Genomic DNA, 72089 nt, shown 5'->3' with positions numbered 1-72089 from the left:
TCTGGGTATACATACAAAGAAAATCAAAATACTAACTAGAAACATAAATGCACCCCTGTGTTCACTGCAGCATTATTTACAATAGACAAGCTATGAAAAAACCCAAGTGCCTATCAATAGATGAGTGATTTAAAAAGAGGTGGTACATTTACACAATGGAGTATTACTTAACCACAAAAAAAGAAATAAATCTTATCATTTGCAACAGCATGGACAGACCTACAGGGTATTATGCTAAGTGAAATAAGTCAGCCAGAAAAAGGTAATACCATAAGATTTTACTTGTAAGTAGAATCTAAACCACAATAAAATGAACAGACAAAACAAAAACAGACTCAAATATACAGAGAACAGACTGATGGTTGCCAGAGGGGAGGGCAGTTGGGAGACTGAGTAAAAAAGATGAAGAGATTGAGAAGTACAGATTGGTATTTACAAAATAGTCACAGGGATGTAAATTACAGCATGCAAATGTACTTTACAATATTACAATAACTAATGTCTGGTGTTAGGTGGTACTGGAAATATCAGAAGGAATGCTGTATAAAGTATGTGATTGTCTAACCACTAAGCTGTACATGGAAAACTAATATAAAATAATATTGAATGTAAACTGTAATTGAAAAAATTTAAAGAGAATAGAAAAAACAAAGGTGACTGTATGCAGGGAAGATAATGAGTCTGGCATTGACTAGATAAAGGCACCATTAAAATAATCAACTACACCAGTGAACAGTTAGATGTATACTCCAGAAATATAACTTATAAACACATATTTGTAGTCAAAGTTCACAGATGATTGATAAATGCATAGGTGGAGATGACATTGCCTAGGAAGAGACTTTTAAATGTGAAGACTCAGGGCAAGGACTGTGTCTTAAGTACAATGAATCCCACATTGAATGGCAAAAAGAGAGAAGGTGAGTTTGCAAGGAGAGAAGGGAGGAAACAGCCATGATGACAGGACAATAACCATGACAGTGTGGTGTCATATATGTCAAAGGAAGAGAGAACACGGTCCACAGTGTTCATTGTAGCTACAAGGTGGGCAAGCTCTGTTGAAAATGGTTTTGATTTGCTGACCTAGACATCATTGGTGGAACCAGAGAGAACTCTTTCAGGTGGGTCATAAGATGAAATCAAACTGGAGTGGGCTGAGGTTTGAATAGAAACTGAGGATATGAAGGTGTATATAACAACCCTATCAAGATGGTTGGCTATATAGCATTATTCGTAATAGCTCCCAAATGGAAATAATGTAAATTTCTACCAGCTGATGAATGCATACAATTGTGGTATAGCTTTACAATGGAGTATCATTTGGCCATATAAAGGAATGAAGCATTGATATGTGCTACAACATGGATGAACCATCAAAACTTTATGCTAACTGAAAGAAACCCAACACAAAGAGACACATATTGCATTAATACATTTATATGAAATATGCAGAATAGGCCAATCCATAGAAACAGAAAGATTAGTGGTTGCCAGGGGCTGGGTAAGAGGGAGAAGGGGAAGTGACTGCTAATGGGTACCAGATTTCTTTTGGGGGTGATCAAATATCCTAGAATTAGATAGGGGTGGTAGTTGTACAACTTTGTGAATATACCCAAAATCACTGAACTGTACTCTTTCAAATTACGTGTTTTATGGTATGGAAATTATATCTCAGTTTAAAATCTTTGTAAGAAAAATGATGTTTGGTTATGGAGGAGATGAGAGATATTAGGTGGCATTTGGAGAGTTATGTGGTACTGAGATGTCAACTATGGTTCAATAGCTGTTAAGAAGCATAGGTTCAATGAGTCTGAATTGTGTTTCTCTATATATGTCATTTATATTTAGATAAATCAGTGTATGTTTTTCCACCCAGAGAGGTTTTTGCTAATCCAGAAATCAAAAGCTTTTACTAGGTCACAAAAATAGAACTCAAAGTAGCCTAGGGAGTCTGACCAATAGAAGACCTTGAGGAGTTAGGAGGTGAGACACTCCTTTATCAAGGTGCTGATGAACTAACTGGCAACAACAACCAAAAGTGTACAGATTGGTAGTCCTCTTTCACAGGACTAAACTAGCAATGGGAGAGGGTCCTATAAGATGTGTCTTCCTGAACAGAGGGATTGCAGGCCTAATCTGTAATTGGGAGCATTGCACCTTGCCACACTAGTATCAGTGAAACACAGAGTACTACCTTTAAAGAAATAAATCAATCAGGGTGTTATGGGTTAATAGAATTATACAGGCTTCAAGTGTGCAATTCTATGATACACCACCTGTATGTTACATTGTATGCCCAACACCCAAAGTCAAGGGTACCATTTTTCAAAAGGTAAAATGGGTATTAAGTCCAATAAGCTAAACAATACCCCCCATCAAGCTACAGTCAACAACTTTCTTGCAGTGAAAATTAGCTTAATATTCTTCATTCAGTGGTCTCCATATCTTTAACTGTATTACTATCTACTAGATGAAGTCATTCCATGTTTTTACTAAGTTAAAAAAAAATACAGCATTGAGAGAATTGAGAGATGGCATGTGTCTTCCAATTAATATCAAATAAACCAATTCTTTTAATAAAGCAAGGATACCAGGCAAGGCTTCTGCTAAGATCTCAAGAGAGTAGAAAGCAGAAGATACGTGGCCCCGTAACAACTCCTGTTACTTCAACTGTTACATCAGGAGTAGCAGTGTACTTTCCAGGTGGGATTTAGAAATTGTCACCCACTCAGAGATAGATATATATATTGGTACTTCAGAGGCAATTGCATTTAGGGTGGAAATGCTAGGAAAAGGCCTACCTGGGGAATAGAAAGGCAGCAATAAAATCAAACTTAAAAATTGATTTCTATGGTAGCTGTACGAAGCTTCGTATTTTTTCTTCTCACAGTAAATGAGATATTGTATAAAATGTATTCAGCCTCTAGCTACAATATACATGTGCATAGTTGTCCTGGATTTCCTTAATATGGATGGTGCACTGGCCTGTAAAACTCAACTTCATCAGTGCCAACTGGTTCCCTTAGTTTACCGAGCAAAATCAAACTGATGATACAGCACACTGTATGGCTTATTAAACAGACAGCTTTGCCATTTTGCTAAGCTGCTAAGGTGTACCATCACGTTGTTAAGCAGAACATGCATATGAAATGCTTTAGACCTACTAATAAACCAGGATATTCGCAGCAAGTGCATCAGTGGATTCAGGAAGACAGGAAGAGAAAATCTGGCACAAGAGAGAAAAAAGAATCTTTTCCCACCACAGGAAAGGATTGACGGTATGCAATGTTGATGGCGGATGCTGTCATCTTCTCGGACAGACTTTTAAAAAAATTGTATTATTTTATTTTTATTGTTGTTCAAGTACAACTGTCTTCATTTTCCTACCACCACTTTACCCCACCACACACATCCCCACCTCCCACCCTCAAAATCCTTCCCTGCTCTGGCTTTGTCTATGGATCCTTTATACATATTCAGATAGAATTTTTCTTAATTTTTCCTTCACCCCCCTCCAATTTGTTGAGGAGGTGCCCATACTATGTGGTTAGAATGAAAAGTGATTTTGTAAAACACTTCTGGGAAGCTCTGGAAGAAGTTTAGGAATATCCATCTAAGCTGAGCAGTTCAAGTTAGAAAAATTATATGAGAGCAAAAGTTGTCTGAGATATTGCAACTTGGCTAAATTATTTCTAGGCTTGGAGGGGAACCACAAATGTGCCCATCTTAATCAAACATTCTGGCTATAAAATAGCCTATTACTAATCTTGATTTTAAAACTCACCCTGTGATTACTTGACTTTACCTTAATAGACACCATATAGTGGTTTCACAGTGTCTGCGAAGCAGACCAGATAAGAAAAAATGAATTAAAGGTCACTGTGCTAAGCTAAAATATCAGAGTAAAAAAGCAGAAGGATGATGACCCTCATGCCATGAGGATTGTTTTCCCCAAAACATACTCTAATCAATGTTATACTTTTGCTGGGAGAATAAAGAAGGATGCATTGATATTTGAGAATTACAGAAGTCTCTCACCTACCCAATGACATTAAAATGGATACTCCACTAGGAGATTATGTTGTAGACTGCTCTGCCTGGTTCTAGGAATTGTATCTCGACCCCTTGTGGCTAAGGGCAAGGGAAGACCTTGGGAATGCAAGCCACAGGAGACAAAGCTTGTCTCTGGTAGCAAATGCTGCCTCAGTTTCCTCTCTCTGCCCCCAAAGCTTGGTTGGAAGTCAATGACAAGTAAGACCCCTCACAGCGGGGGGCCAACTTAAGCCAGACTCGATCATGTGGGAGTCCTTCATGGAAGGCCTCGGGGGGGAGGGGGGCTGCAACAAAGAGCAATGGACTCTTGCCCCCAGACTTTGAGATAGCCGGAGTCCCCATGTCCTTTGGGAGACGTGCTTCCTGCCTCTAATCCCCTTAAGCCTGAATACCTGTTGGGGAGAGGTGAAGCTCCTGGTCTTGTTACAGTGTGTCCTGGGGGAAAATCTGGCATCACAAAGACTTCCTGATAAATCTGTGAAATCTGCTCTGCTCAGAGTGCTTTCATTCATATGTTAAGGGTTTGAGCAGGAAACCCTAAAACTCTGTTCCTGACAGACTCTGACTCAGACTAAGCCCTCAGATTTATTTGAAATGTTATCTACTGTTTGATCCTTGCCGCCCTGTATTCCTGTGTATTACAACCCAATAAAAGCCCCTGGAGGAGGGAGCTCAATGCCTTTTTCACCTGAGAAACTGGCCATTGCTCATGGCCTTTTTCCTCTGGGAAAATGGCCCCTTCTCCCCAAGCAGATCATATCACGTGTCAGTCATGATTACTCTCATCCTTGGTACATGGGGGGACTTGCGAGGAAAGTCGCCCTCACAGAGATAAGCTTAGATGTTTTTTTACTTGGATGTTAGCACAATACTTTCTTCTGAATTAAGGAAAAAGTAATCAAAATGTTCCATTAGTTTCAAATCAGCTTCCTGAAAGAATTAATTCTTTTATAAATACAAAATTCCATGTTTGCCCTGGTATTTCAATATAATAAGGTGAAATTTTGCAAAAATCACAAGAAATTAAAATTAATGCAGAAGTAAAGACATTAGAATCAAACTGGCAACGGTCTCTGTAATGAGAGCTTTAAACATTCTTGATAGGATACTGTGCTTGAAATTATTCTGTGTATATGACAGGCCAAGGGAATAAAGACATTAGAGTCCTGGTCCTAGCTATTCAAGTATTGTATTATATGGAGACAGATGTGACCTTTTGCAAATGTAGCTTCTTCGTGTGAACAATGAGAGGAACAAACTAGATACACTTGAAGGTGCCTTCGATGGAACATATAGTTCCTTGCAATATTTTCTTCCTAGAGCATCATTATGGAAACAAAACCCTCAGGAGAGCTAATAACTAATCTCATTCCCAAGAAAAGATTTGGTAGGAACTTAGCTAATAAGCCAGTCAAGTAGGCAAAGAGGGAAAGATGTAAGCAAGGGAAACCCAAGGAATTTTGAAAAGTGAGGAAGTAGAAAATAAGCCAAACTGGTCTAATTCAAAAGCATTTCTTTGAATCAAGTAGTTTTCCTTTATAACAGATTTTTATATGACAATAAAAATGGCACATATTTTGTAAAAGATATTTTAGGGAAAACAATCAAAAGATTGCATGTAATTTCTCCATCCAGATATGACAGTGATGTTAACAACAATAATGATCATGAACACGTCTAACTGTGCCAGAGATTGTCTATGGGCTTTTAAAAAGTAAGTCCAGCTCTAACTGGCATGACTCAGTGGGTCGAGTGTCTTCCCACAAAGCAAAACTTCACAGGTTTGATTCCTGGTCAGAGCACTGCCTGAGATGCAGCCCAGTTGAGAGGCAATCAGTCAATGTTTGTGTCACACATTGACTTTTTTTCTCTCCCTCTTTTTCTTCCTTCTTTCCCCTCTTTTTAAAAATAAATAAATAAAATCTTTTTTAAAAACAGTAAGTCCACTCAATCTTCCTAACCACCCTATATGTAGAATTGTCATTACTGCCACTTTACAGACAAGAAAATGACCTTTAACATCTTTATGAAAATCCCATTTTCACTTAACATATAAAAATTTTACCATGTCATAAAAGTGTTCAACAGCTTATTTTCAGCTTCTCCTTATTATAAACAGTGTAAGCATTCCCCTTTAAATACTGACAGAGAACTAATGCACTAGCACATATCCTTAGTGTAAATTCATGCAGTCAACCATTTTTTTCCCTATTGGCTGAGAGTCTGCTAAAGAGAGATTGTGCATTTTCATGGTGGCAAAGCAATTGACTGCTCTAAGCACATGGCATATCTGCTAAGGTAAGACTTGCCAGCAAAAGACTATCACATGTGGGTAATATTCTTTCATCCTACTCTTGTATTAATTTATTTTCAAATATTTCCTGCACACTTACAATGAGCCTGGATAGTGTCAGACCATCCATGATCTCAGAATGTAAAATCCAGAGGGTAAAGAGAAACCAAAATTTGATAAGTAAATATTATAACAGCAACATTTAAGTTAGGATCCTGGCCAGGACAGAAGTACAGGCAGAAATTAGATCTTGAAGGATTTTTAGAGAGAGGGGAATGGAAGAAGAGTGGGAGAGAAACATCAATGTGTGGTTCCCTCTCATGTGTCTCCTACTGGGGACCTGGCCTGCAACCCAGGCATGTGCCCTAACTGGGAATGGAACCAGTGACCCTTTACTTCACAAGCCCGTGCTCAATCCACTGAGCCACACCAGCCAGGGCTGGTCTTGAAGAATTTTTTATTCAGGTAAAATTTAAACTTTATCCTGAAGTAAATGAGAAGCTATTATGAATCTTTCTTATAAACTAATTAATGAATTTGGAAATAACTAAATAAACGTGCAAATGGAAATATATGCTTTTAAAGTTTTAGTCTTAGATCCAGCCCTCCTGAAATTGGATTGAAATTCTTCTGGGCTTCATTTTTTTTTACTAAATCACTTGTGAACCACATAGTCTAGGGTGGGGGTTCTCAAGCTTCAATGTGCAACAGCAGGCTTGCTAAACCCAAACTGAGGGCTCACCTCAGAGTTTCTGACTCGGTAAGCCTAGAGGGAGACCTGAAAATGTGTATCTCTAGCAAGTTCCCATGTGGTGCTGAGGTTGCTGGTCTAAGGACCACACTTTGAGTAACACTTCTAGAAGATGAGGCAATCTGACTCTTATTTGTCTTACTTATAGAATGGATGTCACAATAACTTACTTGCCTACTTCATACATTGTTGAGAAAAACAAATGAGAAAGTGAGCTTGGGAAATGCAAGCTCTTGCCAAAAGTGGCATTATATTTGCCAGCAACTGCTGTGTAACTCCAAGGAAACTGTTGTCATTATAAATGCGACAAATGTATACAAATTTTGCAGTGTATACAAATGTCAAATCATTTTGTTGTATGCCTGAAACTAATATAGTACTGTATGCCAATATAAATAATTACACAAACAAAGGGGAGAGAAAATCTCTAAGCTTAGCAATGGCTGTCAAAGCTATAAAGTTCTGCCAGTGACCTGAACTTCAGCACTAATCTTTATTTCTCTTCTATAATTAAATGAAAATATTTGAGGGACTGTCAAAGCAATAGCAACCATAACCCATAGGTCCTGTTTGTTCTTAAGTCATATCGTTCAGTGTCTTTACCTCACCTCACCCATTTTCTGCTACCAATGGATTTAACACTCATGGAGGAATAGGTTTCTGTTCTTTCCTCTCTCCTCCACCTGTCCATTTCTTTTGCTAAGTAAATAATAGTTAGGCTACTGGTGAGCCCAACCAGAAATAGCATTATGCAATAGAATGGCAGGAGCAAATGAGAGTATCTTTACTCTGTCCTTGAAAATCAATTAAACTCCAATGTACTCACATTGCACTTGATCTGCATTGCTTAGGTCTTGCTCTCTCTTACCTAAAATCTACTGTGCTTAGGATTGCAAGATAAAAATAAGCCAATTCAAAAGAACCTATGCACCCCTATGTCCACTGCAGTGCTATTTACAATAGCCAACTGCTGGAAACAACCTAAGTGCCCATCAGGAAATGAGTGAATGAAAAAACTGTGGTACATTTACAAAATGGAATACTATGCAGCAGAAAGCAAGAAGGAACTCCTACCCTTCGTGACAGCATGGATAGAACTGGACAGCATTATGGTAAGTGAAATAAGCCAGGTGGTGAAAGACAAATACCATATGATCTCACCTATAAGTGGAATCTAATGATTAAAACAAACAAGCAAACAGAAAAAGAACCAGAGGCATGGAAATAAAGAACAAATTAACAGTGACCAGAGGGGAAGAGGGAGGGGGTTAATGGAGGATAGAAGGGGAATGGTCAAGTCGAGGAACATGTACAAAGGACCCATGGACAAAAACAATGGGGTGGGGATTATCTTTGATAGCAGAGGCTGGATAGGGCAGGGGAGAGCAATGGGCATAAAATAGGGACAACTGTAACTAAACAACAGTAAAAGATATTTTAATAAACATATAGATGCCTCAATAAATTTGAATTGTAGATGAAAACAGATTTTGTATTATAACTATGTCCCAAATATTGCATTGGACATACTTATACTAAAAGAAAGTATTTGTCATTTATCTGCAATGTAAATTACCCAGGCATAATATCCAGGTATTTTTCTTTGCTGAATCTGGCAATCTTAGCTGTGTCCCATCAGTAATGATGTGGTAACTGTGGCTAACAAATGTGTATACTATAGAGAAAAAAAATTCACCTACAATCCCAGGTTGAGTATATTGGTGTGCATAACATTACAACTCACATATGGAACATTTTAACAAGCACCAAAAAGCAGGCCTCACCCCACCAGAGCAATTAAACCACAATCTTTGGACATGGAACCAAGTCTCTGACAGTTTTAGAAGCTCCACAGATAATTCTAATAAGCAGTCAAGATTGAGAACTACTGAATTAAATGAAGCAACATACATCAGTGGTTCTAGTTGTGGCTGCCCATTAGAATAGCCTGGCAACTATGAAAAATCTCAGTGTCCACGCTGTACCACAGGCCCATTAAATCAGATTCCCTGGGGAGGGGATCCAGACATCAATTGCGTTTTAAAAACTGTCCAGTTGATTTCAGTGTACAGCCAAGGATGGACCCCTTACTTTATAGTGATTCAAATTGGCATATTCTCATGGGACACACTGAAGTGTCCAAAAGTGTCAGAAAAGCATCATGTACAAATTACTGTGTATAGTGCTATGTGGAACTTTGATTTTCTACACTTCAAAACAATATATTCTCGGTTATTTTTACATTCTCATTAGATGTTTTCCCTTTTGTCAATAACATAGCAGTGTAAAGTTGAACCAGTGTGAAATTTCATAGTCTATCTTGGCAAACTTTTGCATCAATCCCTGAGCAAGTACAGGTAAAACAATGCTTACTGCTCAGATAATTCTTTATGTCTCATCTTCCCTGTGACATGGCTTCGTGCACTTCAGGGGAATTCCATTACATAGACTACCATGGGAATGATGCTGAATGTGTCCGTCACAGAAATGCAATCATTATTTGTATACAGGCAGGAAGAATTGGCTTTCACAACAAATATATAACTAATACCAAAACTAGAGTGATAGAAGTTTTACCACTACAAATGAATTAAAGGAATTATTGAATCTGTGTGGAAATAGGAATTGAAATAGGAATTTGGGAAGGAATTGGAGAGGTGGTTCTTACTTGGTATCTGTGATGGGAATGTGGTCTAGTACCTAGTAGGGCTGCAGTTATTCAAAAGCTACACTGGGCTGGATATACAAGAAGACTCACTTACAGGGCGGATGGTTGATGCCAGGTGTTGGCTGATGCTGTCACATGTAGCCTTCCCACACAGTGGTCCTGGGGTAGTTTTATACATAGTGACTAGTGTCGCCCAGAATAAGCATCCTAAGATAACCAGGGAGAAACTAAATGTCTGGGGTTTTTTAAAGATTTTATTTATTTAATTTTAGAGAGAAGGGGAAAGAGGGAGAAAGAGAGAGAGGGAAACATCAATATACAGTTGCCTCTCATGTGCCCCACACTGGGGACCTGGCCTGCAACCCAGGTATGTGCTCTAACTGGGAATCGAACCAGCAACCCTTTGCTTCATAGGCCTACACTCAATCCACTGAACTACACTAGCCAGGGCTCTAAATGGCTTTAAAAAAAAAAACAACCTAGCCTTAAATGTTATATAGCATCTCTTCGGTCTTATTCTATTGATTGGAGCAACCTCAAGCCTGCGCAGATGCAACATCTTGACAGAACGGGTGTCAGACAGTTTGGAGACCATGATTACAGTGAACTTCAGTGTTTAACTTAAGTCTTTCACTAAATCCAGTTAAAACATCATCCAGGGTGATTAATTAAATAATTTCCAAGTCAATCCATTTTAAAGCCTCAAATAAGGCCAGAACCAAAGGACCAAAAAGAACAAGGGAAATCAAACAAAAATAATCCTGACCTATTTCAAACCTAAAGTTATTGCACTGATATCTGGGGCACCATAGGGTTTGCTTCCGCCAGTACCTGTAGGTGTACTCAAGTGAGCAGAGGACAAAGTGAGATGTTAACAAGTTAAAATAGCATATCACTTTTCAAAGGCATTTCTTTTTGGGGAATTCACTAATATTTCACATAAAAGTTTCTCTTCTTTCCCCTAAATCTACATTATCTGATATTGTACATATTATGGAGGCTATTAGATTATCCCTGTTTCTATTGATAATGTGCTTCTTTTCCTAAAGCATGGGACATTACTTTACTATTTTGATGGCATCCATCTATTCATTTGTCAAGAAATCAAGTGGAAAATGAATGTTCTATTATTTGATTTTCCTGTAAAGTATCTATTTGTCTAACCACGGGCCAAAAGCTGTAGTTAAAATTTTTTAACATTACCAAAAGGAAGCACATCTATTTTCAAAATACCATCACATATATAAGTACATTTTCTTTTTTACTGAATTTATTGGGGTGACATTGGTTAACACCATTATGTAGGTTTCAGGTGTATAATTCTATAGTGCATTATCTGTATACTGTATTGCATATTCACCACCCCAAGTCAAATCTCCTTCCAATCACCATTTATTCCCCCTTTATCCTCTTCCACCTCCCCAACCTTTTTTAAAAGTTTTTGCTTAATCCCTTCACTTTTTACCCAGCCCACAACACCCCTCTCCTCTGACAACTGTCAGTCTATTCTCTATGAGTCTGTTTCTATTTTGTTAGCTTATTTTTGTTCATTAGGTTCCACGTTAATCTACATGGTTGAATATACTTTATTTCATGCAGTTCATCTATAGAAGATTTAGATGTCAAACTTCATATTAAATATCAAACTCCAATACAACCTTCTATTTATACTCAAAGGGAAGACCTTTACTTTACCCCAGGAGTGTTAGATCAATTGTCCCCCAAATACCGACAGACACATATTATACACATGACTGTAGAGGTGCTATTCATTTTCTCTGTTCTGGAGAATCAATCTCCTGTGACGTGGTTCACATCCATCTGCCCCATCTATCACATCACTGAGGAAGGGTTTTGAGGACAAACTAACTAGGAGGAGAGAAACTGAAGGGAAGGCAGGCGATACCCCTCATGGCTGGTCTTCGCTTCAGCTGGCCTGGAACTGTCAACCACAACTGCAATTACTGACCTTGCTAGAGGCTGCGGCTCCCTGGAGGCAGTGGGGAGAAAAGGAATGATGGATGTTCATGGTGCTTTCTACAAACAGGAGGAATAATTATGAAGTATTCATGCTGTCACAGACCACAGTGCAGGGTCTCAGGAGGATCATAAGATTAAAATTGTGAGATTTTTGGAATGAAAATAGGTTCAGTGAGAGTTCACTTCAAGTTCTCATTAAAATTTTTATAAGAGAGGAGGAAAAGCACATGCCTTTATCACAGAGCAATTATAACTTATAAGCTAGTGAGAATGCTGGTGACAAGTAGCATGAAAGAAGTCCCCAAGCAATATTTTATTTCATGGAACTGTTCTTCCCTTCAAAACTGACTATGAATATAGTTTCACGATAAAATTCTGTGGCTTGTAAACAAAACCATACAATTTTGCAATATGCACTCCTGCAAAAAAAAAGATGCTTTAATTATATGTCCTAATTCTCTCAAGTGCCTGTTTTATATCTTAGCCATTTAAAAAAATCTTTATGATGAAATTTGATCAGTTGCCTTTTTATACACAGCTCATCTTTTAAATTAAAATACATCTTCTTATAACAATGTTCTGTAGTTTTAAAATGGCTCTCTGGGGTATGCTTTGCATGTGATAAAATTCACCTATTTTAAGTGTTCAGTTCAATGAGTATTAATAAATGTATACATGTATGCAGCCATCACCATAACCCAATTTCAAATCCATCACCTCAAAACGTTCCTCATGTCCATTTGTAACCAATCCTTGCTCCTACCCCTAGCCCAAGGGACCCATTAATCTGGTCCATCTCTGTAGTTTTGCCTTTTCTGAAAACTTCCTATAAATGAAACCACAGTATACGTACACTTTTGTGATAAGATTTTTTCATTCAACATAATGACTTGGAGAGTCATCTATGTTATTTCATGTATTGACTGTTTATTCTTTTTTTAATAGAGCATCATTTATCCATTCACTAGTTGATGGGAATTTGGAGAGTTTTCAGTTTGGGGCTGCTCTGCATAATTTTAGCCTAAACTGAGTATAAGAGCTTGTATGTTTCCATTTCTCTTGACCTATCTAGGTGTGGAGTTGCAGGGCTTTATAATAAATGTATGTTTGATTTCTCAAAAACTGCCAAAGTCATTTCCAAAGAGGCTACACCAATTTACCTTCACACCATCAATGTGTGAAGGCTTTAGTTTCTATTTTTTAGCCAATATTTAGTATTGTCATTCTTTTGGATTTAAGCCATTGTAGCCTGTGTTATGTAGTATTTCAATATGGTTTAATTTACATTTCCCCAACAACCAATGATGTTGAACAATTTTTTTATGTGCTTGTTGGCCATTTGTGTATCTTCTTTGTTGAAGTGTCTGTGCAAATATTTTCCTCTTTTTAAAAATGGGATTTCATCTTACTGAGATGTACACATTTTCTGTGTGCTAGATGAAAGTGCTTTATCTAATATATAATTTGCACATACTTTTTCCAAGCCTGTGGCTTATTTTTTGGTTAACTTAATGGTATCTTTTCTTAGAACAGAAGTGTTTAATTTTTATGACATTTAAGTTATTAATATTTTATTATATGGTTCATGCTTTTAGTGTCATATTAAGAAATCTTTGCCTTCCCCACAGTCACAGAGATTATCTATATTTTTTTGTAGACAACTCATAGCTTAAGCTATTAATTCTAGAATTTTTAGAAAGACTTCTTTTTCACAGGCAGCGATGATATTCCTCGCTGGTAGGCAAGCCATTATTGATGTCTGGCAGCTGTTTTGATGGGCTAGTGATGAGGCAGTATGAGCTGTAAATGATTTTGAACATAATCTCTAACTGTATGTAACAGTCTTTAATAGACAAGTTGCACACTTGTATTAGCATACATATAAGAAGGAATACATCAAGTATCTGTAGTTCGTATTCCACAGTTTTACACAACTGCTAAAGAATGGTACATCTCAAGGTCCAGGTCTGCAGGATGGGTAGTTGCTTATAGGAAGCTGAAGTAAACAGAAATGGGACATGGCTTTTTTTTTTTTCGACATAGCAGGACACAATGGTTATGGAGAGAATTTGCCCAACAACAGGCCTGAACGTTATAAATCAATAGTGTGGGTCATTACAATGCTACCCCCAAAATATAAACATCTCCAGTGAGAGCTGAGGCAAAAGAGTTATAAGGTCCGAGATGTAGCAGGCTCCAGGTGGGAAGTTATAAACTAATGTCAGGGAAGCTGACTCCAGTACTTGAAAATCCATAGAGAGAGCTATTGCGAGATAGCAAGGCCTGAAGCATGAGGCCTCGTAAATCTAGCCAGGGTATGTGTCCCTGGGAAAGGACTTAGCAAGAAGACAGAATTCATAGATATTTTACTGAATCAGAGACAGGAAACAGGTAGATCCAGTTAAAGGGACTATTGCATATGGTGGTCCTAAGGCATGGGAATAATTTAAGTTGCCGGTTGTTAATCAAGAAGATGTTACAATTCATTGTAACCATCCCTTATTTCCAAATCACCTGGAAATAAGGGGTGGTTATGACCCACTCAGTAGGGTCCTCATTAGCTCCCTTTTAGTCTATTGTGTCAGTCTTATAACCTGCCCCTTTGCTGACAGTCTTTCACTTAAATCTCTCATGTATTCCATGCACCCTTCCTAGATTGACTGACTTCAAGAATGGTTTCTATAAAAGCCTTTTGCAATATAAAATATTTAATAAATTACCACTGTTTATTGAATGAGGTATACATTCTTCACTCATCCTGACACCGAAAGCTCTCAAGAAAGAACAAACCTTTATTCATACCTCATCTAGAGTTTACACTCTATATTCTGCAGTAACAGGATGCTTGCTGTTTATAACAATTCTGCTTCTTAAGCTTAGCACACTCTCTATCAGAAATCACAGTCTTCACTTACTTATGTGTACATGGCCCAAGAATCCTTTTCAATGCTATGTGTGTGTGTGATTTGACTACTCAAGTAGTACAAGTCCTTTTGCATACATTCTTGTATCAATTTGGCAGTGATCATACTTTAGGATGTTGAGTTAATTATTCAATGTGTTCCCTTAGTTTAATAAAATATTTATGGTATATGGTTGATCTTATTGGAACAGACACATAAAATCTGGTATAAATTCCATAACACTGTATATTAATGGAATTTGTATATTAATGGTTTTGGCTCAAAATTCTTCCATGAAACAGTTCGTAATACCTTCCAAGTGTTATTAGAAAAGTACTTTACCCTACGTAAAGATTAATAACAATATCCATTATGAAATTGTTTTTCCATTTCCGTTTGTTAATCAAAACAGGTCATACATAGGCCAATGAAAGGTGGGTGCTATTAAAGCCTCGGAAATTTGGGAAAACTCTGTCAGAGATAAGCCCCTTTCCAATCTCTACCATTGGAATCCCAACCATGACTGTCATGTCTTTGGTTATCATTGCTGCTGTGTCCTCTGCATCTTGCCTTATTCATAGCATTTAGTAATAGTTCGATACACACATTTTTAAAAATAAGTGAATGACCCATTTCTCCATTTTTTTATTCTGTGACTTTGGCAAATTTCTGGTGGAACATGTCCAGGTAAACAAATGTCCTTCAACCAAAGTCTGAGCCCATATCCAGTCACCTGCTACCCAACTAAAGTGACAAGAAGTTAGCCATGATCCCGAGCATCCCAACTCCTTGCACCCCAGTCACAGCCAACTTGCCCTGACTTGAGTAAGGATTGTCATTCAAATACCAATTTTATCTTTCATTTCCTAAGGTTGATATTTCTGAAAAGTGAGATAGATGTCAGGCCATTTCAAAAATGTGCAACGAAACATTTGAATAAAATTCAGCTTAGAGTAGAAGATACTGGAATGTGTTTTAATGTCAGGGTTATAAGAAAAACATTTCATCTCCTTCAATGAAGGTGGATGTGAACACCTAGACAAAGGAAACTTTATTTTCACAATTGTCAAAAAATGTCAAAAAAAGAAAGTAGCATAGACAGTAGGTAGAAAATAGACAGGGGGAGGGCAAGAATAGTATGAGAAATGTGGAGGCTAAAGAACTTGTGACACATGGAGATGAACTAAAGGCAGGGAATGTGGTGGGAGGGTGTGCAGGGTGGAGGGGAACGAAGGAGGAGAAATGGGACAACTGTAATGGCATACTCAATAAAATATATTTTAAAAAAGAAAGCACTTTGATTGTTTTCTATTAATTTCCTCAAAGTGAATAAATAAACTCCAATTTTCAGTGCTCCTTGCCTTTAAAGGGAATAAATATGTTTCATTTCATGTCAGATCCATGATTTTACAAAGGCTGGTTATCACCCTGTGAGTGGTACCAGTGTTTCCTTCTAAACAGACAGACATTTGCCAACAATGTGAAGAATCAGTGAAGGAAAGAGTGATGGCTCAGGATTTTCTTTCACTTTCCTCTCTTACTTTTCTCATTTTAATTAAATTAAGAGCAGAAAGGAAATTACTTTTCAATAGGAAATTAAGTGAAGAACCCTATGACTATGCAGTAGAAAAATGTGTTTTTTCTTAATTAAGAAGTGCCAAGCAATATGAAAATGTAAGAGACTCAAGTGTGAACTCGTGCTATGTATTTGTGATCACACTTTGGATAGGTACTTGATTTAATTAATATTTTGCTATATTTTATTTGCATTAACTCTTATCCAGATTTCTGGTGTTGGGTAAATTTAAATATGCTCCCCTAAATACCATAGCACTTCTACATTTATTTTTATGCTCAAGAGTAAAGCCTCTCAAGGGAAAAGTTTCTTCACATTAACATTTTCATACACTTAGAAATTGTCCCTTTGCTTTTTTCCTTTTGAAAAACTCACTGAAGTGTATATTATCATCTAAGCTTTTAAAAATATTTTATTTATTTATTTTTAGAGAGGGGAAGGGAAGAAGAAAGAGTGGGAGAGAAACATCCATGTGTGGTTGCCTCTCATGTACCCCCTACTGGGGACCTGGCCCACAACCCAGGCATGTGCCCTGACTGGGAATAGAACCAGTGACCCTTTGCTTCACAGGCCCATGCTCAATCCACTGAGCCACACCAGCTAGGGCATCATCTAAGGGTTTTTGTGGGGTTTTTTTGAAGATTTTTTACTTTAGTTTATTTTATTTTTTAAATATATTTGATTGATTATACCATTACAGTTGTCCTATTTCCCCCCCTTCATTCTTCTCCACCCTCTGCACCCCTCCCCGACCATTCCCCTCAGTTTTTAAAAAAAATGTTCTCTTTTAAAACTTTAAGAAGAATTTCAATTCTAAGAGACACTTTTGGTTATTCAAGGCATACTTGTTGGGACTCTATTCGGGTTAAAACAGGAATCAAGAAAACTTACCAAAGTGAAAAAGTATGTAGAAAATTTTATTTAAAAGATTTCAGAAAAAAGAAATCTGTAAAAAATTTTATTAGTTGGGGTCATATATCTGGGGCCAGTGTCATCTGTAGTTGGAGTCTACGCCTTTTCACTGAAAAGAAAGTACATTTTCAGTGTATTTGTTGTACTCCAGATACCAGGATCTGCCTCTTTTCTGCCTTCCACTTCCACACCAAAGAGATGGAACTACCAATTGCCTGCAGTTGCCTGCAGGTATGCATTTACTATGCACGATGCCTTATTCTTGCTTTAAGGGAAGCATGAAAGGTTTCTGAGTGGGTGAGAAGGGAGCCTCAGATATTGTCATTACTTTCACTGATTTTCTTCTAGTCATATTTATTATAATCTTTCATCCTCCATGATTTTGTTGATTACTGGACAATCTACATTTTGATTTTCTCATTTTCTCTTATGTTTTAAATTTTTTTTACTATTGTTTCCATCTACTTTCCTGGTTTGTCATTCACTCTTTCCCTTCATCTGCTATAAATATATACCTAGACTGCTGCTTGTCTGATTAGTTTTAAACTTTTCTTATTTAGCTGTAACATGTAGTGCACATGTGGCTCTAATTTTAAAAAATGCTCACCTCATCCTGAACCAACAATTTTATTTGTGAGATTCAGACAGGGACAAACAGACCCCTTCTCATGCCTGTCCCATGGGCTGCTCCCCATACTACCAGCTTCAGGTCTAATCCAGCTGCCTCACAGATATATTTAGGATATATTTAAGGGGCTCCATTTCCAGATCTTCAGCTTTAGGATATATTTAAAATTGAACTCATAACATGTCTATAATCAGCCTCTTCTGTCTCCTAATTGTAATGCTCTGAATTTAAAAAAAGACATTTCACCCAAATAAACCTATGCATATATAGCCAACTAATAGGTGACAAGGGAGTCAAGAACACTCAATGGGGAAAACATAACCTTTTCAATAAATTGTTTTGGGAAATCTGTATAATCACATGCAAATGAGAGAAACTGGACCCCTAACTTACACACCACTCACAAAAATTAACTTAATGTGGATTGAAGACTTAAATATAAGACCTGAAGTCATAAACTAATAAGACTAAAACACAGAAAAAAATTCCCTTGACATTTGTCTTGCCAACGTGTTTTTTTAATATGATACAAAAAGCACAAGAAGACAAACAAATGAGACTTCATCAAACTAAAGTGTTTCTACACAGTAAAGGCCACAATAAACAGAATGAAGAGACAACCCACAGAAGGGGAGAAAACATTGCAAACCATGTATCCAATAAGGGGTTAGAATCCAAAATATATCAGGGATTCATGCAACACAATAACAAAAAAAAACTGATTTAGAAAATGGCAGAGGACCTGGATGTACATTTCTCAAAAATAGACATCCAAATGGCCAACAGGTATGTGAGAAGATACCGAAAATCCCTAATAATTAGGAAAATGCAAATCCAAACCATTAGATACCACCTCACGCTTGTTGGAATGGGTGTTATCAAAGACATAAATGTTGCCAGGATATGGAGAAAAGGAAACCTTTGTGCACTGTTGGTGGGAATGTAAATTGTTGCAGCTGCTGAGGAAAACAGTATAGATGTTCCTCAATAAATTAAAATCAGAACTACAAGTTATCATGGCAATTCCACTTCTGGGTATATATCTACCCTGGGCCTGACACTGTTGCAAGATCTTATGGTCCAGCTGTGAATGACACAGACCAAATTCCCTGTCCTCATAGAGCTGGAGAAGGTGACTCCTATCCTAAAGCTTTTTCAAACCAAATGTTAACAAAGTTAGACTATCTCTGAAGGAAAAGTATGTCCCCCTTTTTATTGCTAGAAAGAATTCCTGGAATTGATTGATTAATACGTCACAAAACTCTCCTCCATCCCCACCTATTCATCTTCTAAACAGTTAAATAAAACATAGGTGTCATCTCAAGTATTACCTTCAAAGGAATAGCCATCTCAAAAAGAGACATTTTTCCCAGTGTAGTGTTCAATATATTTCTGAGTAATGACAAGCAAAAATGGAAACTGATGTTAATGTGGGCCACTGTTTTCACAGGAACCTGTTCCAGACCGGATGAACCAGTGGAGATATTTATATATCTCTGTCTCTATCTCCATCTCTGTCTACCTCTTTATCTATAGAACTATTTCTAATTCCTAATAAGAAGATACAACTTCCTAAAAATTAATTCCTAAAACCATTCCATTCTATATCCCAGATCACTGTAAAATTATGATTAAGATATTTATCAATTACAATTGATGTTCAATGGTATATTACTTTCAGGTATATAGCATAGTAGTTAGACATTTTTATACCTTATAAAGTGATTCCCCAATAAGATTAGTACCCACCTGTCCAGCATACATAGTTACTACAATATTATCGATTATATTCCCTATGCTGTACTTTACATTCCAAGACTAGTTTGTAACTGCCAATTTGAACTTATTAAAATGTTTTTTAATCTACAATAGTTCTTTTTTCCTGCCATGCATTAATAGACACAATCATTTTCCATGTTGTATCTGAACAAATTTTCTGTATATTTTTGCAGTTGCTCCCTTTGAACTTGATTCTTTATTAATTATCGCCATTGTGACTCTTTATAATACCAATGGCCCACTAAGTGATTTGCTATCATACACAAATATTCGCACCTTAATCATGTACAGAAAGTGGTAAATAAATGTTATGCAATTATTTTCCAAGTTGATTTGACAGAATTCATGAGCTATGAACAATATTATGAGAATTGTTCATAGAGTCTATTTAAGGCACTGACAAGCCTAATATATTTAAGGTGCTCTTGAACATAAAGATGTCACTTCATTTTAATGACCTCCACTTGAATTAAACATTAATATAAAATACTTGCCTCAGGAAAACTAAAATATGGAAATGTTAAATTTTTTCAAAGGTTAAATGATTTGATATGTTTTAGCTATCTAAAGTTTAAAATTATACACATATACTACACTAACTTATAAGTCGAACCTGTCCTTCTATACCTAATATATGAATATATATTAGAGGTCAGTAAACTATAGCCTATGGTCAAAATGTAGCTCCTTCCTTATTTTTTCCCAATTATTTATTTATTTATTTATTTTTAAAGATTTTATCTATTTATAAAGGGGAGGGGAGGGAGAGAGAAATATCAATGTATGGTTGCCTCTCGTGTGTCCCCTGTTGGAAACTGGCCTGCAACCCAGGCATGTACCCTGACTGGGAATCGAACCATGATCCTTTGGTTCACAGGCCCATGCTCAATTCACTGAGCTACACCAGCCAGGGCCTCTTTCCTTATTTTTTTATAAATAAAGTTTTATTGGGACACAGTCATGTTCATTTGACTATATATTGTCTGTGGCTGCTTTCATGCTACAACAGCAGAGATGAGTAGTTGCGATAGAGACCAGCTGCCTAGCAAACTCTAAATATTAACTCTCTTTTCCCACCCATCTGTTAGAGAGTTGATAATGTAAGCCCTGGCTGGGTAGCTTAGTTGGTTAGAGCATTATTCCAATACACCAAGGTTGCAGGTTCGATACCTGGTCCGGGTACATAGAAGAATCAATCAATGAATGCACTAACAAGCAGAACAACAAAAATCAAGGTTTCACTCCCTCTCTCTCTTTAAAAATCAATAAAAATAAAAAGAAGTATTAAAAAAAGAAAATATATGTGTGTGTATATGTGGGATTCCCCTCCCAATATCTTTTTAAAACCTATCATATTCTGTCAGCACACTGTAGCCATCTCAGCATTTATTAGATTGCAAATGATTGAAAATTTTTACTCTAACATTAGCTAAATGTTCCTCATTAATAACAAATCTTCGCACTATGCTAAAAAGGACTTAGATTTGTCAACTAAGCCATCATTAGAAAGCAAAAGATTGGAAAATTTTTTTTCTACGTTGACACTTTCTAACCAGTTTGCATTTCCTGAGTCATTAAGCTTACAGATAATAACATTGCTGATATTGTCAAGAGAGGGGAATTAGGAAAGCTGAAACTTCAAATACCGGGTGTCAAAAGAATTCCCTTAACATAGCTTTCTTCCCAATTTCTTCTTTCATTTTTATTACTTCTTTCCTCTTATTTTTATTTTAGTCAGTTAAGTATTTTCTCATTTTTTGCAGAACACTGGAACATAACTGAAGTGTTTCATAAAATACAATTACTTTATTCCTCCTTATATTTTGTGTGTTTCTATATACATATGTAAGCATAAGTCACTTTTGCTTAAAACAAGATTTCTTTATCAGCAACATTACAAAATATTTCTTCACTATTAAGGAGAGATTCCTGGGAGAAAAAATGCATTACTCACAGCACTTCACCCACAGAGCCCAATATAGATTTAGCAGCATGTTTTGCACTGTCCTGATATACTGTGGTAGGAATGATGGGCATGCTTAAAAGAATCAGATTAAAATTACCCCTTTTCCTTGCACCTCTGGAACAACACACTCAGACCTCAGTGAAATGATAAACCACTACAGTGTCTATTATTCCTTCTGTTCTCTCCCTCTCTCATTTTCTCAGATGCAAAGACACACATACTTACCTATCCATTACTGCTACCCCATTGTTATTAAATTGCCAATACTCTACTTTGGCCCAGAGAGTGAGTTAGGAGCATCATTTTTAGGAATCTGGTCCAAATCCTGGCTTTTTCTCAATCCTCCAACCACATAGCCATTCATATACAAGTTATTTACCCATCTTTGTGTTGGTTTCCTTATCTAGAAAATGAGAATAGTAATTTTCATTGCATTGTTGTAACTATTACATAAGATAATACCTATTGTTAAGGACTAAATGTTTGTGTCCCCCAAAATTCATGGGCAGAAGCTCTAATCACCAATGTGATAGTATTTAGAAGAGAAGCATTTGGGAGATAGGTTTAGATGAAGTTCTGAAGTCTGGGCTGTCATGGTAGGTATAGTGCTCTTATAAAACAGGGAAGAGACACCACAGCTTGCCTCCTCTGTCATGTGACAATGCACAGAGAAGATGGCCATTTATGAGCCTGGAGGCAGATCCTCTTCAGGAGTCAAATCTCCAGTCACTTTCATTTTTGGACTTCCCAGCCTCCAGAACCGTGAGAGATAAAAGTCTATTGTTAAAGCACCCAGTCTCTGGATGTTTGAAATGTTTCTTTTATTATTTTATTGATATAATTTACATGTAACACTGTATAAGTTTAAGATATACAACACATTGACTGGATACATTTGCATATTGCAATATGATTAGCACCATAGCATTAGGCAAAACCTCGACTACATCATATAATTACCATTTCTTTTTATAAATATATATACATATATATTTTATTGTTGTTTGATTACAGTTGTCCCCTTTTTCTCCCCATTACTCTCCCCTGCCCTACCTAACTCCCACCTGTCACATTCAGCCCTCCTCACTCCTCCACCCCATTGTCTTTGTCCTTTATACATGTTTCTAGACTTGACTGTTCCTCTTTGTTCCCCCATTATCCCCTTCCCCCTCCTCTCTGGTTACTGTCAGTTTGTTTTTTTATTTCCATGTCTCTGGTTCTATTTGGCTCACTTGTTTGTTTTGTTGATTAGGTTCTACTTATAGGTGAGATCATATGGTATTTGTCCCTCACCACCTGGCTTATCTCACTTAGCATAACACTCTCCGGTTCTATCCTTTTTTGTGGTGAGAATATTTAAGTTCTAGTGTCTTAGCAATTTTGAACTTTATAATATAGCATTGTTAACTATAATCAAAATGCTATGCATTAGATTTCCAGGACTTATTGATGTTGTTGCAAGTCTGTACCCTTGGACATCTCCCAAATCCTCCCCTTCACCTGCTGAGAACCACCATTTTACTCTGTTTCTACTTCAGCTTTTTTTCAGATTCCACATATAAGTAATATTATATAATATTTGTCTTCCTCTAGTTTATCTCAGTAAGTATCATGCCCTCGAAGTCTATCCATATTGTTACAAATGGCAGAATCTCTTTCTTTCTCATGGTTGAATAATATTCCATTATGATTAATGAAATACACACACACATATAGCACATCTCCCTGTCAGAGCAGCTATCATCAAGAAGGACCATATAATGATGCAGCAATCCTACTTCTGGGCACATATCCAATGACAATGAAAACAGGATATCAAAAACTCATCTGCACTCTCATGTTTGTTACAGCATTATTTACAATAGTCAAGATATGGAAACAACCTAAGTGTCCATGAACAGAAAAATGATAACAAAGATGTAGAGATTTTATATATACATATATAGTTATAGCAGCCCCAGCTGACTAAGACACCCCAAAATGACAAGTTCTATACCTAGTATGCAGACTGCTCATCAAATGTTAGCTATTACAAATTTTCTCTGACAACGGAAATACCTGAAAATAAATTTTAAATTCTATTTCTCAACCACTCACTGCATATTTTCATTTCCTTTTGTGTTTACTTTCATGACTCTACTTCTATTTTATTTGTCAAAGAGTCTTAGTAAGTATTAATATATTTGTGTGTTTAAAATTATTTTCAATCTAATTCTTCACATTTTTACTGTTCCAATGAATAGATTTGTATTGGCTGATACAGAGACTTTGCTATACTCATTCTCTGTATGTGGACACAGAATTTAGAAATATTGTATTTTCCTAGAAATACTATTTTTTCCTAGAAGTAAGATTTAAAATATTTTGGTGCCTGACAATCATTTTGCCTTAAGATTATTTATAGATGTGGGCAGGGAGAAGGAAGGCACATTTAAATAACATTGAATTTCATGACACTAATATACTCTAATGGTCCAGACTTTCTCACCCCTTTTCCAACTCTAATTTCAACCCCATCACAAACTATTTCAGAGGAAACTTTCCAAATTCAGTGTTTAGACAAAGTCTCAATGGTTCTCCGTAACCAACAGGATAAACTCTAAACTATCTCCATGACCTGGTGTTATTCCAAATCTCTATCCAACCTCCAGAATTAACTTCTACAGATCTTGGCTCCAACCAAGCTGGACCGTTACTAAAATCCAAAAGCATTAGTTACACCTCAGCAACCTTGCTCAGTTTTCTCTGCCCAGACCAGTTTGCCGTACTTTCCATATATAAACTCAATGTTCATGGTAGTCCTACTAATGCAATAAAGTCTTCCCTGACTATTCAAGTATATGCTGGGTATTTCCTTTAATTAATAAGTGAATTTCTTATTTATACCACCAAACTTTGCTCTTAGTATTCACTCATTTATTCTTCAAATGGATGTTGAGTGACTCCTATATGCCATCCATCCAATCTCTTATGGTGATATATAATACATACTTTGTTTTCCATCATTGAAGAGTTGACAAATGAGTAAGTTAACAATTGTATTGCAGAGTGATACCTCCTATGACAGAATGTGTTATTGGATCTCAAAGGAAGAGCTTCTTCAAATTGAACTATTCTAAGTTTGGACATTGTAAGTGAAATATTTGGAGAGCTCTTGCTAGTAGTTGCTGTAACACATTCCATAAGATGAGGCACCTGCCTTTCATCAAATCCTGCAGTAAAACAAATAATGCTAAAACAAAGCTCTGTGACCTACTGGTATTGTTAACTATTTAATATATTTGCTTCAGATACCAAATTAGTCCAGCTGGATAATTACAAAGGTATCTTGTTGTGAAAAGTGCTTCTAGGGCAATTACATATATATAAACTCCGTGGCAAAACACTGAAAATCATGTGTCTCTTTTGAGAAAATAATTTATTTTGCTTCCTTTTGGAAGGCAATTAATGAAACAATCTTCTTTTTTACATGAGGCTCCTATAATTGTCTCAGTATGAAACTATGAAAGGCAGCCTCACGATGAAAACTAATCAACTAGAAATTCTGTTTCTATAAGCAAGATAAAGCATCTCTTTCTGGAGGAGCGAGAGTTTCCACATACACTTGATAATCAAACCACATGTTCCTAAATGAGGACTCTAACTAGACAGTGCAGTTTGACATCATAGAAACTATGTATGAGTACAGATAGGTTATGTTTTCCAAGAGAAATGGCTTTTTAAATGCTGAGTTGATTTTGCTAAGAAACTGAGAGTGCACAGTAAGAACAATAAAAAAATGAAATTCATTTCAAATTACCATAGATCATGTAGAATCTAATTGTTTTAAAACTATGTAGCTTAAAATTCTGTGGTTTGCCGGTGAATGTTCAACAATAATTTCAAGGTCAGGGGAAGAGAGTGATTTGTAGCATTTGTCAGGTTCTTGTGAATTGTTACAAGTTGGCTCCAAGCTACCAGAGGTGTGAATGTTCTCACACCATTCCAAATGAGACTTAGTATTCTCTCTTGTGAATATGGTACACTATAAAGGTGCAACTGGTTTATCCCAGAGAATACTCTGTGTACAACCAGTTTTTTAAAAAGGTTTTATTTTTTACTTTTAGAGAGAGGGCAAGGGAGGGAGAAAGAGAGGGAGAGAAACAGCAAAGTGTGGCTGCCTCTCATGTGGTCCCCCCTGGGGACCTGGCCCGCAACCCAGGCACGTGCTCGAATCAGCAACCCCTTTGTTCTCAGGCCGGCCCTTTGGTTTACAGGTCAGCACTCAACCCACTGAGCCACACTAGCCAGGGTTACAAACACTTGTATGTTGCTAATGATGATTAATATATTCACTGCTATGGACTGTCAGGTGCATCGTAAACTGCAAAGAAGTTGTTCGAAGTATCATCCTACAAAAAGAAAACAGCTACCCAAAATCAGAATGTGCACTGTCCCTTAGTCACCAGATTATGCTGGCTATATATGGCTTCATAAAGTCTTAAGAAATATCTGAACTAAAAGTGGTTCTTACTTTTAGATGATTAATTAAGAGAACACATATTAGTCCCCTTCCCCTAAAAAAAATGGATTTATTAGTTTCTAAGTGGAAAAGTCTAAGCATTGTTTGATGCACCATAATTTAGGAGTCAGAATTCATCACATGACTAAAAGTAATTTATAAAAAGTTGCCCATCAGAAGTTTTTTATTAGTTTTTTTGTATTTCTTTGTGTTTATTTATTTATTTATTTAATTGTTTTTATATGGTACATATACACAATGGAATTCTATGCAGCAGAGAGAAAGAAGGAGCTCCTCCCTTTTGCAACAGCATGGATGGAACTGGAAAGCATTATGCTGAGTGAAATAAGCCAGGTGTTGAAGGACAAATACCATAAGTTTATTAGTTTTTTTAATCGCAGATGTAATAAAATGAAGTTACCTCTCACCAGGAAGGCTTTGAACATTTTATAATTCCTCAAAGTCACATTGTTTTTGATTTCCAAGATATGCCTTTGGTTTGAGAGGTCAAAAATTTCAAAGTGAGTTTTCTAGTTAAAAACACAGAAGGCAAAACATCTTGCGAATCATTTGGTAATGTACTGATTTTCAATGTACTGTCTCAAACATAATGCAGTACTGCTCAAGTGATGGTTATTTCTAGTTTAATCTTCACTCAGTTTAAAGAGTTTTGTGTAGTGCTAGTATACTAGAGTTATTAAAAGATATTTAAGTGGTATTCAAATTGATTTTGAAGTTAATAAATGATTCTTGAAAAGAGCAACTTGATTATAGGAATTATATCATGGTAAAGGGCTACTTTCCCTTTTTAAACCAAAGCATCATTGTCCCTTTTTACTCATAAATCTGAACCTTCAGAACACATGCTTTTCAGGCTCATTTGTCCAAAGTAGGACAGAAAATAAAGTGGCAAACTCAAATAAACTTAAATAGCTATTTTAAACACTTGAAACCATTGCAATAATTTTAGAGAGACTAGAATGTAAATACAGGCATATAATGGGTCATAGAGGGGTCATTTACAGTCTACTTCATTCTACCATTTCTCTGACAACAGCTATCTCTAAGGCATATCAACACATTTCTAGATGCAATTCCATTTTTAAAGACACATGCAGCATTTATGTATAATGCATGGAAGTCCTAAGTCAGAAACAGCAAAGGTCTGACCCTGTTGATGAAAAGGGAGCTAATGGCTAGGCCAGCAGGGTTCCAAAAGAGATAATGGTGTCCTACTGATAAATAAAACTTAATGCAGCTCTAGAAAGTCAGCAATTGATTTTCTGCTCACTAGTGGGATCCCTTCTCTCCCCCCAGAGTGAATCTAAGCAGAGTGGAGTCTGGAGTGTTCACCTTCTGAAAGCCTATTAAGCCTTTCAGGACCAGGTTATGTTTTTTACTGCACAGAAAGATGCATGGCATCTTGCTGACCTCATAGTGAATTGTTTCATGGATCTGTTCAATTCTGATATTTATATCGTAGACATAGTCCCAAAAAGAGAGATTTGCAAGGCTAGGTAGAAATGTATTGTTTACTTTCACACAGCAAAACATTAGCTCTTTGGAACTGACTGTTTCTGTTTAGCCACTAAAAGGGTCAATGTGGGCAGCATCAGTGCGATACTCAAGCAAACTAATACGTGTACTACGGGTTCTACCCATGAGGGCGACTGTAAAAAATGGAAAGCTAAAATAAATCCCCTTTTTTCCATTACTGACCCCAGTGAGTGCTAAGTATAATGGTATTTTCATCTTTTGTTTTTTTTTCCCCAATGTGGTTTTTTTTTTTTTCACACCAGGAAGTGCACTGCACCTTTCATTTGCCTGCACAACAGAAGAGCCACCAGGGAAAATGATTTTCAGCCTTTGCTATCTAGTCTTAATTGGGTTACAATCAAAGGATTGACTGGAGATAGGTTGTGTATTTTAACATGTATACTCCCTCCAGACTATTTCATGACTTTCTTGTTGAGGTCATTATAATTGCTAACATAATACTGCAACAATATAAATGAAGTATGACACGCTGCTGACCTCATTGTATGGCTATATTCTGGAAGTGTCTATTCAGAAGCCTGACTGGGGAAATATTCATTCATATTTCCTTTTGTCCTTAATAGTTATGTTCTATGGTCCAGGGCTGTCCAAGCCATGGCCCATGGGCCACATGTGGCTGAATGTGGCGCAACACACAATTGTAAAGTTACTTAAAACATTATAAATTTTTTTGTGCTTATGTGTGATGTATTTAATGTGTGGCCCAAGATAATTCTTCTTCTTCCAGTGTGGCCGAAAGTTTGGACACTCCTGTCATATCACTCCATTGTCCTAGATTAGTGTGGTAGATTAAAAGAATATAAATTCTTCCATCTCTGTATGACAACCCTCTTAAGAATGATGTTGAACCTTCTAACATGAGACAAAATCTATTCCTCGCCCTGGCTGGTGTAGCTCAGTGGATTGAGTGCGGACCTGAGAACCACATGATCGTGGTTCGATTCCCAGTCAGGGCACATGCTTGGGTTGCAGGCCAGTTCCCAGCAGGGGACTCACGAGAGGCAACCATACATTGATATTTCTCTCCCTCTCTCCTTCCCTTCCTCTCTAAAAATAAATAAATAAAATCTTTTTTAAAAATCTGCTTCTCAATCTTTTGAACCTGGGCTTGGCCATGTAACTTGCTGTGGTCAATGAGACATCAGCAAAAGTGACACAAGGACAGACATGAAAAGTACTTATATTTGGAGCTTCTACTCTCTTGCTCATTCTGGGACCCCTTTTGTCAATATATGAACTAGCCTGGACTAGTCCCCTTGAAGATGTCAAAGTACATAAGGACAGAAGCTCAGTCACTCTGGCAGAAGTCTCAAATATAGCAGTCAAGCCCAGCTGACCTCATTCAACCACAGAGATACCATGGTAGTTGAGACCTAAACTGATGACTCACAGAGCTGTGAGCAAATGAATGATTATTGTATTGGGGGCATTGGTTGCAAAGACTAAATGATACAGTCAGGATGGTTTAGTAAGGGTTAAGGGCCTGACATAAAGGTGGTGGGGAGCATCTCTACACAAGCCAGTGGTGCAATATATATGGCTTAACCCCCCAAAGCAAATTGGATTCAGCATATTCCTCTTTTGGATTTGAACAGAGTTACAAAGTGGAATTTCCAAACTATGGGTAATAATAATGTTGAAAGATGATCTACTTTGACTGTGGTCACCATTGTGTTCCTATTTGTTAGGAGAGAACAAGGTTTGAACAAGGAAAAAAAAACAGAACAGATATATACAGAACTGGAAAAAATCCTTTTGAGTATTGAATGAGACAACTTGTGACCACGGAGACTGAGAGAAAGACAGAGCTTCAGTTCCTAACAAGTCTCTAGGTCCCAGTTCCACACCGAAGGAAATGTATTACACTCTGGATCCTGTGCGCATGATTTCTGTATGATTCTACTAAAGGTTCTAAGGTTTTAGGTTGCAAAGAACAAAGACCCGTGAATGCTTAATCAGAGAATAGGGGTTGCTCTTTGTAGTCCAAATAGTCAACTAAAATAAATAGTACTTATATAAATAAAAGGTGACATGCAAGAAAAATGGGAATAGAATGAAAAAATATTTTTGTGAATTTTATAATTTTACTCATTAATTTAAGATCACTCACAATTTCTAGTAAAATATTATGTCAAATTAAGTATATACAAGATTTTAGATAAATATAGTCAACAAATTAATAGTTGAACGTTATACTTAACAAAGCAGGCCTAATATATAGAGTAGTTAATGATATTGAATCAATGTTAACTTCTCAATTTTGATAATTCTACAATGGTTACTTATTTATCTAATTAAATTTATTGGGGTGACTTTGGTTGTTAATACATCATATAGGTTTCAAGTGCACATTTCTATGATACATGGTCTGTATATTCCATTGTGATTGCCCACCTTTCAAAGTCAAATCATCTTCCATCACCATATATTTGGCCTCATTTACCTTTTACTACCCCCACTCCCCCTTCCCTCTGGTGACTACCTAACTGTTGTTTGTGTCTATCAGTTTCAGTTTTATATCCCATATATGAGTGAAATTATATGGTTCTTAGATTTTCCTGACTTTTTTCAGTTAGCAAAATATTCTCAGGGTCCATCCATGTTGTCACAAATGGCAGTATTTCATCTTCTTTAATGCCTGAGTACTAATCCATTCTATATATGAACCACACCTTCTTTATCCAGTCTTCTATTGAAAGACACTTTGTCTCCATGTCTCTGCCACCATGAATACTGCTGCAATGAACACGGGGGTGCATATATCTTTTCAAATAAAGGTTTTTCAAAATTTTCAGTAAATACCCAGAAGAAGGATTAGGGGGTCTTACAGTAACTCTGTTCTCATTTTTTTGAGGAACTGTTATGCTCTTTTCCACAGTGGCTGCACCTGTCTACATCCCCACCGGCAGTGAATGAGGGTTCCTGTTCTCCACAGCCTCTCCAACACCTGTCCCTACCTGTCTTGTTGATAATAGCCATTCTAACAGGTGTAAGGTAAGTATGGCATTGTAATTTTGATGTGCATTTCCCTAATAGCTAGTGAAGTTGAGCAACTCTTCATATATCCATTGGCCTTTTGCATGTCTTCTTGGGACAAGTGTGTGTTCAGGTCCTTTGCCCATTTTTAAATCAGATTGTATGTTTGGTGTTGAGTTTTTTATATTTTGGATATTAACCCACCATCAGAGCTGATGTTTGTAAATATCATCTCCCATTCAATTGGTTGCCTTTTTGTGTTGTTGGTGGGTTTTTTTGTGTGCAGAAGCTTTTTAGTTTGATATAGTCCCATTCATTTATTCTTATCATTGCTTCTCTTGCCTTTGGGGTCAAATTTATGAAATGTTTTCTAAGACCAAGGTCTATAAGTGTAGTACATATGTTTTCTTCTATGCAGTTTATGGTTTCAGATCTTATATTTAGGTCTTTGATCCATTTTTGAATTATTTTTTTATACATGGGGAAAAACTATAGCCTAGTTTCATTCTTTCACATGTGGCTCTCCAATTTTCCAAGCACCATTTATTGAAGAGGTTTTCTCTTCTCCATTGTGTGTTAGCTTCTTTGTTAAAAATTATTTGCCCATATACATGTGGTTTTATTTCTGGGCTCTCAATTCTGTTCTGCTTTTCTATATACTAACAATGAAATTTCAGAAAAAGACATTAAAAATTCATTTTATGATTGCAAAAAAATATGTAGGAATAAACTAAACAAAGGATGTGAAGGGCCCATATACTGAAAACTATAAAACATTATTAAAAAGATTGAAAAACACAAAATGAAATGGAAAGATATTCTGTGCTCATGGATTGGAAGAATCAACATAGTTTTTTTAAATGACCATACTACCCAAAGTGTTATACATATTTAATGTAATTCCAATTAAAATCCCAATGCCATTTTTTAAAGAAATAGAACCAAAAAAATTAGATTTCTATGGAACCACAGAAAACTCCAAATAGTAAAAGCAATCCTGAGAAAAGAGAATGAAGCCAGAGTTATCACACTACCTGACTTCTACTTATACTAGAGCAATGGTAATCAAAATAAAAAAGTTTTGGTGGAAAACCAGACACTGTCCAATGGAAATATTATGGTTATTTAAGTTGTTGAAATTTGGAGCAGGTAGACAGGAACTCTGTCCTATATTCGGAACTTTTTCTAAGTTTAAAATTATTTCAAAATAAAAACATTAATATATATAAAATACTAGACTAAGGACATTTTTAATCTTATTTTATTTCCCAATGAAGTCCCACTGAAATAACAAAAAACTACATGAAGGAAAGAGTCTTTCCGTTCTCCCATTAAAGCAAAACAAAAGGTGGAATTGGCTAACTGGAAGAATTGAGAACTTTGTGGATAAAAGTAAAGAGGTGGGATCACTCATTTGAGGAATCAGAGTAAAGAAAATGTCCACCCTGACCAGAAGAAAGAGGGTTCTGCTGTACAGAGGTAAGCTATTCTTCTCAAAAGATCCCTGGAGACCCTCCAAAACTAGCACCAATGAGTTCAGAGACATAAGTCATGAAACAATAATCATGCTGATTCACTAATCAGGGCTTCTCAAACATGTCTACATCCCCGCATGTATAGACAATGAATACATTCATGTGGAGTGACAAACTGACACAGTGAGAGGCATACTTCAGGCAGATTTGTCTTGTGGAAGTTTGTTCAATGCATTTCATTTGGAAGTATCTGCAGACAAGAAGTATTTTGCAACAATGTAGGCCAAGACCACAGACAGATCTTATATTGTGCCAATGAGACTGTACTGATTTTGACTTTCTGAGACACTAATGAAATTTGAAGCCAGTCTAGGAACATCAGATGAGAACGTCAAAGTCAGATGAAATGCCTGCCAAGAACCAAGTGTCATGTGCTTACCATTTTTGGCCACAGCATTGGGCAGGGTGAATTTGAAGCAGATGGGATTCATGGAAATATAAGGCAGATAAGACTGAACACAACTAACATAATTAATAATAAAATGTGAGCACTCTGGAAACCAGTCACAGATGTCAATTTCTCTTTTTCTGTGTAGTCCATTAACAATTGAGATTTTGAGTTAAAGGACAGGCAAGACCAAAGTTAATGGAGATTGTGACCTAAGTGGCACAATGAACTAATTGGTAAATCAAGAGATGATGAGTCAATTTTTGTTGAACTTGAAGAAAGGAGAGAGCACACAGAAAATGGGAAAATAAAGCAGGAGAGATGAGGTAACAGGAAGATGTCCCAGTGAACACTTACAGTAGGAAGGTGGGTGAATAAAATGTGTTGTTTGGAAGAAAGGCAAGTGGAAAATATGCAGGGTCCTGTTAAAATGGTAAAAGTAGCCCTGGCTGGTGTAGCTCAGTGGATTGAGTGTGGGCCTGTCAACCACACGATCGTGGTTCAATTCCCAGTCAGGGCACATGTCTGGGTTGCAGGCCAGTTCCCCGCAGGGGACTCACAAGAAGCAACCATACATTGATGTTTCTCTCTTTCTCTCCTTCCCTTCCTCTCTAAAGATAAATAAATAAAAAATCTTTAAAAAATGGTAAAAGTAGATAATCACAGAAGGAAAAAGAAAAGTGGTGGCATATCCACAATGAAGGAAGATGAGAAAGAAAATGAGTCACAACATAGACATCACTGGAGATGCTACAGATGCTCACATCCAATGCTGACCTCCTTACATTTTGCTTATTGCTATGTTACAAGGAATTAGAAGTCATTATGGAAGGGGAAATTCAAAGGAAAAAATAACAACATTTAAATTTATCTACTGTCAGTATTTCAACACCAATGTACTTTTCCTGCAACTGACAAAATTCAAATTGCAATAAACACATTTTAAATTTTCTTCATTGATTTTCTGGTGAAATTGGTTCCTTCTTATTTGACAAATATTAGAAAAGCTGTAATTTAACTCTCATTCAGCTGCTTTTTTTTTGTTCTGATAATTGCATTTCAAATGCCATTCACACAAATGCCTGCAAATACAAGTACTTTTTAAATATGGCTCTTAATTTTGCTTTATCTTAACATAAGAAAATGGGTAATAAGATGGGTCCTGTCTCCTGGGTTATCAGAGATAACCTTGACTTTTAAGTCAAGTCAATCTAACAAGGAGTGACTGCAAGTCATCCCTGGCTCCTTTTGTGCCAGATAGTCTGTGTTAATGTCTTGGTGGTCCTAGATCAGTTGTTGGGAAGGAAGTGTCAATATCATTAAAACCACTGTCTCAACTGTATACACTTAGTATCCAGAATAGACTCTCAGCAACCATTTCCTTTATTATCTGCAGATAAATACAGTGTGGCACTCTGTGAGTACATGAGATATCAGGTGCCACATGCCTTTCCTGGATTTAAATTAGTAAGAATTCTGTCCCCAGGGTTCTCTGTGTTGTATTTTTATAGACTAAGGTCTTTTTTCAAATAAAATTCCAATTGTGACCTAACAGGTCCTGGACATTTGTCATCCTATAGGATTCTGTGATGACTATCTGAGTGGTGCCAAGTACTCTATAAATTTGTTTCATAAAAAGGAATATTTACAAAAAATAGTAAGTGCAAATGTTTCATATCACACACACATCAAATTGATACAGTTGAAATCTATTTTGAGTCTTTGCATGTAGCTTACTTGTGCAAGTTTACAAAGGATTTGTCCCCACAAATACTCCCAAACCAAATGCTTACCTATAGTTCAAAACCAAAAGAATCAGAAAATACTGGCTGGATTTTTAAATACATTGCTTTTGATGTAGTATGAAGTATATTCTGAAGTACTTCCTCATTAGTTTACTAAAGCTACTTCTTCAAATTACCCAAAACGCAACGTATGAGACTTAATTGTATGCCAAGGGAACATCTCTTTACTGTTTGCAAATCACATAAGGATTCCACACCTTTTCAAGTGGAGGGTTAGTTTTCATTTTCCAGACTGCTGTGTAGAGTAGAAGGTAGAAAATATCAGAAAATAAGTCAGAGGTAAATTGAATCACTGCTTCCAATTATTCACTCCTTCGTTGTAATAGAATTTTCCATCCATATCTTTAGCCATGCGATTTTGAGTGTCTCCTACAAGGAGTGGGCAGAGTATTTACCTTCAATACATGTGCTTTAGACTTCTGTATGACTTCCTTTGAACCATGAAACATGAATGGAAGTTACACTTTGCCTAGAACAAGCTGAGTTTTTAAAAGGTGTTCCATGTTTCTGACAGCTCTCCTGGAGTTTCCACCTTTTGCAATGGGAGGAACATGTCCCAGGTAGCAATTTCTCCTGGAGCATGGATCCCCAAATTAGCAATTAGGGAATACACTTGAATCTAACCCAAACCCTTTAATCCAGCATAGCTAAGTAGAGCAGAGGCAAGAGAAGACAAGATCAGCTAAAACACCATAATCTGTGTAGACCCTTGATCATGAACTAAATTACTGGTATTGCAAACACTGAGCTTTTAGTTGAGTTGTTTCTCAACAAACAACACTGAGTTGTTCTTTATGCAGCGTTATCAATGTAGCCTGCCCGGTCAAATCCCATAGTGAGGTGTCATTGTTAGCTACTTATTTTTCTCCTGGAATTTTTTAGCAGGTGACAGGAATGAAGGTACAGACACAGCAGGTTTATGTAATCCAGCAACACTTACTAAGCACCAATTGTATACAGGATTAGATTCCTCAGGACCTAGGGATCTATATCTACTGATTGGGTAGACCACCACCAATCATCATTATACAATCACCAATTATATAATAATGCACCCAAAGCATCAGAAAACCAATTTTTTTAAGTTCCAAGGGAACTTAAACTTCCATGGGAATGTATACCAAGGTTGACCATATCTTGGACCATAAAGTAAACCTCAACATATTTAAAATAATTAAAATTATACAAAATGTGTTCTCTGACCAGAGTGGACTCAATCTAGCAAGCTTAATGGAAAGATGAGAGAAATATTTCCTAACATTTGGAAACTATACAACACACTACTAAATAATGTTTGGGTCAAATAAGAAGTCTTAATGAATATCAAAAATCCATTGACCTAAATAAAAATGAAAACACCACATGTCAAAATTTGAGATGGAGCCAAACCAGAGCTAAGAAGAAATTTGCAAACGCTAAATGCATATGTTAGAAAATAAGAAGGCTCTCAAATCAATAATCTAATCTCCCAATTCAAGAATCTAGAAAAAGTAGATCAAAGTGAACTCAAATCAAGCTGAATGAAGAAAACAACAAAGACAAGGGCAGAAATCAATAAAATTGAAATGTGAAAGCATAAAGAAAGTCAATGAAACAATGAGCTTTTTCAGTGAAAAGCTCAATAAAATTGTCAAACATTTAACAAGACTTACATAAAAAAGAGAATATCCAAATTATTAATATCAGGAATGAAACAATAGCTATCACTAAAGACACCAAGAACACCAAAAGGATAATCAGTGAATGCTCTGAAAAATTCTACATATATTAATTTGGCAACTTACGTAAAATGGACCGATTCCTCAAAAAAAAAAGTGCCACAACTCACACAATATAAAATTAATTATTTGAATAGTCCTGTAACAATTAAGAAAACTAAATTCATAATAAAACACTCTCAAAAAATAAAACTTCATGTGCAGATAATTTCACTGGACAATTCTATCAAACATTTAAAGAAGCATTAGCACCAACTGTACACATCTTCTTCCAAAAATAGAAGATGGAATGCTTTCCATTCATTTTATAAAGCTAATATTAATGTGATACCTAATATCCCTTTATGAATATATACACAAAATCTTTCACAAAATATTATATAACTTATAATATTTTAACAACATAATTTGCATGATTTAACATTATATATTAATATTATATGGGAAATGCAGTAAAAAGGAAAAAAGAACAAATAATAAATGCACACTGCTGTCACCTCCGAGGTGTGGGATTTTAAGTGACTTTTATGTTGTGCTTCAATCCATGAATTTTCAGTGGGCAATATCACCCCATGGGTGCCAAATTTCATTGATTACAATGGTTTTTGACACTCCTAAGGGCCACAGTGCACAGATATACCATATATTCATGATATTGAAATCTCATAAGCTGGGTGAGCAGAAAAAAATATATAAAATGGTTCCTTAGTGGGGCAATAATGACTTTGGAAAACACTAACTTGTGGTTTTTGGTGTTTGAATTTTCCTTATGTGCGTTCCTGTATAAACACAAACACACAGGCACAGCTTTTCATTTTGAATGACAGCTCTCTTCATTTTCCAAAAGTAGAAGTCTTATTATTGTACTAACATTTTAGGAACATTTCCATCATGAATGATAAAAGTAGGCAAAAAAAAATTATGGTATGGCTTAAAAGGGCAAGACATAGTGATTGCAGGTAGATAAGGCATCGCTATGTTTTAGAATATTCATTAAAACCCTTTAGAAATCTATTTACATTGAGTGAGATTTCTTTACTCTGCAGTAAACTTGAGGTCTGAATAATGTCATAGAAAAAGTGCACCAGGCAGAATTAAACAGGCAAGGGAGTCTTTATGAAAGACTCTTGCAATAAGGGAGACAGACAGACCACCTGCACCAAAACAAAAGGTAAGAGGTTTTAAGCATTTGGATAAGCACAAAAGTACTAAAGGGCCTTAGTGTAGTGGCTTGGCCAATGTGATTAGGCCATCTGTGTTTGCTAATTTGTCCCATATCTATCAAAGTTAGGTTCCTACTTTCCTACAAAAGATTGGAAGAAAGGGCTCCTGGCTCCCTTGATGATTACATTTCAAAGGGAAAACTCCCAGCTCTCTGAGCTTTACATCCCTGGGAAGTAAAGCTGGCAAGAGCCTGGGAAATCATTTATATCTCAAAGGAGCAGGAAAGAATTTACAATTTCAACTTTTCTAAAGTGAATGCTCTAAGAACAGGGAGTCAGAGACTTACAGTCATGAAGACATCTGTCTACAGCTTAGTCACGGGAACTCAAAGGCTGTCTCAGTCAATAAGCACTCCACAAAGTGCTTTCATTTATGAGGCCCTTAAGGTATCTTGTGTACTAAAATTATATTTTATTGTTATCCTCTGGCTAACAATTAATGCAATACCCCAGAGTGACTCTAAAAAAGAAAAAACAGAGCAGTTAAGTTCTCATTTGATATAAAAAAATGGGTTGTAAAAACCTTTCTATAATTTTTAAGGAGTGACAGGTTATATTGGTGACTTAAAAAGCTGAAGTAAAATATTTTAAACTGTAAAAATGGTGCTATATGCACATTTAAGGGGACCCCTTCTAATTACCACTCATTATAATTTACTAGCTTTCAGAATAGCTTTAAGAATAATAATTTAGTAGCTTTAAGAATAATAATATAATTTAGTAGCTTTAAGAATAATATTCTTTATTAGGAAAGCTTAACTTTTCCTTTTGTTTGTTTTTTAATCTACCTAACTGTCTGCTACTCTTTTGACTGGAGAGAAAAGGAGTAGCCAAAGAGGAATACTATTGGTAAAATGAAGAAAATCACAAAGAATTTGAGAAGGTTTAAGATATTTTCTCCTATTTCCACATCAAACGTGTAAATTAGGATTATATGAATGGTTTAGGAATATACTTAGATAACGTGAACCAAAACATTGAGGGAAAAGGAGCAATATATTTTGTTGAATGCAAGTGAATAACTGAATAAAATGCGTGCTGATAATTACGGGGCAGTGTGCTCACCCAGAGAACCTTGAGGGAGTCTGAAGTACTCTTCAACATGTGTGTTGCAGCAGAAGGAAATCTACTGCACAAAATATTCATTAGCCTATCCTGAAGAATCTTGGGGTTCTATCTAGTTCCCAGCTCACTATAGCTATTCATTGTTGCTATTTTATATCCTTTCTTAATAACATGGTCTTCGATTAAAGAAAGAAAAATGTGAATACTTTGAAGTCAGAATTACTGTGGGGAAGTGCATTCAAGTCAGGCTTCACACACTGGAAAATCTGAATACTCCAATGCAAAATTGCTGAAAACAGCATTTTGATGCTTCGGGACAGTTCATTATGCCAGGCTCTGCTGCCGATGAAATGGTGAAGGCAGCAGAAAAACTGCACTGCATTATATTGTAAGACTGCATTATAATTAAGTGTTACTGCTGTGTTTGTGGCTTCCAGAAAAATTATTAACAGCGCTCTGTCAGAGAATTAAAAACATGGACCGTGCAGCTATTTCTTTTGATTTTCTAAAATTCACACCCTACTCCAACTGTTCTGTTCTTTTTGCATTTGTGCATGATATTTTTAACATGAAATTTGTGTATGTCTAACATCTAGTAAATAAACAAATATATGCATTTGCCAAGACATTTTCTTTTGATCTTTCTTACACCTACGCTGTCAAGAAATAAAAAGGCACACACACATATATATGAAATGCATACATATGGATAAAAATATACATTGTATAATAGAGAGAACTACATAAGTCATACTATATATTTAATTCAGAAATCCAGACTAAGCCTTGGGACAATAAAGAAACTTGAAACTTGAAAAGCAAAGATTTGTATTTGTGAATAGAAAAATCACCTTGTGGTTTCCTAAAACCATGGGTGTCTGAGGTTTCTGAGGACACATTTTTTCCCAGAAACAATGTTCTACTTGATGGCTTTGTTTGCTCAGAAATACATTTAGCCCGGATGGAGGAGAGCAGTGTTCGTACCATGAAAAGACCTGTCCACGGAGTAAGAAAATGATTATTTGATGAAAAGTTTCTTACCAACTTTCACCTTGAATGCAGTGACTGCTCCATAGCAATTGTTCTCGAAGATTCTGGTTACTTGTAGTTTTAGACACATGGGATGAGGGTATGGGTGTAAGGGGATCACAAGGAGTTTGTGTTATTTTTATTTGTCCATTGTCACATTCCATGAAGCTATAAACATTTAGAATAAAATGGCTACAAGTCTTTTCTCCCCCAAGCCCTAAGGTGTGTGCATTTAAAAAAAAATCGATAGTCTTAAAACAAGATCAAGTCTCTACTTAGATGATAAAAGACACGTCTTTGTGTAAACGAACAACTGGTGTAAGGTTCATTTCCATTTCTGAAGAACATCTAGACAATAGCTTTCCAAGCATAACAACACTAAAGTGGAGTTCAGGGATGTGTTTGCAATTCTTTGATAAATAGTCGATGGGCTCCAAGGAGGTGAGATTCGGAGAAAGAAGAAAGTACCTCAAATGCTGTCTGAGAAAGAGCATAGGAGTTCATTTTTTCTTCATCTCTCCACCCTGGCTTCCTTTCCTTTGCCTTTCATTTTCGAAAGTGCTACTGTTCAAATTGCCTTCAGGGTGTGAAAAGGAATAGAGGTTTAAGGAGGGGGTTGGGGGGAAAGTTCCAGATACTAGTGAACTTTGAAGCAAAGAGACAGAATAAACAGATGGAAATGCGAAGCTACAGAAGGAGGGAAGGAAGTTAACAAGGTTCTTCTCAAGTGGTTATTTATAAGTGCTGCTGGTATTTTAAACTGAAATTGCTGCATTGTGAAGATACGATTGCTTTTTCAATTCATCCGGTAGCTGTGAAGTCAGGACCTACTGTGTGTGTCAGGTTCGGAGTACCCTGTCTTCTGGTCTAGGGAAGCAGGCAGCCTAAATCCTTGCTGCTCAGCCTGTGTTCTGGGAACTGCAGTGCTGGCATTGCCCTGACTCAGAATCTGCATTTTAACGAGATCCCCATGCAATTCCTGTGCACATTACAGTTTGAGAAACTTTAAATATATCACTATAGATGTATTTCAAACAGATGTGCCTTGACATTCTGAGAGCACACATGGGGCAGGCGACCTAATTTGAAGTCTGAGGAAAGACGTCACCTTGGGGTTATAAAATAGACCTGAAGGATGCGCCAGAGTTATTTAATCAAGTAAATGCATACAGTGAGTTTAGACAGTGATCTGGGCAGAAGGAATCCTCCTTGGTACATACTTAAGAAAGTTCAGTTTGGCTAAAATTAAAAGTGTAATTAGGCAGACAGAGATGGTTAATGGTAGGGGAATGTGAGCGGGGCCTAACCCAATCAAGGATTTGGGACTTTATCCCCTGGGTAACATCAAATTCATCACAACATGTTTTCACAACTTGGAGAATGGTTTTGAGGTAGACAAGGTGGCAACGGAAAGATGCCCTCAGCTGAGTCCCAAACCCCAATTTCTTCAGGAAATGTATAAATTGGATCTTAGTTCCTTCTTTGTTTCAAAGAAACAGAAGAAATTAGTATAATCCTTAAACAGTGTTGGGTGGTTTTTACTCATTTTGTGTTCTAGAATGGAGGGATGTTTTCCAACAAAACCAGTATCAGTGGCCATTTGTGTGATCATGTCTGTAGTCAGTATGGATTGAAAAGAGAGGCCAACTGTTGGCTCTTTTCTCCCCAGCTTCAAGGCACCATCTGCCGAAAGTCACAGCTATATAGAAAATGGTGGATCTTCTGGATGAACTTAATTTCGTCTTTTATATCTAAAATGTTTAAGGCCAGTTCTAGGATGATGTTCACAGTATCATATGCAAGCCCTGCTCTAAACACTTCAACTCAGCCTGATTTATCTACAAACCACACATTTACCAGAGCGTAAAGTTATCACATGCTCCAGGGGCCATTTAGAGCCATTGCTGAAGCGAATGAGCACTACTGGGCACACGCAAACACACCCCAATCGTACAGGTTTTAAAATAACTTTGACTTCAATATAGATTTGAATTCTGGGCTGGTTGCTTCTACCCTGACTCCTTGCCTCTGAGCTCTCCATAGTTCATGGTGATGCAAAGAACCTTGTTTTTACACCTTATTCTTTCCTGTGTTACTTCTTTGCTGACCAGTGTGATCTCTGATCGCAGGTCCTGCCTATCAGCACATGGATTTCAGGCAGGAAAACTCAGGCTGCACGAAGTCTGTTTTCTGTCTGAAACATATGAGGAGCAAGTAAGTCAAGAGAATGTTAACATCTCCATGTTCCATGCAGATGGGAAATGCGACCAAGTGTTTTCTTAACATTTTATGATCCTGAATGTGCATACCGGGGCAATGCTATGCAAATTCTTTATTATTTTTTATTAAAGAATTTATTTTTAAGAGTGGTTTGCATTTCACAGACAGATTGAAAGAAATAGAGATTTTACACATATGTGCTGCCTTCACATATGCACTGCTTCTCCCATCATCAGTATCCCTCACCAGAGTGGTACCTGTGTTACAACTGATGAACCTACATCAACACATCATAATCAGCCAAAGTTCAGAGTTTATAGTAGGGCTCACTGTTCATGTTGTACATTTTATGGGTTTGGACAGATACCTAATATAGTATCACTCAGAATATATTCACTGCACTCAAAATCCTGTTCTCTATTCATTCATCTCTCCAGACCCCACAGACCCCACTCCCAGTAAACGCTGATCTTTTTACTGTTTTCATAATTTGGCCTTTTACAAAAGGTCATATAGTTGGAATCATATACTGTGTAGCCTCTTTCACTGGGCTTCTTTCACTTAGTAATATGCATTTAATTTTCCTCCATGTCTTCTGAAGGCCATTCTGATACGCTTGTAGTTGTATCTTACTACATCTTTTTAGTCTGTTTCTATTTTGTTTTCTTGTTTACTTTGTTCATTAGATTCCACATATAAGTAAAATTATTTAGTATTTGTCTTTCTCTTATTGAATTATTTCACTAGCAAACATATGATGTCAAGCATCTTTTCATATGCTTATTTCCCACTTGTTTATCTTCTCTGGTGACATGTCTGTTCAGGTGTTTGGCCCATTTTAAAATAAGGTTGCTTGTTTCCTTATTGTTGAGTCCTAAGAATTCTTTGTATACTTTAGACAATATTCCTTTATCAGATACATCTTTTGTAAATATTTTTTCTCTTAGTCTGTGACTTGTCTTATTCTCTTGACATTGTCTTTCTCACAGCAGAATTTTTCAAATTTTATTGAAGTCCAGCTTATTACTTATTCCCTCCTTGGATCACATCTTTGGTGTTGTATCTAAAAATCATCACCAAATCCAAGGTCATCTAAATTTTCCCCTATGCTATTGTAGGGTTTCATAAAGAATCACCCCAAGATGTACCTCTGTGCTATGGCAGATTATTTTGAGCTAAAGGCAACAGGGAACCTATGGGTTCAAGATAAACTTTGCCTCCACCTTTTAATTACTTAGAATAATTTCAATTAGTGCCTTGCCTTGCCCAAGAGATGATCAGAGATAACCTTTTTTGACTTATATATAGGGCAGGACAAACTACTAATTACTGAGCACAGCTCTTCTTATTACCCTGCAACTACCCTTTGAAGGTCCAAGGTGCCTTACCTCATCCTTAGCTCAAATGTCATACAGAACTCATTTTCCCTTTCTGGTCCTAACTATCTCATGTATGTGGGTCTCTAACTCGCTCAGTATGTGGAGTTCCCACACACACTTACATAATTAAATTTGGTTATTTTCTCATGTCATTCTGTCTCTGTAGATTTAATTATTAGACTACCCAAAAGAACCTCAGAGGGTAAAGGAAAGTTTCTTCCTCCCCCATATTATTGTCTAGGAGTGTTATAGTTTTTCATTCTATATTTATATTTGTCATACAGTTACATTTTGAAAGATATATTGTCTGTGTGCAGATTAATTTTTTTGCATGTGGATGTCCAGTGGTTGCAGCATGATTTGTTGAAAATTCTATCTCTACTCTGTTGTATTACCTCTGTTCCTTTGTCAGAGATCAGTTAACTATATTTATGTGGGTCTATTTCTGGGCTCTCTGTTCAGTTCCATGGATCTATTTGTTTGTTGTTTCACCAGTACTACACTGCACTGGTGACTGTAGTTTTATAGTAAGTATTGAAGTTGTGTAGTGTCAGCCTGCTGACTTTGTTCTTTCCCTCCAATATTACGTTGGTTATTCAAACCCTATTTTAGCTTTTCTTAAGTTTTCCAAAATCCAGTTGTCAAAGCTGCCAGCCTGTCCTCTTAGATAAAATTTTGTTTTGGGAACACCAAGACATTTAAAGGCAGACATAAAAAAGATTTCCCAGTTTAACGTAAAAAACTACATTAGTATTCAATTAAGAATAAACAAAGGTCCTAATTCTCTGCAATTTTATTTTAATCGAACAGCTAGAAGAGTATGGGGCAACAAAGTATATATATATATATATATATATATATATATATATATATATGTGTGTGTGTGTGTGTTTGTGTGTGTGTGTACTCAATCTGGGTCCTGGGGAATAGAGTCATATTGAGATGCTGAGTCTGGCTATCCACTTTGAGTTTTTAAGAGACAGGTAGCATCATTTCATTGGCATCTAAATAATCAGAGCTAGCACATAAAAGTGGCAGCTATGTAGGCCTTTCAAATACCTTATACATATTAATCTATTTAATCCTCACAATTATCCTGTGATGAAGATATGATTGCCCTCAATTTTCTGATGATGAAACTAAGTCAAAGAGTAGTTAAATAATCCCTCCGGGATTACACAGCTATTAGGTAGTGAAGCTGTTAATGATTAGTCTTGAAAATGCGAGTAACTGGCACAGAGTAAAATGGTATATACAAAACATTTAAAGTTGGGGAGGTCTGGGTATAAAACTTGGTTCTAAGAATTAAGTACAAGTTCTTGGGAAAAGTGATTAAATTCTGTTAACTTTAATTCGTTCATCCAAAAACTGGAAAGCATATCTCCTACTAAATAGGTTCCTTGGAAGATGAAAAGAAGTAAAGATGGATTCAAAGGTATAAAATGGGCTCAATAAAGGTTACTTGCTGTTATCACTATGTTATAGTTCCAGTAAAATTTCCATTGGTTGGTGCAATCAGCATTTCTACATAAACTATACTTTCCAGATGAACTTGGTTCACTACTTTACATGTCAAATAGTTAACCATGTTTTCAATAAGATTCTCAACCATGTGCCATGCACTCCCTAACTGAACTATGAGTTAATCATTAGGGAAAACAATGGTACATGTGAACAGTAAAAGCAAAGGTAAACTGAATACCTGTTGGACTCAATGACTGTCCCTTACTCTGTAAGGCTAAACTGTCCTATTGGAGATTCCTCCAATGTAGCTCAGGGATACCCTTAATGACAGAAACAGCAGGCATTTCCCACCTAATTCCCATTCTTCAAAGTCTGCCTTAATCACATTCAGATAGATCCAAATGAAGCCCCCAAACCTGGGCCTACAGAGATGACAGTGCTAAGGATGACCTTGATCTCTAACCCTTTCTCTATCCTCATGATTAACTGAACTGTTATTCTCACTGATCAACCAGAACAAAATGCTCATTAACTCTATTTTGGTTAAGATTATCTCCTTCCTCACTGCCCTACACTTTAACCAAATTTCAGTTGGAACTAGCATGCAACCCTTCCTGAACAGTCTTTCTAAACAGTAGGTTGTTCAAAGAATAAAATATTTAATAATCTACTGTCCCAGCATGACACGTTTGCTCATCCCTCTTCCCCCCAACCCGTTCTTTCTTATTTTACTCTGCCTGTTTTAAAAGAAAAAAACTTTTTCACCTAATCCTGGAAGGGCTTGCAGACCTTATGGCCAGAGTGGTCTCCTTATTGCAATATCCACCCCCTTCCTATTGTAACATTCCCCCCCCTTGTGATAATCCACTTGATAAAGTCTTTTTCAAGTTCAGATTTCTTTAAAAATGATGTGATATTCTCATATCCAAATTTTGATCTCCTTGAAGGAGGGCCTCAAATTCTACTTGCGCAGATTTTCCATGACCACTCTAGATTTTCCACCTTCCCATTTTGTATCCTATTGTGTGCATACTTTATCTCTTTTGCTGGATGATAACTGTCCCAGGAGGTCTCTTCCTAACTCATTCTTTGATTTTTCACAGTGCCCACACTGTGCGTGAATAAGAACTTAGTTTTCATAAAGTGAATGAATGGACTTTGTACATCCACAGAGTCTATCAAATATCAATAGAGGGTAAAATGCAGCAAACGAATAGGACATTTTAAGCTCCTATGTTATCTATAATCCAGCTTGAATTAGATGAAGTATACAACATGCTTAGAATGGTGCATGTAGTAAGCACTCAATGAATGCTAGTCATCATCATTAACCCAATCGTCTTTGCATTTGCATTGAAGAGATGCTCAGTTAATGGAGAGCACTCAACTTATATAATCATGGCTGAAATTAATCAGGGACTATGAATTAGCTTTTTTCTCTCATATAATTTTAAAATACAATTTTACCATGTTTGTATCACAGTAATGAGTATTCCCTGTGACAAACAAGCTCTTGACAGCAGAATAGAGATGTAGCTAACTTATTTTTGCTTTTAGTTTTTCATTTTGTTGTTTTATGCACCAGAGGGAGGAAATAAGCTTTTATTGAGAGTCTATAACATGTTCAGTTCTGTATTGGGTGCCTAAATATAATTTGCCTCTCATCCCAATTTTGTAGACCAAAGATATTAACTCTGAAAAGTTAACTTCCCAATGGAATCACTTTAGGGAAAAAAAATACCCTGGTTTAGGTTAGAAGCCAGACATTTAATGAGCATCCTTGAAAGAATGGATGATAGTTTATTGACTTTGGAGATTTTGCTCTTTCAAAAAGAGCATGCTGCCTTGCCCAAATGATGAAGAGATAAGACATTCAGAAACTTGCTAAAATCACAACAGTGTGAACGATTGCATTAGAAAGTTTTAGCCCTAAAAAGGAACTCATACATAGAGGGCCCCAGTGTTCAAGTAAGGGTTAAGACATTTGCCTAAAGCTGGTTGAAACAGGTCCACACCTGAAGTCACCTCACTCTAATCCAGCCTCTTTCCACTGTATGACACTGCCTCACACAGTTTATAAAGTCATTTCCTTATCAATTTTTGGACATTTGAGTTTTTTTAATAGTGTACTGTTATAAGTATTACTACAAAAAGTAAGGGATTTTTATTCCTTCCTTGTCACTTTGTCTATTCTCCTTTCTGCCTCCTTTCTCATGTTTATTTTTCCTGTATATCTTCTTTTTTCCTGTGTGTGTCTTCCCTGAGCATTAGTCTTCCAGGCTGTCTTGTCTTGTTTTTCATATTGTAGTGCTTTTTTATGATTCCAACTTTAAAATATACTGCTATGTATTTTATGGGTAAATTGCCAGAGGTGTGTGAACTTTAAAAAATGCTTCAGTTGACCTTGTGTGAGGAAAATATTTTGAACCGACTTTAAAAAATGATATTACTAGCATTCTTGTGAAGAAGTAACAGCTTCTGTAGCTCATTAGGATCATTCCATATTAATTCAAGCATAATAACATACAAAGAGTTTCAAATAGAATGGTTACATTTGATGAATCAATGAACGTTCTGAAATAACTACTTATATAAGAGGTTTATGATTGAGACTAAAAACAAATTTAACTGAGTTAGAGTAGAATATGTTCTAAAATACACACCCAATTTAGCTTTTGTTTATTCAACATTTCAAAAAGTACTTATGAATCAGCTTCTACTATGTGCTAAATAATGCAGAATTACAGATATGACCAAAAGAAGTAAGACAAAGTCTCAACTTTGATTAAGTTAGAGGCTCTTGTGAAGAAGTGGCAATACATCCAAATAGCCAGGGAACCATCTAGGAAAGAAAGTGTTAAGAAGTAATGTGACCTCTATGGAAAAAGGGACTGTCCTAATGTAGGAGGAAAGCACTGAAGGCTGAGTGAAGGAGGTGGGTGTTGAGCTGGCCCTTGAGGGACAGGTAGGGTTTCAACATGCAGAGATCTGGTGGGTGTGCAGAGAAAAGGAGGAAACAGCAGTGACAAAGGCATTCTCGCGGACAGAAAAAGTGCCAGTTGTATAGTTTAGCAGTTCCGCTTCGAGGCCTTTTGTGAGCACTGTTATTCGGATGACTCTGCACCAGCAGAATGTGCCTAACTGTGCTACTCAGGGCAAGGCTGGCTGCCATACAAGTGCACTCCACGATCTCAGTGGTTTCAATTAATTCATGCTCATTTCTCATTCACGGGAGAGAGTCTTTCTGCTCATTGAACAGCTTTCTCCCATCATGTGATTTAGAGACCTGGGCGCCTTCTTTCCACTGGGGTCTTGGCATTCTCTGCACCAGCCATTGATGGGGCAAGAAAGATGAGGAAAAGAATATACGTTTCTTTGCTACTTTGGCTCACAGGTGACCCATCTTCCTTTCTTTTATATTCATTGCTGAGAACTAGTCAGTCATATAACTCTACCTAGAAGCAAGAGGGCCTGGGAAATAGAATTCCTGACTGAGCAGCTACTTCCCAGAAACAGGTCTATGTCGGGGAAAGAGGAGTCTGCTCTGCCACACCTACCCACTAAGGGACTGGTTGGCAAAGTATGGAACACATATGAAAACATATATTAGAGGCCAATTGAGGGTACATTTGGTACGTTTACATCACAAAGATCACCTCTATTGATATTTGACCACACAACTAGAGGGGCATTGTTGAAATACTTTGTCATTCTGCTCCAGGACTCAGAATGATAAAATCAGGGGAAAAATGATACACATCAAAGACAAATTCTCAAACTAAAATTGATTAGAATCAATTGTTGGAAATTATTTGAATGATAAAAATATGTCATTATTGATGTTTGTAAATTAAAGGGAGAAAAAGAGAAAGAGAGGGGGGAGGGAGGGGGGAGGACTTGCAGATGTAATAGGATTCCTATTAATTAGAAATGTAGAGTCCAAGATGAACTTCTCTGATGTAGAAAAATTATGTTTTGGGTTCTAATAGTATTTCACACTAAAAAAAGAAAAGAGTATCCTAGGTTCTAATTCTGTCTCTCTGGGAAATCACCTTTTCTTAATATCTCTGTTATCCTGACAGCATTTTGTTCTGTGTACGCTTCCTATTCTTCCTAATATTCCATCTCTAGACAACCCCATTCACTACCACAGGTTCAAGTACCATCTGTACATGGATCAGTCCCAAATTCTTAACATCTTCCAGGCCCATATTTCTCTTTGTCTCCTGGAACTCTCCAACAGATGTCCTTTAGATATCCCAAACCCACGACATCACCAAATCTTATCTGCCAATTTTTGGGCATACAATCTAGTTGTTGCTCCAAAAGCCATCCCCCACTCTCTTTTTCTTGCTATCCTGGTATTGTTTGCTCTACTCTAGGTTCTCACGTCCTTCTTGGATGCAGTGATGGGGGTGGGAGGGCTGAGATCCTTCTAAATCTCAGAGTTGAAACTTGAATGGTAAACCATTGATGCCAACAGTTGTCTTGTACCCCTTTCTAGCAACTGGTTTATTCATGAACAATTTTGGACAATAGCAGGGTGGGTGACCTGCCAGTCTGGGAGCTTCTGGGATAGCTGTCCTTCCTCTTTCGTAGGGAATAAAATATCAGACAATCCTTTTCCTTTCTGTAGACATTGGAGTGTTCAATGATGCTATCTGGGGAAGCCAGACTAAGAGCTCAAGTCACTTGCTGAGAATGGCAGAATAGGAAGAAACCAGACAAACGTGTCCTTCATCTTGCCATTTGAGCTCCTTCATCATGCCATTTGAGCTCCTGAATTACCAACCCTGGGCCTGACCTACATCTTGAATTCTTGTTAGAAAACATAATAATGTGTTCTTGTTATTTTAGTCATTAGTTACTTGCAGTAAAAGACCAAAAACCAAAACACTTAACATTTCTCTTCAAACAGGCTCACCTTGAAATTCCTCAAAATTCAAATCATCCAAACAAAAGTTCAGTCCCCATCTATCAGCACTCATATATAATGAGTCATCTAATTCTTCAGTCCTACCTCCTACATGTATCTGAAACCTATTACTTTTTCTTTGAACTTGCTGTCTTACCTTTGTTTTGGCCCCTTGTTGTCTGTCACCAAGAAAAGTACTTCTCTAATGATAAGGGGTAGAAAACTCCTTTACTCTGTTACCGGAATATCGCCACAGCAGAAAGTATCTATCATTTCTTAGCTCTAACTAGAATGTACATTGATTGTACAATTATATATTAAAGGTAGTGTGTGTAAGTACACAATTGTTCTGAATGTAATTCTATTTCTTATGAAATGTTTATGAAATGATTTCACTGAATAATAAATACACATGAAAAGGCAGGTCAACACTATTGAGGATGTTTCCCTCAAAGACAAATCAGATTAACATCAAATGATCTGATTATATATCCCGAATGGAAGCCATCCTCAAAACTATTTCATTATATGCCTACTCAACTTCTTTGCCTTAATCTAATTTTAGCAATGTCATAACCAACCAGAGAATAGCAAATCACTTACTACCTCTTTGGCCCCTCCCCATTACATATGGTTTTAAAATTAATGGACAGTTTTCACATTTCTGCTATCTCATTCCCTTCCTTCATGTTTTGTGGTGACAACTGCTATCAACTTCATTATTCTGAAAGGGTTGCATCATTAACTAGCTCAACAGTACCAGAGCAACAATATCTAATTAGCAACATTCTGTTTTTAAGTTATGTTTTTACTCGGGGACTCGTAAAGATTGATGCATTAAAGAAACAGGATATGTTCACGACATCCAGGAGTTATAACTTCCCTCAATAAGCTTCAAATGTAAATTTTCCTTTTTTTAAAAAATAAAAAGGACATGTGTTTCATTGTCTTTCTTTTATCCTAATTTGACAGAACAAACCCCAATGTTTAAAAAGGTTCAGCATTTGCTTTGTGATCATAACTGAAGTACTGAAAACCAAAATTTTAATGACATGGTTTAATGGTTATAGATCTGATTAGAATATAATTGACAGAGAAATTTGCTTTTCTATAACAACATTGTCAGATCATTAGAATCATAAATGAAATCATACCAGAACTTTGTAGACTTGTGGATATTTTTATATAATCTCTAAAATATCCACTTTAACAATTAGAATATATGTACATGAAACATTAAAACAACTATTAGAAATCATAAGATGTAGAAGGCAGAGTAAGAAGCAGCAACATTCACATTCATGTTTAGAGCACGTGTCAAGGTTTAGTGAATAAGCAAATGTGTTCCTCAAAAGACAGCAGTGTGGAAAAAGCCTAATTGTACTGGAACATCAGGAAAAGTTCCAAAATTACTTTTGTTAACACCAGAACCCAGAAGTGACTACAGACAGTACTTTTATATCTAAAATAATACCGCTCAGCCCTGGCTGGTGTAGCTCAGTGGATTGAGCACAGGCCTGCGAACCAGAGGATCGCGGTTCAATTCCCAGTCAGGGCACATGCCTGGGTTGCAGGCCGGTTCCCTGCAGGCCAACTCCCAGCAGGGGACGCACAAAAGGCAACCATACATTGATGTTTCTCTCCCTCTCCCCTTCCCCTCTAAAGGTAAATAAATAAATAAAATCTTAAAAAAAAATACCGCTCAAATGTTAACTTGAATTTTTCAATTTCCCTAGTAAACACATTGTACTGCATGTACTGAGACAAAGTCAATGATATTCTAACAGATTATGGATGCTGTCTGTATTTCAGGAAGTCCCAGTTAAGCTGGAGTAGAACCCAATGGGACACCCAATAGAAGATTAAGAAATATATGATAAGATCTTCTAGCTAAGGTATAGTGCAAGCTATGGAACTTCTTCACATCTTACATATAATTCATAAAATGTCTTTATTTTTTATTGAATTTATTGAGATGAAATTGGTTAATAAAATTATATAGGTTTTAGGTATACAATTCTACAATACATCATCTGTATATTGGATTGTGTATTTGCCACCTGAAAAGCCCTTAATCTGAATATTCATGTTGAACTGTCCATTTACAATTCATTGGATTTTTTAGGTCTCCCAGATGGAACAACAGATGCTAACATAATGACTAAAAGCTTTGGTCAAGCATTTTGAGAAATGAAAACATTCAGTCCTCTTACATGCAAGAGCCATATATTTTGACATGAATAAAAGCATTCCATTCCCATAAGTTTTCTCAAAGGTAGTTTCAAATTTTTTTCTAAGAATATATTATGCAGCATCCACATCACTTGCAAGTTAAGAGTTAACCTCTTGATTGTATTTGTGAGAAACAACCTTCAAAACATTGCAGGAAAGACAAGTGAAAACCCTGGAATATAATTAGTAGACCTTAGACCTTTTCATACTCTAAACATAATAGCTATTCTTTAAAATAGTTAAAAAACTTAAACATTAAAAATGAAACTGCCTTATGGCCCAGTGATTCTACTTCTGGGAATCTATTCAAGTAAACCCAAAGCACTAATTCACAAGAGTATCTGCACCCCTATGTTCACTGCAGTGTTATTTACAATAGTCAAGATTTACAAGCAGCCCAAGTGCCCATCAGTTGATGATGTGTATAAAAAAATTATCGTACATTTATTTGCACAGTGGAATACTAGTTGGCTGTAAAAAAGAAGCAAATCTTACCTTTTGTGACAGCGAGATGAACCTAGAGAGTATTATGCTAAGTGAAATAAGGCAGTCAGAGAAAGACAAGGACCATATGATTTCACTTAATGTGAAATCTAATAAAGAAAATAAATAGACAACATAGAAACAAACTCATAGATACCAAAAACAGACTGAGAGCTGTCAGAAGGAAGGAGTATCGTGGGACTGGATGAAAAAAAGTGAAGGGATTAAGAAAAAAAACCTCAGGGACACAGACAACAGCGCAGTGACTACTGGAGCAGGTAGGGGAGGTAGAAGAGGGTAAAGGGGTGACAAATGGGAAGGGAAAAAGACTTGTGGTGGTGAACAAATATACAATATACAGGTGATGTGTTTTAGAATATACACCTGAAACCTACATAATGTTATTAACCAGGCCACCCCAATAAATTGAATAAAAATAAGAAACAAAATTAAAGGAGAAAAAATTATTATGTAATTTTTGCACTGTCCTATCAAAACCTAACGTTTGATTTCCTTAATTGCTGCCTGCTTTTTCAACTATAAAATATCTATGAAATATATAAGTAATAAAAATTAACATAATGAAAAATCACTAGAACCTCAGTGGCCTTCTTCCAGTTTGTCTATGCTTAAGCCTACCTTAGTTGGGAATCTCTCTTATTTCATAAATCTCTAAAGAAGACAGCACCAGCAATCTCTCCTACTATGGAACAATAAATTTGTAAGGAACTATTGTCAAATGCTAAACTTACAGAGGTATAAATTGTATGTTTCTATTGACCAGAAAAGATGAGATCTAGAGCAAGTAAACATACTGCCCTGTGTAATGTAGACAATTCAAAAAACTTTCTAAATCATGATGAAACCCATTGTCATAGTTTTAATAAAGTAACTGATAGTTGCTTTTTCATTATTCTGAATTTTCCCAATTCTTACCATGTTATTATATTACGTCATAGTTTTTTTCTAATTCAAAAACAGTAATATTCTGCCTTGGCTGGTGTGGCTTGGTGGGTTGACTGTTGGCCTGTGAACCTAAAGGTCACTGGTTTGAAGCCAGGTCAGGGCACATGCCTGGGTTGCAGGCCAGGTCCCCAGTGGGGGGTATATGAGAGCAAAACCCCCCTCTATTTCTCCCTCCTTTCCCCTCTCTCTCTAAAAAAATAAAATCTTCAAAAAATAGCAATATTCTCAGTCTCATTAATCTATTTTATTTTCTCTGTCTCTAACTATTACTGTGCTTTTTGAAATTTCTCCACAAGTGCATACTGCCCTTTTTAATTTGGTGTCTAGTAAAGAAGAAATGTAAACCTGAGACTCCATTAAGAATAATACACAAAGTAAGTATGACAGGAAATTGGCTTGTGGTTTTAATTTTTTCCTTAGTCTTATACACATTAAGCTTACAAAATTCAGTTTATTAACCCCCCATAGTGAAGTAGCAGCATGACCATTCTGCTTTTGCAATTTTTCAGCTGTAGATTCTATGCATTATTATTATTTGTTTTGAAAAATAAGATAATGGGAATTTATGCAAACTAATATCAGGATGATATAATATCATTAAGTCCAGGAGGAACCTATGCTGAAACTAATCAACTTTGTTTTATTTATACCAAGTAATGAATTTCTTGTCACTAAGCAGCAGCAATAAAATTAAGAATACAAGAGGTGTATATAAAATAGTTTGTATAATTCTCTAACTAAAAGAAAAAATAATATATATATATAATGCACATAGGTCTGTATGAAGTTATAGGTATTATCACACTAAAACATTTAACTAATTTACTGAACCATTAAGAAACATATCTTGTCCAATATCACATATATTTAACAATTTTAGTGTTGACGTGATATACTAAGCTTCATTTTCATATTTCAAAAAATTTGCATGGAGTGAGGTATTAAATGCAATTTAGCCTCTGGGGTACAGACATCTTTATTCACAGTGCTCAGAGATTTAATTGCCATAAAATATGTTGGAATCTTTCTTCAACATTCTAGGACCTCTTATATTACATTTAATACTTAAATGTTGAGCTTTTATATAGTTTCTGATGTTGAGAGTATGTTTGTTTGTATTTGTATTTTGTTGTCATCTGTCCTCACCAGGAATGCATGATCCTAGAGTTGGTTTTCAATCTCTGCTTTGACAGGGCAGAGCATGCTGGGCAGCAGAGGCTGATTTCGCTTGTCCTAGTGAACTTGCCATTCCAGAGCTTCTCTATTGAAATAGGTGCAACGGTGAGGTCTTAGTCAATTTTGCAGATTTCAGAACTAAGTGCAGGTATATAAAGTGCCAACACAATGGCTTGAATTTAATAAGCTTTATGTGAAAAACAAACTCAGTGCCTGCCAAACTGGAAAGCCAACATGAAATAGGGAAATGAAGCTTTAAAGGTTTCCTGATATGATAATTTTAAAAAATATACTCTCAATTGTTAAGAATGACAATTTATTTTTTATTGTTTTAAATTTCAACTGAATTTATTGGGGTGACATTGGTTAATAAAATTATATAGGTGTCAGGTATACAATTCTATAATGCATCCTCTGTACATTGTATTGTGTGTTCACCACCCCAAGTCAAGTCTCCTTACATCACCACTTATCCCCCCTCTACTCTCTTCTCACTCCCCCACCCCCTTTCACCACACTGTTTGTCTGTGTCTGAGGGTTTTTTTTAAACTTAATCCCTTCACCTTTTTCACTCAGCCCCCAATCCCCTCCTCTCTGACATCTTGTCAGTCTGTTCTCTGTATCTAGGAGTCTGTTTCTACATGGACTTTTTTCATTGTAAACTATGCATAATATAAAATTTACTATTTTAACCATTTTAAGTATAAATTTGGTGGCATTTACTATATTTACAATATTGTGCAACCAGCACCACTATGCATTTTCATAATCTTATCATCCAAGATATAAACTCTATACCCCTTAGACAATAACTCCTCACTGTCCCCCTCCAACCCCTGTAATCTCTATTCTATTTTCTGTGTGTATGAATTTCTTTCTTTTTGTAGTTAGCTCATATAAGTGGAATCATACTCAAGTTTTTGAAATGTGGTCTAAAAGTAAGAAACCATGATTTTTTAAAAACAACTGATTTTAATAAGTCAAATACTTTTTATACACACACACATAATCACATGAAAAGCAGAAATGCAAGAAATGCATGTATTCATATTTTACATCACTTATAGACATTAGACTTCACTGGCCAATGTAGAAATAAGATTTTTTTCTGATTTCTCTACACAGATGAACCAATACTTAGTGTTCAATGAGTATTAATCAATGATTTGTATTGATGATAATCAGTGTCATTTGAAAGACTGAGTTAGGGTCTAAATATCAATACTGAATTGATTAAAACAAACTAAAGATTCCAGATCAGCCCTGGCTGCTGTAGCTCAGTAGACTGAGCATGAGCCTGCAAACCAAAGTGTCGCTGGTTCAATTCCCAGTCAGAGCACATGCCTGGGTTGTGGGCCAGTAGGGGGCGCATGAGAGGCAACCACACATTGATGTTTCTCTCCCCCTCTTCCTCCTTCCCTTCCCCTCTCTCTAAAAATAAATAAATAAAATCTTTTTTAAAAAAACATTCCAGATCAGACCAAATCATGACAGTGGACACTGTCATTTGCCTATTTCTTTATAACAAGCAGTCACATACCCGAGCTAACTTCTGCAGCACTCTCAGTGGGTATCCATAGTCCCAATATTAACTTGACCCTTAGTGAAGTCAGGTGATTTGGATAAGTCTTTTAGCCCAGACATGGCAGAGATCCAATCAAACTACACCCTGGTCTTCCTCCTATTCTTTTCGAACCTAACCTCTCACTCACTTTCTAGAGCAACACTGTCCCATAGAAATATAAGGCATGTCACATATTAAATTTAAAATTTTCTAGTAGCCACATTTTAAAAAGTGAAACAAAACAGATAAAGTTTTCATAGTATAATGTATTTAAACAAATATTATCACTTTAATACATAATCAATATAAAAATTTCAAATGAGATATTGTGCATTATTTTGTCATACTGAGTCTTTGACATCTATAGAGTATTTTGCCATACTGAGTCTTTGACATCTACAGAGTATTTTATATAAATGGCACATTTCAATGCAGTCTAGTCACATTTCAAGTGCTCAACAGGTACCCGTGGCTAATGTCTACTATACTAGACAGCACAGTTCCCAACATTTGCCCAGTGCTCTCACTAAACAAATCATTCTGTCAAAGAGTATTTATAGGAGAGTTTCTCCATTCTCACAATTGAACTTGCTGGTGTGAGCATAAGAGCATCAGAAACAGTCAAGTGCAAGTAAAAGAATGAAACTCCATTAGAAATGATAATAATGATTTGTATTTAAAATTATAAATTCAGGTCCACAGTGAACACTGGGTTTCCTCCTTGGGAAAATGTAGATAATAATGTATATAAATCATTTTGCACAGTGCCTGCCATGCAGTTAGCTGACAGAGAAAGAGTAGCGGTTTCTCTAACAATGAGACAGGTATCAGTGTGGTTCACGGTCTGCAAGCCTAGAGACAACATAGTTCTAACACCTGAGTCAGGCAAGAAGGATGACTGGTGACAGGAAGGATGCCCCATGTCTAAGAGGCAAGCAGGCCAGGGGATTCACTGGAAGGGTGATTTTAAGTACGTTTGAAATCCACCACTGACAAGAGCAGCAAGAAATTAAAGGCTAGCTCTTGCTGATGAACAATGTCAGGCTACAATATGACACCAAAAATGAAACCACAAAATTCTATCAAATCAAAAGGCATAGAGGTCTCGGTTAGGAAGTACTGCTGACCAAGTTCTTTTTTTAATCTCCATGCTGACACAAAGCACTAGAAATAGAAGCATTCTTTCAGATTTCAAAAATAGTATTCATTGTGAGCAGAGCTAATTTATAGCCTGTGTCTAAGGATATTAGTACCTGACATTCTTAAGGGTATACTATCAGGCTTCTTTTCTTTTTGGATATTTTTATTTTATTTTATGATTCTTTACAACTTTTATTTTTCAATCACAGTTGACATTCAACATTAAACCTAGCTAATCACCCCACTTGTCGTGTAGAAGCTGTTCTTTACAGTTGCAGCTTGTTATTCCCCCGTCCATGGCAGCCTTCTCTCAGCTGCGTCTGTGTGTAATAAGGGGTCTTGTGTTTCATCGATCCTCGTGTCAGTGGGTTGTGCCTCACCATCAAAAGAACTTTAAATCTTATGAAACCCAGGTCAGGGTCCACTTGAAATTTTGTCCGAACACCCTTTCTGTGTGGCAACTTATGCCCTGTTTTTTCTTATAGTCTCCAGTGGGGCTTCATCTATGGGATTGCAGAGCGGCATGCTTTAAGGTTACTTTCCTCATAAGTTTTGCTTTATACTGCTTCCCAGAAATAGGAGCCAGGCACCATTTGTATGTTAATTTTTGACATAAGGACTTTCAGAACACACAGGTGGTATAAATTCAAACCCCTAAACAATCAACCCCCCAAGGTTTTAGATTAATAGGACACTTTTTGTTTCTTTGTTTGAAATAACTGGACAATTCAGACTCGGGAAAGCAACCTGCTTTGACTTTGCCTGTGTCAGTGGTCACATTTTCCCTTTTCATGTTCATGGTGGCCCTTTTAATGATAACTTTTTAAAAAAGATTTTATTTATTTATCTTTAGAGGGGAAGGGAAGGAGAGTGGGAGAGAAATATCAATGTATGGTTGCCTCTCGTGCGCCCCCTGCTGGAAACTGACCTGCAACCCAGGCATGTGCCCTGACTGGGAATGGAACGGCGGTTATCTGGTTCGCAGGCCCGCGCTCAATCCACTGAGCCCTTTTAGAATACCAGGTTTATGTGGGAACTTCATTTCCAGCTCCCCACCCCTGGAGGACCCAAGTCCTAGTGTCATCTCCCCAAGGAAGGAATAAAACCCAAGCCCTTGGTTGCTGATGCTGACAATCCCAACACCGCTTGGGGCCACACCCAGGATCCCCCACCCCACCCCACCACATGGTGGCCTGAGTCAAGTACTTTAACTGCTCTAGTTTTTAGTTCTTGTTTTCTTTTTGGCCTCTGAGATTTTTTAAACTTTCTTGAAAACTCAGATAATCATTTCAAAGGCCCTTCTATTGTATTTGACCCAGCATTTCTAGGTGGTTAAAGTAGGGAAGTGGGGAATCTGTACTATAATCAACCACATTTTCAGAAGTGCATGTCAATATTTTTTAATTCAAAGGATCAATATATAGTGGACAGTGAAAAAAAATAGATTATTTACAAGTGTAACTTATAAAACTTAGAATACCAGGTACTTAGCAAGCACTTGGAAAACATGAGGAGTAAATAAATTGAGGTTATGTGGGGTAGATGAGTCATCCTGACAATATGAGGCTAAGAGAAAGAAAGCAGACTGAACCAGTCAAGAACCATATGATTTCATTCATTCATGGGATATACAACTGAAAGCAACAACTGATAAAAACAGAAACTCATAGACACAGACAACACTAGGGTGGTTAGCAGAAGAGAAGGGGTAGGAGGTAATAAAGAGTAAAGGGGGCCAAATACATGGTGACAGAGGATGATCTGACTTTGGGTGGTGAGCACACAATGCAATATACAGATGGTGTAACATAAAATTGTACACTTGAACCCAATGTCACCCCAATAAATTTAATGTTTAAAAAAACTTGGAACAGATTCTGGCACGTAGTAAAGAGTAAGTATTGATGATTCTAATTACTAATACATATCATTGCTTATACTGATAGAAATCATCTAAATGAATAATACCTTGTTTTCCCATGGCCAGAAGTGATACATCTCAACCTTAGTATTGATATATTCTAAAATATATACATTTTCTGCTTAAGAGTAAAAAATCATGCTTTTCATTAAAAGCTATCACACTTTGACATGAAATGTTTGCTTGATTCATGCAGTTGGACAACTCATTCAATATATTGAGAGATTAAACAATAAATTAAGGTACTTAGTGTCAGGCAAGTTATCAACAGAAATTACTCCTAAGAGAAGACCTTTCCTCTAGGGACTTACTCTAAATTAAGATTGAATGGCCAAATTGATTAATCTCAGTTTCACCATATCGATCAGCTTTAATCTCTTTTAATTCAAATATTTGAATAAATGATCTTTGAGTTGCAGAATATAGTGGTTGTTTACTTGTAAAAATGGCTAAGGCTGAGATATACTGCATTCTATCAAAAATAATATATGTGAAGGTGGTAGCGGGCATTAATGCTAGCACACTTCTACATGGACACAGTAAAGTCTGGAAAGATATGCGCCTATTATCAGTTTCATCGATTCTTGTTAAGTAACAGTCGATGAAACACCTAGGAGAGTCTCTGAAATAAGTTAACAAAAAATATTTTTTAACAGGGGAGATAAAAGCTTCCATTTTTTAAAGAGATAGAGAAAAATAAAAGTGATCACTCTACCTCTAGGCTAGACCACAAATTTACCATTTAATTACATCAGTGACAAAAGAATTAAAGGTCTTATAGTAAAATGTGTTTCACTTGAACCTAAAAGATAAATCTTTCATAGTGATCAGTTGAGCTAATATGAAAAGTACAATGCCTTCCTATTAATTATCCAGTGGAATAAATCATAAATTGAAGTTCAGGAAATTAAATTTTATTCCTAAATTTGTCACCACAATGCTTTGTGGCCTTGGTAAAGCCACTTAACCTTTCTTTGCCTCAGCTTCCTCATACATAAAAAAGGAAGAAGATGTACCTTTTGAGAGCATAAATTCTCCCTAAGGAAACTATTTTAACTATATTGCTATATTAACTCCATTACAAATGTTAGGCCAAATATAAAAATGCTACTAAAACCATCACATCCTAGTAGCAATCATCTCATTCATTTTGCTTTCTTCAAGTCAGTTTTCCCTTCCTCACTGTTCTTGCTGACTCATTTTATTGGGATTTTTTTTTCTTGCTGTAACATTTTCACAATCCATTCTCTTATTATTACTTCACTCTGTGATCTAGTAGTAGAAATTAAATGTTTTTTTAAATGGTCTGACTCATTTTTAAAGTTTATGCTGAAAATATGGTTGTTACTTTGTTATGAATATTTCTTTTTAAAATTATGAAAAAGGTTTTGGCTAGAAGGAAAAATAATTAAACAGATAAAAATGAATGTCATATAATCTGATCAATGCTTCTGGGAAAAACCTATACAGTGTGTATTTTTTTCTGAAATGTAACAAATATAAAAAGATATACCAAAACTAATGTTTGTAGTGTTTGTCTAAAGTTCATATTGTAAGAAGAGCCAAGCTGTTTTATTCATTTTGAAAGTACTAGGTCTCTTATGGACCATTTCTGGACATGACATTTTCCCTAGATCGACATTCTTGCTAATAATTTGGCAGAGGTTCAGGGTTAAGGCTATAATTGGGGTCTGAGCTTGAGTTTGGCAAGAGGATTTCTAGGATATGGCAATTTATAGCAATACAAACTTGGATGTTTTTATTTAGCAATGTCGAAGAAGAAAAAGTGTCTTTGTTTTTTCTTTTTGGTTTGTTTCATACTTTAATTAAATTTATCTACAACTCACAACAGAATTTTATGAATATCAAAGCCCACTCTATAAGCTCTAAGAAATCAGAACATTTAGAAGTAGTGGATATCTGATGTATATATCCCCTAGAATAGGGGTGTCAAACTCTTTTGTTCCAAGGGCCACATCAGCCTGGCAGTTGCCTTCAAAGGGCTGAATGTAACTTTAGGACTGTGTAAATGTAACTGCTCCTTAACAGTTAAGTGAGAGCTCAGCACTGCCACTGGGTAGAAACAAGGTGCTGGGCCAGATAAAAACAATGTGGAGGGCCGGGTTTTGTCCACGGGCTTTGTGTTTGCCACCTGTGCTCTGGAATATTTGTAAAACAAAATAAAATTTGGAGTAAACAAGTCAATAGACACAATGGGTGGGTCCAAATTTATAATTCAGAAAGAAACAAAGTTTTAACTACATTTCTGGTATACTTTAAAAAGTTATAATGCTAGTATAACTCTACAAATAGATATCAGAAAATGAACACGTGAAAGTCACAGTTGTGGTAACACAATGCACAGCGGGGAAGATGGGGTTTGTATTCAGAAGGTATATGGAGGATTTCTTGTTGCCAGTAATATCATGTCTTCACCGAGGTAGGTTTATTGCATAACATGATAAGTAGCTGGATGTTCATGTTTTCCACTTGGGCCATCTCTGAGACATACTCTGTTTTCCTTGGTCTCTTCACATGTATATGTGAAGTATACAGGTTAATAAAATTTGTTTGTTTTCTCTAGTTAATCTATCTTACATTACAGAATGTCTCAGCCAACAACTCAGAGGGTAGAAAAAATTATGTTTCCTTTCCTACAAAATTTAATAGATGTGATTTTTAATTTTTTATTTGATTTTTCATAGCTTTATTGAAATATAATTGACACAAAATATTATGTAAATTACAGTGTAAAGCATGCTGATTAAATATATTTATAAATTGCAAACTCACTATTATCAAGGTCTTAGCTACCACCTCTGTCCCATCATAGTTAGTTATTTCATTTTTATGGTGAGAACACTCAAGACCTCCTATCTTAGTAACATTTAAATATACAAAATAACATTATTACTTATAATCATCATACTATACATTATATGCCCAAACTTGTTAATCTTATAACTAGAAGTTTGTTCCTTTTGAACACTTCCCTCATCCTGACTCCTGGTAACCGATACTTTACTATTGTGATATTCATACCAGGAAATATTATTCAGCCATGAGAAAGAAGAAAATTCTTCCATTTACAACAACTTAGATGGATGTTGAGGGCACTATGCTAGCTTAAATAAGTCAGATAAAGACAAATATTGCATGATATCACCTCTATTTAGAATCTAAAATAGACCAACTCAGTGGATGTGACTTTTTAAAGACACCATTTAGGAGGATGAAAGATCCCAGGATGGAATGCAAGTGTGATGGGCCAATCTAACTATATTACAAATACGTGAGGCAAGCTCACTGAAGGGGATGGGAAAAAAGGTACTACCCTAAGCAACACTGGAAATAAGTGGAATTTTTAAGACAAAAGAAACTATATATAAGCACTATTCTCTAGTTCATAAAGTTGTTTTCACAGGAGTACAGGCTTCCAATTCTGATCTCATTATACATCTATACTGAAAGTTCACAATTATGCAAAATTTGGAAGAGGGTGGGAAGCAAGTTTCTCATTATTGGACAGGAAGGTTACAGAAAAGCAAGAGGAAGAGTCTAGAATGATTCCAATGGTAACAAATCAGGGTTGAGAAATCAGTCTAAATTCATGTTCAGTTCAATATGCATACACATGACAACATCTATAAATATTTATTGGTGTATGTCTATACCTGGGCTACTATACTCATTTCCTTGCTCTGTGAACTGAGAAGTTTTAGAAGCAACTGTACCCCAGCAGCAACTGAGTACTCTCAGTATTCAGGTCTTAGTTTCTAGTATCATTCTCCAATCCCCCCCCCCCAAGAGTAGCTCTTTGCAAGGAAAAGCTGATTTTAGGACAGTAGTGGGGAAGTTGAAAGGCGATCCTGAAGCATATTTTACAGCCCCCAAATAAGACAGTGAGTGCGTAAGATGGAGGCATGTCAAAGGGACAAAGAATTCAACTAAAGGGGCTCCAGAGGGCCAAAGCAAAAACCATCTGAGTAACAAAATAAATCAGGTGATTATGTATTATAAACCAAAGTATAAAATTTCTGAGTCCCTACTGATATACATAAATGATTGAATAAGTAGATGGAGATGGAAGAATAGATATATGTCCTATGCAGAAAGATTCAAAATAATTTATGCAGATACTCTGCCTTCAAAGATGTGAGGGCATAATTCCTTGCTCCTTAAGTGTACACTGAAGGGAGTTACTTCTAGAGTATAGCACCCCATTGTTCACAGCAGCACAATTTACAATAGCCGAGTACTGGAAGCAATCAAAGCATCCATCAGTAAATGAGTATATAAAAAACTGTGGTACATTGAAATGATGGAATACTATGAAAGAAAGAAGGAGCTCCTACCCTTTGCAACAGCATCGATGGAACTGCAGAGCATTATGCTGAGTGAAATAAGCCAGGCGGTGAGGCCCAGATACCATATGATATCACCTTTAAGTGGAAGCTAATCAACGAAACAAATGAGCCAACAAAATAGAACCAGGGACATGGAAATAAAGAACAAATTGACAGTAACCAGAGGGGAGAGGGGAGGGCATAATGGGGGGGGGAAGGGCGAAGGGTTTTCAGGAACATGTATAAAGGACACATGGACAAAACCAAAGGGGGTGGGATCAGGGAAGGGAGGTGGGGATGACTGGGGTGGGGGGGAGCGGTGGCAAAAAAATGGAGACAACTGTACTTGAACAACAATTTTTAAGAAAGAAAAAGAAAGAGTAGAGTTTAGTAAGTGGGGAAAAAGAGTAACTTTCCAGTGGCACAACCTGACAAACCCCGCCTCAGGTGATGTTCAACATCAACGGTGATCTGCCCTGTCGATGGTATGATTTGTTGTGATTTTACCTGTGTGGTCTTCTGAGAATACATGCCCAAGTCTAATAGTGAGTAAAACACCAAAAAAATTACAACTCTAGGATGTTCCACAGACTCTCTAGGCAGTACTCTTCAAAGGCGTCAGGATCATCAAAAGCAGGGAAAGCGAGAAACAGAGCCAAGAGGAGCCTGAGGAAACACGACCCCTAAATGTGATCACGTATCCAGCTGGGATCCGGGAACAAAGGGGATATTAGGTAAACACTACAGAAATCTGAATAAAGTATGGATCTAGGTAATCATAATGTATCAGTGTCAGTTCATTGATAGTAACAAATGTACCATGCTAACGGTAGTTGTTAATAATAGGGGAAACTGGTTGTGGGGTATAGAGAATCCCTATTTTTGCGCTTTTTTTTCTGTAAATGTAACACTGTTCTAAAATACATTTTTTCTTAACAAATATATTGGCCTGGATTCTGAGTAGCTCATGTTCTTGTGGACAAACAGGAATGTCAACAAATAGTCCTAATGTGATGTGCTAAGTGCTGCAATAAGGATTCTCAAAATACTCTGAAGGCGTGAGACACTACAGGCCTCAAAACAGAGGAGACATTTCAGCTGTGCCTTGGAAAAAGGGTAAGAATGTAAATGGTAATTGAAGCAAAAGAACAGAAAGAGTGAGAGCCCGCCCTGTGCCAAGTGGGGAGAAAGCCCCAGAGGGAGCGCAGCATGAGGAAGGCTGCAGCCACAGAGGACTTGGAAGGCATACAAACTTCCGTGTGGCTGAGGCTTAGAGAAGGCGGCGAAGGGTGTAGATGATGCTGAAACATCTTAATTTTTTTAATACTTTACAATGGTTCCAGAATACCAAAAGTGCTGAGCAGGTTTATCATTTTCAGTAAGTAAGTAGAGGCATACACTTAACAGTAAAATGACCATAAACGCACAACTATCAACAACTGAACATTAAAAAAAAAAAAAGCAAACTAAGCAAACAACTAGAATAGGAGCAGAATCACAGAAATGGAGAGCACGAGGAGGGTTATCAGTGGGGAGAGGGAGAGGGAATGGGGGAAAAGGTGCAAGGAATAAGAAGCATAATTGGTAGGGACAAAATAGACAGAGGAGGTTAAGAATAGTATGGGAAATGGAGAAGCTAAAGAACTTATATGTACGACTCATGGACATGACTACGAGGGTGGGATGCTGGTGGAGGGTGGTGCCGGGCAGAGGGAATAAAGGAGAAAAATGAGACAACTGTAATAGCACAATCAATAAAATATATTATAAATAAATAAATAAATAAATAAATAAATAAGTGAAGGATTTACCATAAACTCACACCATATTGCCTGAACATTTAACCATTTTATCCAGGAATGTCTTTTTCACTTCACATATAGGATTTCTTCTTTTGCATTTTAAAGCAACATTCTAACACACTTTAAAATCTTTGTTATCAGCTACTGTGGAAAATCCACTAAAACTAAATGATATCATGTTTTGCATATTATTTACATTAAGTATAATATGATCACAATGATCAGAAAACCAAGTCACAAAACAGTGGCTAATTATCAAGAAAATTGCCCACCTTTGTTGCTTTACTGAGAAATACAATGTGGGTTGTGAGAATTGTTCTTTAGTTTGGCCACAGGTAAAGTAAATGTGTTTGTTATAGTGTCACATCATTAACAGCAGTGTTAGACATATGTTGTCAATGGATTTAATACTTAAAATGCATTCCAATGATGCTATTTTAATTCTAGGACATGAAGCTCTCCCACTCACCCAAAATTTTCTATATAGTCACATACTGGTTTTTTTTAACATTTTTGCAACTTTTTTAAAAGATTATTTATTTATTTATGTTCAGAGGGGAAGGGAAGGAGAGAGGGAGAGAAATATCAATGTACGGTTGCCTCTCGTGGGTCCCCTGCCGGGAACTGGTCTGCAACCCAGGCAAACACTGCTTTTTTTACTCATTTGTTCAAATCAATGTCACCAGTAAGGCTAGTTAAGTTAGAGGTGTTCATGAAAATGAATGAAATCAGCCCTGGCTGATGTAGCTCAGTGGATTGAGCGCGGGCCTGCGAACCAGAGGATCGTGGTTTGATTCCCAGTCCGGGCACATGCCTGGGTTGCAGGCCAGTTCCTGGCAGGGGACCCATGAGAGACAACTATACATTGATATTTCTCTCCCTCTTTCTTTCCCTTCCCTTCTAAAGATAAATAAATAAAATCGTTTAAAAAAAAGAAAAGAAAAGAAAATGAATGAAATGGAAGCTTTCCTTAACTTCCTCCTGGATATTAAGAAATAACTATTCCTCCTTTTCATATAAAAAAGATATTTTGGGAGGAATTAAGTTAGAAAAGTATAGTAGCTCTGGGTAGCATCTAGGAGAAAATGATTCTATTATTGGTTATATAAAATAGCCTTATTTAAGTTGTCTTCCCATTGGGGGACAACTTAATGGTTTTTAGTCTCCAGGAGATTGTTTTTCCATCTCCTTTTACTAGATAGTGGTTTAGTATCTCAGTATTGCTAGAAAGTGGAAAGACGTCTTTGCCACATCTTACCCTGTACTCCAAAGTGTAAAGACTAAAAATGAATTCTACTTTCTTTTCAAAATATATGTTTTTTTTCATTATATTTTTAACTTCTTTTGTCTCAATACATACTTCTTTGGAAAAAGTACTTCAGTACAGATTGAGAAAAAATAGTAAAAATTCAACATCTATTTCAAAGAAAACCCAAGTGCATACAGGTATATTTTTCACTGTCCCATTAAACATATATGGAGGTAAAGTGATTATGTGTTCATCTTAATTTTTTTATAGACACCTATTACACATAGCAGAACTAAAATCCAAACTACAGTAAATTATACTTGTGTATACCATAGGTACATAATACAAGCTTGAATGTGGGTTTATTATTCTAGTGCATCATATATTGCAAGAATCAGTTATTTATTGGGTCTAATATTTATGAAAGGTATTACCATTACCAAAAAGTACCTTATTTACTTAATTACCACGATTCACCAAATAAATTTCATGAAACCAGATTTAGTTTTTAAGTCAAAATATATCACAAGTACAGATGTAAAAGAAAAGATGATTATTATAAGATAAAGGAAACTACTATAAAATACTTGTCATAAGCAGGAAAAAGATTTTACGTGAGTCAACAATCAAAAATCTCTTTGAAGTAATTGATACCCTTTTATACTTTTTAATATGTTTCATACATATGATTGTATAAAAAGTCACCAAGAAGAATCTCTCTCAAAAAAATGAGAACAATGTCTTTAACTTCATAATATTGCACTTGTTTTCCCCCTTTTCCCTGAAAGCACTTTTAGATGAGCACACTATAAATAGAAAAATGGATGAACACAATGCTTTGTATGATGTAAAAATGACCAAAATGATACACATTCAGATACCATTCTGTATTTTTTCAAATTAACTTTATGCATATTACTTTGCCTCATTTGATCTTTGCCAAAACTCTTTGGCGTATGCAATGTAAATGTTATCATCCCCATTTATGTGAGAGTAAACTGATATTCTGAAGATTATAGTGGCTCAAACAAGGTCATGTGACTAGGGAAGCACAGATTCATTGATTATAGACTGTGTTGTGATTTTTGTTCTTCTGACCTTCTAACTTAGCAACCAAATAGGAGATGACTCCGTGCATTGTATCTCATGTAATTATTCACTATTGTACCGGAAATTGTGATTTTCAAGTTCATGAGAACACATACATTAGAATTGTGAGTGATAAACCGAAAAGCACTCTTTCTAATTTGGAGCAAGACAGGAAGACAAAGGTAGATTTCATATATTCTGTCTCACACTCTAGAAAGTTTCTGAAAATGATACTATTACAAAATATAAGCATCATTTTCTGAAATTATAAACTAATTATTTCAAGTATTTTTAAGAGCTAATAGTTCTATAATTCCATAAGCATATTTTTCCTTAATATTTAAAATACATTGAAGTGCAAGATGATTTAAAAGCAAGGAAGAATAAATTTCACCTATAGGAATCCACTTAGCATTTGATTAAGTACCTCTTTCACGGCATAGATTTTTAAAAAAATCAACATGCAACACAAAAACAAAACTTCAGATGGTAGTTGCATTACTTAAAAATGAAACCTTAAAAACTGGGCTTACCTGTAACAGTTAGTTCGGTGGTTCTTCGCACAACAAAGCCTCCATATTTTAATTCACATGTGTAATTTCCAATGTCATCTTCTCGGACTTCTCTTATAAGCAGGGTGTCTCTTTTGAATACAATACTTGGCCTCCATGATTTTGTCCTACATTCCTGCATAAAGAAATTTTTGTAGTGCATATATATACATACATATAATTTATATGTTTTATAAATGTGTAGTATTTTATATAGTTATATATTTTATATATAGTATTCATATTTGTATATTATTTATGTAGCAACTAAAGATAAAGTATTTAAAATAATTAAACTAAAGGCTTCTAAAATTATATTTCAAAGGGGTTAAATAATTTAGAATTAATACTAAAGATTTTCATACCTTCTCCACATCTCTAGAAAATTACATACCTCAATTTAATTTTAAAAAGTATTTTTAGCAAGAGTTGCTTTATCAAGTTCTAAGATTAGTGCCTCTAAATGAGATACATATTAATTTGTTAGATATAAAAAGGGACATTTGTTAAGATAACTTCTGACATTATTTCTTAGAAGCAAATTCTCCACATTTGATAACTGAGAAATTAAACACCTTGATATTGATAGCATAAAAAACAAAAAGAATACATTTAGTGGAATTCAGAAAAACATAATTCTCTAGATGAAAATGCTTCAATTTCAATATGTTAAATATTTGACTGTTTATTTTAGGAATAGTTGAATCTCTTCAGAACATGTGCATTGCATAATCCATGAAGTAAATAGGTAATATTTATATGAAAGGTCTTTATAGCTCCGTAAATGTGTATTTTCATTGCTTGTAGGTCTACCAAAATGTGGTCCCTGAATTAAGCTTTGGATTATAATGATGCTGGCTCAGGAGATTTCTGTTTTTGCCAAAACAGAAGTCTACTTCCTCTGTCCAGATTTGCAATCAATGGAATGAGGATAAAATAGCTTTAAAACCCTTTGACACTATTCAGAGGTAATATTAGTTCTAAAAAGAAATTTATTGCTAAATCAAATTTTTGCAGACCATTATTTTGATTATGTGGCTCAATGCCTTTGTATAATTGGGGGACTATTATGCAGTTATTTCAGACCAAAATATACACTTTATATCCTCACATTAGTTGCACACAGTGCAAAAACTGCTTAAATTCTGCTCTGAAGTTATGGAACACATATCCCTGTGGCTATGAGAAAATAATCTGAAATTCTGCGTAGACTGCATTTCCACCCATCACTCTACTAGTTATGGACTTTGAAGCTTAAGGTCACAATGATCAGGGTGATAGTGGAAACATGATGAGGACCCAATGTGAGGCCAGACGTTTACAAATCTGAGTGTATGAGTGTGTGTGCGTGCACATAGTTTCTAAGGTTTCAGCAAATTAGCAAACAGCAAAGAAGTTGCCTACCTAGAAGCTGAATATACACATCTAGGTACTAAAAAGCACTTGTTTGTGGAGACCTTGGGCCAAACTCCTGAAATACCTGTGCCCTTCAGAACCATGTGCCCATCAGGACTTGCTCCGAATCTGCCTGTGGAAAGCAGGCAGACCACGGAGAGTGAGGTTGAGAGATACTCATATGACTTAAAAAGACACAAATAAAACTCACCTGCACAGGAACAGAAATCAGTAGGGCTAGTATCTGAGGGCTGTTTAATGTGGTTTAGGATGAGCATCCAAGGAAAAAGCTGACAAAAATTCTAACCATTCCCTTACTGTTCCATATCCTCCATTGCTTATTATCAAGGATCATAATTAAGTCTTATTAACCAAAGAATGTATATGCATAATGCATAGCCCAAGAAAACAGACAACAATGTGGTGAAGAGAGTGGGGGCTGGGTGGAGGGGGCAAAGGGGGGAAGAGTGACATCTGTAATAGTTTCAGCAATAACAAAATTAAAACATACAATTAAAAAAAGTCCTTACTCGGAGAAAGGCATTGCTCACTCTGGCAAAATTCTTCAAAAATTGCTCAAGGTTTGTTTCCTGTTTCATTTGTAACAAGTTTTGAATTCATGATTAATCAGTCTTGGTGGCTCATATTCTGAATACTGACATTAGTAGATCTGGTTACTAAGAGGTCCAGCTTCCTAAATTCCTAATCCAGAGAGTTAGGCAATGCAAATATTACACTGGGAATCTTTAAGCCATGGATAAAGTATTCCTGGCTAATGCTCATAGCTCCTATATTGTATAGCCTTGAATACGTTCCACAACAAAAATATCTTTTTTATGATACAGAAACGAGCTGAAGCGCATGTTCAAATCTTGAAATTCAATCCAAGTCAATGATGTGATAAGACGGACAAGGTTGGTTTAGTCTGTTTAAGCCTGAAGTTGTTTTTGCTTTTTGAGAAAAGTTAATCTCTCACTATTTTTATAATGCTATACATTTTCATCAGATGTCATTTCAAAAATACACATGCTTAAATATGAAAAGGACTAGGATATGCATACAGATACTTCCATTAAACAGAACATTTCAATAAAACCACTGTACCATTTGATCACAAGCAAATTAAACCTTTCTCTCTTTGGGGACATTTTGGACCGCTTACATGAAGAGCTCTGAGGTGAATTTTAGTTTGAGTTCCTGAAATTACCAATGCAGATTATAACCAACTTGAAGGCACTGTAGGTATAATAAGCTATATATACATATAAATACAACAGCTTATTACAATGAACTACCAATACAAACATTAATTAACATTTATCAAAGCCACTGGTTTGAAGACTTAAAATGACCAGTACAACTTGCTGTAGTATTTTAGGAAGGCAGAGGTAAAGAGTATCACATCCATTAACAATTCCTCTCCAACTTGCCCAAGAGTAAGACATTCATCTATGTAGAAGCCATAAAATTATTTACACTCCGTACCTTATACCATAGGATTTCAGGTTCTCTGGTTGGTAGTAAAAAATCTTCTATGTCACGGCATGAAATTTCCTTGCTTTTGCTAAGTTCAGCTTTATCAAAGTACTTCATCTTGGAATTGTAGCAGAGTCCGGTGTCATTTTCACCTACTGTCAGCGAGATGGATACTTTCATACAGTAAGTGGAGTTCCTGTAAGGAAGCAGAATAAATATGGTAGCCTGAGCCTGGCATGAACCAAAAGCAACCGCTGCTGAGGCAATGTGTTGAGAGAGAGAGAGAGAGAGAGAGAGAGAGAGAGAGAGAGAGAGAGAAGAGAAGAGAGAAAGGATAGAGAGAGAGGGACCATTGATTAATTAATGTTACAGCATTGTGCCTTATTCCACAGGGCTCTCTGTTGTCACCCAGCTAAACGACGCTTGGTTCTGTGAAACCATTTGCATACTTTTCATTTGCTTGAAATTTTTTTTTTGTATTATATACAGGCTTGGCTTGAAAAAAATGTTCAACAGAAGTTTTGTATGCAGAAAAGAATAAAGGAAATTTAGGTCAGGAAAATGAGAAGCCTGGGCTTATGCTAAAATTGGCAATTTTAACAGAGAAGTAGAAAAATATACCTGACCTATTAAGCATAATGGGAGGACAGGAATAAGGGTGCTCAATTCTTATAGTATTGGTTGTCTTGAAGAGAGATTATCACCCTGCCTGGTATGGCTCAGTGGAATGAGCACCAGCCTATGAACCACAGGATCACTGGTTCGATTCCTAGTCAGGGCACATGCCTGGGTTGCAGGCCAAATCCCCAGTAGGGGGCATGCAAGAGGCAACCACACATTGATATTTCTCTCCCTCTCTTTCTCTCTGCCTTCCCCTGTCTAAAAATAAATAAATAAAATCTTTAAAAAATAAGAGAGGTTACCAATGAGTCTGGGCAGAAAACAGTCTAGGATAAAAGCATCGCAAAGTCACTATTTTTACAGATCCACATTCACTTGGGTTGGAACCTGCAGTCCGGGTTGTGAGACAGGAGAAACATTCTAATGTATTATATAAGGAAAACCCAATCCAGACAGATTCTACAGAATCATTTCTTTAAATTAGTGTCCCATGTTACTCCTTGCTGATTTCCCAGAACAGGTTTATAACATACAATATACAAGAAGAAAAATCACATTCAGAGATCTCTTTGAAAGAGCTGGGACCAAAGGAAGTTTTCAAATGAATTACACCATTTCTGGTTGCTATTTATGTCTCTGGACATTCAAGGAACACTGATAATGTGCTAGGCATGGTGCCACACAGTGAGAATAAGGAGAAAATTAAAACATCAGATTCAAGGTTCTGTAGAGAACTTGTCATTTGGCAAGCACCCAATGACTTATTTGTGTACTTGGCCATCAACTTCCGGCAC

Source organism: Sturnira hondurensis, unplaced genomic scaffold (genome assembly GCF_014824575.4).
Source record: "Sturnira hondurensis isolate 20B ecotype Veracruz unplaced genomic scaffold, ASM1482457v3 Scaffold0004622, whole genome shotgun sequence".
NCBI classification, from domain to species: Eukaryota; Metazoa; Chordata; class Mammalia; order Chiroptera; family Phyllostomidae; genus Sturnira; species Sturnira hondurensis.
Note: the sequence above shows the minus strand (reverse complement) of the source record.